This window comes from Populus nigra, chromosome 14 (genome assembly GCF_951802175.1).
Source record: "Populus nigra chromosome 14, ddPopNigr1.1, whole genome shotgun sequence".
NCBI classification, from domain to species: domain Eukaryota; kingdom Viridiplantae; phylum Streptophyta; class Magnoliopsida; order Malpighiales; family Salicaceae; genus Populus; species Populus nigra.
Window position 1 is genome coordinate 12,525,749 of NC_084865.1, and position 72,089 is coordinate 12,597,837.

Genomic DNA, 72,089 nt, shown 5'->3' on the forward strand with positions numbered 1-72,089 from the left:
TCTTCTATAATGATACGTGTATTGGTGTTTTGATCTCTTATTTTGTTTCTATGAATTTTATTTTTTTATATATTTTTTTAATCTCTCCAACTATAGCATTTTAAAATTTAAAATCAACTCTTTAATTTGTTTTTCATTCATATTTGATTTATGTTCTTTTGATTACTATTTTTTTATTTGAAATGGTTTATGAAAATGGATTTCTTTTTCAATTTTATCCTCATTTAAAATTTTTATCTATCAGATATGATTCATATTCTTTTGATTGTTATTTGTTTTGGTTTAGACAATTTTTAGAATTGAAGTTTTTTTATGATTTCATCTTCCTTCAATTTTTTTTTCTTATGTCACTATATTATCATTTGTTTGGCTTAGCAAGTTTTTTTAACTGAATTTTGTTTTACAATTTTATCTTTCAACATTAAATTGATTAGGAATCGAGCTTCTTGATTGAACTTGAATCTAAATTTTCACAAATTGTGAGTTTAGAGAATTAACTCAAGTTTAGAAGATTCACACTGGTTTGATTGGATTTTTTTTTAAGCTAATATTTTTTTAGTTTCATCTTTCAACATTTATTTATTTTTCAATTTCATCCTCCTTTAATTTTTTATCTGTCAAATTTAGTCCTTATTCTTTTATTTGCTATTTTTTTTTTGTTTTTGATGATTTTTAGAATTGAAGTTTTTTTACAATTTCATTATCTTTCAATGTTTTTTTTCCTATGTGATTATTTGATCCTCATTTTTTTTGCATTGAAATTTTTTTTAATTTAAATTTATATTACAACTTCATTCTCCAATATTAAATTGGTTAGAAACTGAACTACTTGAATAAATTTGGGTCTAAGATTTCATTGATTTTGAGGTTGAAAATTTAACCTCGATCTAGAAAATTTATTTGAGTTTGCTTCTTTCCCTACCTTTTTTTTTAAGTTAATATTTTTTTAATTTTATCTTTTAAAATTAATTTTTTTAAATCTTCTCTCCATTCTTTAATCGAATTTAAGACCAATTAAGATCCAATCACAGCACATTTGGGAGGAGAATAAAGAAAGAAAAAAGAATGTCCAACTAATTAAATTAACTCAAGTAATTTTAATGCAATCAATATAATCTTTCGTTATTTTTACATTTTGCTTCTTAGATTTTTTTTATAATTAATTTTATCTGATATACTAGTCATATTTTTAATTTTCATTTGAAATATTTTATCCATACCAAAAAAGAAAAATAATAACACTACTCGTATTTTTTTTTTTAAAAAAAAGCAGTCGCTAGATTGTGATCGATCAACAGCGAAGCGCGGCCTCGGGGCCCAGTTTTGTAGTAAGTATGTATGCTGTCTGGATGTTGAAGAGATAAAAGTCGCATCTGAGTTCAACAACCTGGTACACTAGTTTAGCTTATTCATTGTCTCTTAACTCAAGTACCCACCACCATTCAAGGGAAAAAAGCCAAATTTGCTCTCTTTTAAGCTTCTTTTTTTCTGGGTCCCCGTTCCTTCAGATAATCACACCAAATCTTGCGTTTTCATTTGGTATCAGGGGAGAACTGTTTATGTGGTTAAAACTACCCACCAAATCTTGCATCTGCCTCAACTATAAAGTATAAAGATAATGTTATCTTAACTAAACATTCTTCCCGAAATCACTCGTCGAAAACTTTGAAGCATTGAATTCTTGAGATCGGTTAAAGGGATATCATCTGTCCATTAAATGCACAAGATTCTTGAAAAAGCGACCCGAAAATGTTCGATAAAATCCCTGTTAACTCGGTTTAATGGTTGACTGTTAAAATTAAATGATTTCCGGTCGATGAGAATGGACCTGTGATTGTGTCCACATGCAAAACTCGAATGCGAGGGAGGGGGCCAAGAGGCATGCTAAGATGGCAATTAACGTGAGGCCTGCACAACAGTAGCAAGTAGCTTTCAGATTTTATGCTGCAAGAGCCAGTTAGATGATTGTTTTAGGCTATATATATGGGCAAAAGTTTGAATGTCCAGTTGCTGCAAACTACGATGGATGATTATGCTCTAAATAAACTCGAAAGAGAGTGATTAAAGCAAGAACTTGCCTTCACAATATTTAATAAAAACAAGCGGAATAAAATCTGATGCAACTTTCAACCCTTTTTAGGTAGATCATCTCTCTTCGAACTTCACTTCGTCGAAGAAAGTACATGGAATAAAGGGTCGTAAAAAAGGGCAAAAGCCCATTGCTGATATGGGGAAAAGTTGCGATAAAAACAAGGAGTGGAATTAGATGTGAAATAACATGGAAAGAAAACTCGAACCCACCATTGCAGATACCTCGTTTATGCCACTTAAGGAAGGGGAATTATTATTCAAGCAAGCATTAGCATTTAGAAGGCAGGATTGGGTTTAGCTCACGTTGCCCTAAGTGCATGTCCCTCGTGTAGGAATGGAGAGAAACTATGCCCAAGCCCATAAATCTTTAGGGCATGGAACAACCTTCAATGACTTTAGCATCATTCCAAAGAAGAATAGGTGGCAGCCCAAATCCCCCGATCGACACCCAATAAATCCAGCCATTTGAAATGGAGTTTAGAGAAACTAACACTCGAAGAAACATGGAAAGAGTGGATAATTTCATTTTTTAAAAGATAATATATTAGGCGAATATCTCTCAAATCAATCATGTTGGCTGAAATCATGTTGGCGAATATCTCTGAAATCATGTTGGCGAATATTCTGTTGCCTTATTCTGTCATATCTTCTAATATCATGCTTAGTTGTAAACATGTAATCTGTTATCAATTAAGGTATACATTTAGGTAGCTGTGTTTGGAAGTTGCACGGAAATAGTGCTTCTCCATGTATACATGTACTGGTTTTCTGAATCAATAGATGAGACCTTCAAATTCAAATCCTTTCTTCTCATGGTATCAAAGCTGTATCTAGTTTAATAAAATATCCTGGCCATTGCAGAGAAATGGCTACCTTGAGGAAAACTATCTCTCCTTATGACATAACCTCCAATGACAACCCTGGAAGTCTGTTGACACAAGTTCAACTGAAGGGAGAAAATTACGATGAATGGGCTCGTGCTCTCAAGATTGCATTGAGAGCAAGAAAATTTTTTGGCTTTGTGGACGGATCTATTGAGCGTCTAGATGAGGAATCGCCGGACCTTGAAGACTGGTGGACTAACAACTCTTTACTGGTGTCCTGGATAATGAACACTATTGAACCATCATTGAGATCAACTATGTCACATATGGAGGTGGCACAAGATCTTTGGGAAGACATAAAAGAACGATTTTCCATGGTGAATGGACCACGCATACAACAACTAAGGGTTGAGCTTGCTGAATGCAAACAGAGAGGATTGACAATTGTTGCCTACTTTGGAAAGCTTAAGAAATTATGGGAAGAATTGGCATACTTTAAACAAATATCGATGTGCAAGTGCGGCTTGTGTACCTGCAACCTTGGAGCGGCCTTAGAAAAGAAACGTGAGGAAGAGAAAGCTCATCAGTTCCTCATGGGAGTTGATGAAATAGTCTATGGAACTGTAAGATCAAATCTGTTGGCTCAGGACCCATTGCCAAATCTGAACAGACTCTACTCAACACTAGTTCAAGAAGAACATGTCAGAATCATATCTCGTGGAAAGGAAGAGCGCGGCAAGGTGATGAGCTTTGCAGTGCAAGCAGAGTTCAAATCACGCAAGAAAAATGAAGGAAAAGACAAAAATATGGTATGCAACCATTGTAATCGCACGGGACATGAATCTGATAGCTGTTTTCAGCTAATTAGATATCCGGATTGGTAGGGAGATCGTGCTCGTGGGACTGGAAGAGAAAAGGGAGGACAGTGAGGCATGACTCCTGTTGGCAGAGGACGTGGAGGATTGGTGACTCCTGTTAGTAGAGGACGTGGAGGATTGGTCAAAGCCAATGCAACTCAAGTCTCATATACTGATAGAAACGATACCAGTGGCCTTAGTGATGAACAATGGCAGACATTACTGAACATTCTAAACAATACCAAGACAGGGGCAACTGAGAAACTCACTGGTAAGTGTTCCTCCATGCAATGGATTATCGACACGGGTGCTTCTCATCATATGACAAGAAGGCTAGATTGTTTATCCCATGTCCGAGACATGGTAGAATGTCCTATTGGGCTTTCAAACGGGCAACAAACAGCTGCTACAAAAGAAGGAACAGTGGTGTTGAGTGACAAGTTGAAATTAGCAAATGTTTTATATGTGCCAAGTTTGCAATGCAATCTCATTTCGGTATCTCAGTTGATTGATGAATCTGATTGTGTTGCTCAGTTCACTAATAAAATTTGTACTATATAAGACTGCACTTCGAGGATGGTGATTGGTGCGGGTGAGATACGAGAGGGGCTTTACTACTTGCGAGGAAGGGCAACTATGGCAACAATACAAACTGGCAATGAGAAATCCTTCAATTTGTGGCACAAGCGGCTGGGACATCCATCATCTAAGGTTCTAGAGTTGGTTCCAAATGTTGGTACTGGTAAAATTAGTAGCTTACATAATCAAGTTTGCGATGTTTGTCTTAGAGCAAAACAAACAAGGGATAAATTTCATGCTAGTGATAATAAAACTTTGGAAAGTTTTCAGTTAATTCACTGTGACTTATGGGGACCCTATCGAACCACTGCACTTTGTGGTGCAATATATTTTTTAACCATTGTTGATGATTATTCGTGAGCAACGTGGATATACTTGTTGCTTGACAAGAAAGAAGTCTCAGTGAATTTGTGCAATTTTATCGCTTTGGTGGAACGTCAATTTAACAAACAAGTGAAAACGGTGCGAAGTGACAATGGTACTGAATTCATCTGTCTTGGCAATTATTTCCATAAGCATGGTATTTGCATGAAACTTCTTATGCAAGAACTCCACAACAAAATGGACGTGTGGAACGCAAGCATAGGCATACACTCAATGTGGCTCGTGCTCTGCGGTTCCAAGCAAATCTCCCTATCGAATTTTGAGGGGAATGCATTTTGACTGCTGGATATGTGATAAATCGGACTCCATCACTCATTCTGCATGGGAAAACACCATATGAAGTCTTATATGGTAAGACGCCTCAACTCGGACATATACGTGTGTTCGGATGTTTATGTTATGTTTATAACCAAGGACATAAAGGAGATAAATTTGCTAGCCGCAGCCGCAAATGTGTTTTCATGGGTTATCCTTATGGCAAGAAGGGGTGGTGAGTTTATGACCTTGAATTAGGAGTATTTTTAATTTCAAAAGATGTTGTGTTTTGTGAGGAAAAATTTCTTTATCTCACTGATGGCCAGCAAAGCCCATTTTCTGCGCATGTTGATTCTACCTCGGGTCCTATAATAGATTGGGTTAGTTTGGATGACAATGAGGGACCAAGCACTGCTCCGCATAGTCACATGCATGAAAATCTTGTTCCTCACATTGGGCAAGAGATTGGTAGGGAAACTGGGATAGACGATAATCTGGAAGGCAATGCATCAATACTTGAGTCCTCAACTGTCTTTCCTTCTGACACAACAGTAGTTCATGACAGCAGCCATGAGACTACACATGATAAGGGGGGTTCCAATGTTGTTGTAAATGAGGAATATTTGGGTCGAGGCCAACGCACCAAGATACCTTCCACTCGCCTGCAAGATTTTGTGACACACACCATATGTACGTTAAGCCCCTCGAAGAGTTTATCTTGCTCATCACAATCCTCAGGTACACCATACCCTATAGCTCATTATGTAAACTGTGATAACTTTTCTGCCCCATATAGACATTTCTTGGCAGCTATCACTGCAGGAACTGAACCTCAAACATTTGCTAAGGCCGTGAAAGATGAACGGTGGAGACAAGCCATGAAACATGAAATACATGCTTTAGAACATAATGGCACTTGGACTATGGAACCTCTTCCTCCTGGTAAGAAAGCTATCAGATGCAAATGGGTTTATCGAATTAAGTATGATTCTGATGGCTCCATTGAGAGATTCAAAGCAAGACTAGTGATCTTGGGCAATAATCAAGTTGAAGGGCTTGACTATAATGAAACGTTTGCTCCTGTCGCCAAAATGGTCATTGTCCGTACCTTTCTTGCTGTTGCTGCTGCCAAAAGCTAGGAACTTCACCAAATGGATGTTCACAATGCTTTCTTGCATGGTGATCTTGAAGAAGAGGTGTACATGAAGATGCCCTCCGGCTTCCGATCTCCTACTTTAAACCAAGTATGTCGTCTTTGAAAGTTTCTATATGGTTTGAGACAAGCTCCTAGATGTTAGTTTGCTAAATTGGCTGGTGCTTTGAAACAATATGGGTTCCAGCAATCTCATTCCTATTATTCTTTGTTTACTCTGCACAAAGGTACACTACAACTCCATGTATTGGTTTATGTTGATGATCTGATTATTTCAGGAAATAATAGTGCTGTCATTCACACCTTCAAACATTACTTAAGCACCTGCTTCCATATGAAGGATCTTGATTCTTTGAAATATTTTTTGGGCATTGAAGTTGCCCGCAACTCTACTGGTCTTTTCCTTTGTCAAAGAAAATATGCTCTTGACATCATTTCTGAAGTTGGCATGCTAGGCGTTAAACCTGTTGCTTTTCCTTTAGATCAAAATCATCATCTTCCATTGGCTGATGAACCACCTCTTTCAGACCCAGACCATTATCGTCGCTTAGTGGGACATTTAATTTATTTATCTGTTACAAGACCAGAGCTTTCCTATTGTGTGCATATATCTCTGAAATCATGTTGGCTGAAATCATGTTGGTAAATATCTATGAAATCATGTTGGCAAATATTATGTTGCTTTATTCTGTCATATCTCCTAATATCATGCTTAGCTGTAAACATATAATCAGTTGTCAATTAAGGCATACATTTAGGTAGTTGTGTTTGGAAGTTGCACGGAAATAATGTTTCTCCATGTATATATGTACTGGTTTTCTGAATCAATAGATGAGACCTTCAAATTCAAATCCTTTCTTCTCATAATAGATTTATAAGTTTTATGATATTTTGTTAGATTATTAAGTTTTTCTTCCAAATAACTTTGTCTTTTTATATTTTCTTACAAGATCTTTATAATGCATTTGAAGATTTATTATCATCTTTTTTTTCAAAAAAAAAAACTTTACAACAAGCTTGATTATGTAGCCTTTTCATTTAATTTATACTTTTTTCTTGGATTTTTCACCCAACACATTTTTTAGAGAATATTTAAAGAAATTAAAGATTTATTATCTTACAATTTTGTTCTTGTTAATTGCTAAAACTCTTAGAAAAGTTTCAAATCACCTCGTTGTGCTAATAATGATCATTAAGATTTTCATTTTAAGAAACTAGATTTACAAATACGAAGAATTATATTTTTCTACTTTGTCCATCGTAATTTGACTTGAATATAATTAAGATTTACAATAATAATAATATAAGAAAAAATTGATTATATTTATAAACTATTTTACAAGTGATATAAATCGGACATTCGAAAAATTATAATGGAAGATTTTTTAAGAGAAGTAAAAGAAAATAAAAAAATTAATTAATTGATAATTTTTTTAAACATGAAAAAGTAACATAGATTGCACAATTAAATATGAGCTTTTTTTAGGAGATGAGCTATAAAAGTGAACTTATTGATCTTTAACAAAATTAGCAAAGAACTTATTGATAATTGCCATCCAAAAATTAACTTATATGTACTTTTTCCAAGAGAGTTTACAATGTGAGAAAGTTTTGTGTACCAAAAAATAAGGTTGATTGTTTTTGGTTTAGTTTGGTTTTTATAAAAAAAATAAATAAACCAAAATTAAAAAAAAAATGAAACCAGTTTAAACTGATCGGTTTGGTTTGGTTTTTTAGGATAAAAACTTGTTCAAACTAGTTTGGCTTGGTTTTTTCATTTTGGCTCGGTTTAGTTTGGTTTTGGCTCAATTTTCTTGATTTTGGCTCGATTTTTTTCCAGTTTGGCTCGGGTTTTTTTAGGTTTGGGTTCGGTTTGATTTTTTTGATTTCAGGCTTATAAAACCGAACCGGTCTGTTTTTTAAAAAATTTTAATCAATTTAATCGGATTTTTTTCACGATTTGGTTTTTTCAGTTATTTTTTTTTTATTTTCTCGGTTTAATCAATTTTTCAGTTTTTTTGCTCACCCTACCAAAAAAAAATAATGAAAAGCCCTAAATATAGTATCCAAACTTTAATTAATTTTCTTATTTTAGAACATGACCTTCAAGTTACATATTTGTAAATTTGTTTTCCTAGATAGTCATATTGTTGATGCATTAATTTTCACTTTTGTTTCAATTTAGTACGTAGGATTTTAATTTTTTTTATTTGAATATATTAGTATTTTCAAAATGTTCAATCAAATACTTTAATCTATTTTTTATTAATTGCTATGTTTCCAAGTGATTGTCCTGTGAGTCTAACTAATATCGTTGGTACACAACTTCCATTCTCTCCATCGAATACATGAACTTTTTTATTTGTGTTAGTACATCGAACATTTTCAATTTTTCCAATCAAGTACCTTTTCAAAATTCATCAGTTTTTTACTCTTTTTTTTGACAAAAGGTTCTTATATTTTATAAATAAAAAAAATTAAAAAAAAAAGAATTGGAAAGATCATTTTCCTTTTATTTGATGATTCTTTGTTTATGATTGCATGATACTTTAGGGTTTAATGTTCAAGTGCTTAATTTAAATGCTTTTGGGCATGGATGGTATTGATGTGTTCAAGTATTATTGTGTTGTGCTTTAGAGCAAAAATAGTGTTTGATAATTAGTTATTTTATTGTGTTTAAATTTTTTATTATTAAATTATATTGTTGTGCTTTTGAGATACATATTCAATGGGCAATAAAAACTATAACATATTGAAAATATTTTAGCATTTATATTTCATTCATATCAGATTATATAAAACTTTTTAAAATGTTTATTATTTTGAGAAAAAAATGGATATCATGTGATTGCGCAAAATAAATAAAAAATATAACAGTTTTTTAATGAAATTAAGTACTTGTTTGGAACAATTGAGAAATAGTGTACCAAAAAGATAAGAAATTAAAACTCATTTTCTTAATTGAGAAAAAGTGAAAGTTGATGCACCAATAATGCAATTTTTCTTTCAAATGACATGTCATTAGTAAAAAACAAAGAAATCGACAAAAGTTGGAACAAAGGACTTGACTGGATTTTTTCATAAAGGCTGTGTACTTAAACAAAAATAATTCAATTCCATGTACTAAATTGAGAAAAGATGAAAAGTTGGTAGTAGTTTTTTCAATTTTAAATTGAGAAAAGATAAAGCATATATTTAATGTCTAATCTTTTATTATATTTTTTTTTTATTGAATACCTCAACTTCAATTCTACATCTTGTTTTTCAAATATGTTACTTTTCAGAACATATGTTAGAAAATTGATGACATGGTTATTATCATGTGCCACATGACCAAAAAAAATCTGGATTAAAAAAAATCAAATAAAAATAATTTAATTGTTAAAAGAAAATCAAATGCAATTGAAATATCATGTAAAATATAAATTTTTATTAGAGATAACAAACTATTTTAAAATAAAAATTGAATACATCCATAAATATTTAACTAGTAATTTTATTTTATTTTATTTTCAGTTTCATATGATTATATTTTTTATAATAGTAATTTATTTTTCTCAATCCATACTTTATCAGAAATTGTTATGAAATATACTATTGGTGACAGTGATAGTGTAATTTGAAGTATTCAAAACAAAAAAAATGATCATTAAAAGAATAAAGATTGAATTTGATTTAAAAAAATGACATGACACCTTTTAATTTAGATAGACCAACATGATTTGCAAGGAGATGAGAAAGGAAAAAAAAAAAAAAAGCTCATCAAATCTCAACCATTGTTCCCTCGACATGTGTTAGGCCACTAGCAAGAACGCGGTATGCACTTTCAACGTGGTCGTGAAAGCTGTTGTTTGACAACCTAGAGACTTCTTACACGTTCTTTAAAAACAACATACGTCTCCTACCTACTAGCATTTGCAACACAGACACCAACATATGTTAACTGCTCGTTTACCTCAATCCTTATATTTTGTTTAATTTCAATTTTGGTTCTTTAATACTTAATTATTTAAATTAGCTAAATTTTTTTTATATTACAAAATCAAGTTTTTATCTGATCACTAAAGATATATTTTTTTTAATATTGTAAGATCTCCTTATCAAGACAATCAAAACAAATTACCAAGTCAAATCAAATAAAGCTAACACAAAATGATCAATTTGAAAAGCAAAAGCTTGAGGAGCTGAAATTAAAAAAAAAAACATGAAATTCCCCTTTGACTGTGCAAATCACTCCTTGATGTTAGCAGGAAAAAAAAAAGAACTGAATATTTCTTTAACCTTTACACCTTATCTTAGAATCTCTAATTAATTATTTTAAATCAATTAAGTTGGATTTTGTTTCACAAAATCAAGAATTAATCTAGCAATGAAACATTTTCTAAATACTTCACACATAAAAAACAAATCATTAAGACCAATTGCAAATCACAGTAATGTCAACAAAAAACAAATTAAAAAACCAAAGTGTAAAAAATCTTAGAGACCAAAAAATAAAACAAGAAACCATTGTTTGAATGAACAGTAGATCTCCTCATAGGCTATAATGTTTCACTGATGCCTATAAGATTTTTTTTATATATAAAATATTTAAATGATTACACTATTTTTTCTGAATAAGATCTTGGAAAGTATTGAGTAGCAGTATATTATATTCAAAAAATTGAACACAATAACTGTTTAAATTAACAGTGGATATTCTCATATGTTATAGTGTTTTACTTATACTTTTCTTGATAATATTTAAATGGTTACAATGTCCTTTTTAAAAGAGATCTCAAAAAGTATTAAGTAGTAGTATATATATTATGTCTAAAAAATTGAACACAATACCATACATACATATATACATTACATACATACAAATATATATATATATATATATATATATATATATATATTGTTATTAATTTATTCTATCATTTAAAAAGTCCTAATTCGTCACTGAGAACATTAATAATGTAAAAATATATCATTTTATTGGTTACTTTGAAAATCAATGTTTTTAAAAGTAGGAAACATCCAATCATGTCTTTAGAACCTTTCAAAATTACAAAGCAAGAATATAAAATAATTCAAAGAAAAAAAAATCAGCGCCTCAACTTTTTAGTTCTATTTTTTTAATGATCAAGTATTTTAATTTTTTTAAATAGGTTGTCAAATTGTTAAAAACTCGACAATCAAGTGAATTTTGAAATTCTAAGAGAGAATGTCTTGTATCGCTGTTAAGTATTCATGGATCACTTACAATATGAATTATTTTAATTGTTATGTATAAGATGATGTGATAAATCAAAGGAAATTAATCCTTTAAAACAAAATAATAGATGAAAACAAGATTTAGAAGGAGTAAAAAAATTGTTAGAGAATAATATAAATCATATCTTGGGCTCTCATCTAACAGCTTAAACTATTGGGTTGAGATGGTTTTTTGATATGGTATCAGAACCTTGATGACCAAACGGTTACGGATTCGAATATCACTATCCCTATTTATTTGATAAAAATTAAGCATAAGATACTGTGGCTCTGTGCAAGTTTCAAGTCTAAAGGGTTTTCACTTGAGGGGATATGTTAGAGAATAATATAAATCATATCTTGGAGCCTCTTCTAACAGCTTAAGCTATTGGGTTGAAATGGTTCTTTAACAAAAATAAAAAAAACATAAGTGTTTTTTTTATTTACGTGGGTATCCTAGCCAGCTTGTGGGTGCCTCGACTAATCCCACGAGCCTTGAAATTAAAGACCATATAAGCTTTCAATGGCCCTGAGATTTGTAAGACTCAAACTGATAATCTTTAAAGAATAAACTTAGAACCTAATCAATTAAGTTATATCTCTCATGTTAAAAAAAATAAAAAACGTAAGCATTATTGTTCTTAAGAGAGATGGAAAAGACGGTGAGAAAAAGAAAAACAAAGAAAGAAAAGGAAGTCATCAAAAATGGATCTCATGCGATGAACCCGATGAAAGTAAAGGAGGAGCATGCAGCTATGATGATTACCTGTATAATTAAAATTTAATGAGTTCATTTCCATTGCCCCATTACCATTATTAATAACAACAACCACTAATATATCAAATGAAAAGATTAGAAAACGTTTTTTTATTTAAAAATATTTTTGTTTTTTATCTTCAATATCAACATATCAAAATTATAAAAATTATTAATTTTTTTTCTTTTCAAGATAAATATATATTTTTAAAAATTCTAATAAAAAAAGATATCGCAAGTGTGCATTAGTGCTCCTAAATGGATCATCTACAGCCTATCACTTAACACCAAAATGATAACATTCTAGCGGTGACGGTGAAAAGATGATGCGGTGGAGACCATAGTTTTCTCAGCCGTGGTGTGATGCTAGGTAATTGACATAGTCATAATGCTTACAAAAAAATCTTTGTAAATGTTGAAAAAACTCTTTTAAATAAATTAATTATCTCTTTGATGATTATATAATCAAATAATTTAACATAGTAATTCACTTCAAAACTTACATTATATTGTTGCCTTGATTAATTGAATATCTTAACAATTTTCATTAAACACACTATCCATTTATGAGGTAAATAGAAGAATAACAATTTTTAGAGCTTTATTTCTACAGAAATCAAATTTATTATTTTAAGAGTATGAGTAAGTTTTATTAATATGAATATTGTTTAATTTATTAGGAAGACAATAATTTATGCCATGATTTTAGGAAAAAAATCACATTATTAATAACTAATAACACAAGTTAAGAGAAAAAAAAGGCCTTATTATCATTATTGCGAGTTTATAATTAAAAAGCTTAAGATTTGTTAAAAAAAAAAACAAATGAATTATGGAGACCCAAATACTATATTGTAAAATATTATCTTACCCTCAGCATCAAGTTTATATAACCATATATAGAATCATTTAATATCCTCTAAAAAAAATAGCATTTAATATAGGTTCATTTCCATATCAATTAATAACGATCTTGAATTAAATATGACTAGTAATATTGTTTCATTTCTCTAAGTATAATGTAGTTTTGTTGGCCTTGTAATTTGTAGGATGATATATTTGTTTGCAATTCAGTCCTTTTATTAGTTTTTAATTAAAATTAATTATTTTTTCCCCTCAAAATGTCTTTTATCTCTAATAAAAAATTTTCAATTTCACCTGCTATAAACAAATTAAAAAATTGTATTTGAAGAGATCAAAATGAGAATTTAAAAAAGAATTAACAATTGACATTGGATAATGGTGATTTAAAAAAAAATTAACTTAAAAAATCATTATTAGGGACCAAACTATAATTTACTCAATCATATGGTGAAAGAAAAAAGAAAAAGAAAAAGAAAAAGAAAAAACCAAAGATATGCGAAGACGTCGTTGTTGATAATTCTATTATGGTCTCCAGCATAAAGCCCACGAATTTCTACCCCTTCACTCTCCCATGGACACCACAAACATAAGCCGAAATACCCCATAAAAAGCCCTAAAGAATAGCACTTTCCCTTGCCCAATCCATTTAAAACTCTTCGAAAACACATCCTCTTGTTGCTCTCTCTCTAGATATATACATATGTTTCTCCTTTCCTCCCTGTTTTTGTTTTTGGTCACGGGACCTGTAGCAGCCCAATTGCCCGCAGAAACACATCTCACCACCCTAGCCGAATTTGGTAGAGACATAGGAAATTGCAACCAAGAAATAATAAAAAAACACACACAAATCCCCGCTAACCTTGCTGCCCTTGATGCCATAGCCTATCAACGCAACAACACCACTCCTGGGAAAAAAAAAGGTCATCTCTCCTTGCAAACACACTCTCTTATTCTTTAAAGCTACATTACAGTGCCATACCCATCTCTTATTTATTTTGTCTTTTGACTTATTATTATTGTTGTTGTTATGTAGGTATGTGTGTCACATTTTATTTTCTTGCAAGCAATTGTAAGACCTAGCTATAGCTGTTGGTATGTATGCCTGGTATATAGCTGCTGGTGCTGGTCCTGGCAAAAAAGAAAGAAAAAACCCTCAGTACCCTCGAGAAAAATAATAGACATGCAATTAAAAACAAACCCTTTTTGATTTAAGGACTTTTGCTTATGGATTTTAGGTTTAATTAATTAAGGGGTTCTTATTTGATTTTGGATCAGATAGACCGCGCCTTCTAGGTCATGCATGTTTCACGTGATGTTGATCGTGTGCAAAATCTGGTTGTGGGTTTTGGATAGTGTGAATCCATTATGGGGTTCTTACAATTACCGTAACGATTAATGGTGAAATGATGTTAAGGCAGGGTTCAATGGCACATTTTGTATCTGGGTTTGGTGGGTTAGGGTTTTAGCTGATAATCTCTGCAAAAAGATCGAGTCTTTGAGGTGGGTTTTTGATTTCAAGGATCTGAGCCTTCTTTAATTTTTGTTATCAATTAATTTATAATGTTTGTTTTGATTAATGTGTTGTCTTGTTGCGCTGCATTGTCTTGGTACTGTAGCAGAAGCTATGTGTTACAGATTTATAATTGCAAACAGTGAAATAAAGTTCATTTTTTTTCTTTCATAGACCTCTGTAATGTACATGTTTCTGCGCGATTGCATGTTGATTTCAATTTTGCAGAAACCCCTAGATTTTGATGAATTCTGTATTTGTTATTTTCTGCATTTTATTAATTTGATAGATCCAATTCAATCATTTTTTTAAAAATAATTGACTTGATGGAATTTTTAATTGAATGTATTTGCAGACGATTTTCCTCTTCTTTTATATTAATATCAGCACCTGTGTTTTTTTTAAGTAATTGCACATGCATAGATTATGCTCATTTAATGAGGTTAGATTTAGGGAAAGAAATGATAACACTTGGCTAATTTATTACAAATAAGCAACCATGGTAAGTTATGCACATCAGGTGACCTGGATGAGATACAGAATGAAGTGACTTTATCCAGACTGGTTCTATTATTTTATGAAATGATAGAATTTTACTGGACTAATATCGAAAAAGATAAAGAAGTAGAAATTGCAAGTAACTAGGTCTGGGATTTGGAATCATTAGGCAAGTCAATGTCTTTGAGTTTTATTAACTCTAGAGAGAAATGATAACTACAGTTGTGATTTTTTAAAGGATGTTCACTTTTTATAAAGGGAATGAATAGCAACAGTGAAAAATAGGGAAACGAGTATGACTTTTTTTCTTTTCTAAACGTTCTTCTGACTGTTTGATGTGTTGACCTTCACTTGAACAGGGAAATGAGTTTGGAATGACCATTACATGCTATGTGTGGCTGCAGATTTCTAGTTTAAAATATGGATGTGATTCCTTGTAACGGTGTTCAGTATGTTGGAGAATCTGATTGTGCTCTACAGAGTTCAGGGACAGATTTTACTTATGATGGGGATTCTAGTAATTTTAAACGTGTAGAACAAGTTGAGATGAATGATGGTAGAGTAAATGACTTATTGCAACATGTAGAAGAGTCTCGTACAGAAAGACAAAGTGAGGGCCAATGGACGGTGGACAAATTATCCATCTCTAAAGGTGGAGCTTCGTATTCTGATTTTCAGGTGGAGAGCCAAAGGTTATCTTGTGATTCTCAGGATTTTGAAGAAGATGGCATAAATGTACAGGATTATTGCACAGAACCCTGTACAGCCTCTGAAAACTCTAATTTAATTATTGATACCATTGAAAGTGAACCAAACGACTGTAAATATGGAGAGCCATCTCTTTCAGAGCCTCAGTGGCTAGAACATGATGAATCTGTGGCACTATGGGTCAAGGTAACTTTTTTTTTTTAAATTTTTATTGTCTTAACTTAAATGAAATAAAAGACGCTCTTTAGCAAATGCTGCAGTTTCTTTATACATTGAAAGATGGAATTTGTTGATTTTAAGACATCACATGCCATGTGCTTGAAAATTTATCTTGAGGCTTGGATTGTGGAGCACAATCCTTTTTGGGGCTCTCCTAGTTTTGTCCTTCATTTGCTCGTTTTAAAAAGGAAGTGTTTTTTATCCGTTGTGCCGAGCTTGATTTTCATGCTGATACTTCTATGATTTTCCAAGTATAGTGGAGAGGGAAGTGGCAGGCAGGAATCAGATGTGCACGGGCAGATTGGCCATTATCAACTTTGAGAGCCAAACCAACTCATGATCGAAAGCAGTATTTTGTGATATTTTTTCCGCACACCAGGAATTATTCCTGGGCAGATATGATGCTCGTCCAACCGATCAATGAATTTCCAGAGCCTATTGCATATAGGACTCACAAAATTGGACTAAAATTGGTTAAAGATTTGAGTGTTGCACGACGGTTTATAATGAAAAAGTTGGCTGTTGCCATGCTCAATATTGTCGACCAGTTTCATTCCGAGGTATTTTTTTTACTGCTTTGCTGTTTTTTTTTTGAACTCTGATGGAAACTCATACCTTTGTTCCTGTTTCCTTGAAATTTCTTTGGTCCTTTCAAACTTGTCATAGGCTTTAATAGACACAGCTCATGATGTGATGGTCTGGAAGGAATTTGCCATGGAGGCTTCACGGTGTACTGGTTATTCTGATCTAGGAAGAATGCTTCTGAAACTTCAAAATGTAAACTCCTTTCCCCCTTGATAGTGTAGGTTCTAAGTCTTGAGATTTTTTCCTATTTCTTTCTCTAATACAACAATTAAAACTTGCAGTTTATAAAGCAAGCCTCTCCCCCACTAATTGATACAGCATTGCATTTGTTTCTTTGGTTTTTTATGCATTGAATGCATGTGTTCATATAGATGTGGGAGATAGGTAGTAGGTAGCAGTTATGAATACACTTTACTGCTTGGAAATTAAGTACTTTTAGTTGCATTTCTTTGTTTTTTTTGTTTATGAATTTAGTCTTATTTCATTATGTGCCAAGTTCCATGCTCAATGTGCTTTTCTTTGTAGATTGTAAAATTTAGGTGCATTTGGTCATTTCATGACATTTTTTCACCTGGCACATGTTAGAACCAGGATTTGTTTTTATTTTGCTTCCATTTACCAGTTTTTTTTCCTTTGGATTAATTTAAACACTGAACAACTCCCCCCCCCCCCCCTGTTAATGATGATGTAATGCCACTTCTCCTTCACTGCAGATGATATCGCAACGGTACATAAATTCTGATTGGCTGCAGGATTCTTTTCAATCTTGGGTACAGCAATGTCAGGTTGCATGTAGTGCTGAATCAGTTGAATTGCTAAGGGAGGTATGTGCTAACTTGGCTGTCTACACATGTTTATTTGACTACAGGTTGTGCTTTAGGTGTAATACGCATTTTGCCAAAGTTATAATAGAATAAATTTTGTTCCTTGATATGGTATGTGATATATCCATCTACGCGTTAGAATTTCTCAAAAATTGAAAAAAAATATGGCAGGTTAATGTCAACTTACCTAAATCAACTAAAATTAATTTATAATGCAGAAACATCCAATTCATGTTTTTGCTTCTCGTGATTAATTTTGGAATGTTTAACCAGTAACCAGTTGATGCATATTTAATGTATTTGTTATAGTAGCTGGGCTGCATGATTTGCACAACTGTATATGATTGAATTTCATAGAAAGTGAATGCCACTCAACCTGTGGGCAGATAAACTTTCAGTAAAGTAAGCCTGTCCCTATTTTAGGTTAACCCTGTCTCATAGGTTGCTTTTTTCATGCAAGGATACATGGTGGATTGCTGGGCCATTAGGCTTCAGCTTGCACCTGTGCTGCCCACCTTCCTTTTGGTGCTAAGTTGTATCATCTTATATTTTTGTCTCCAAACATTTGTTGATTCTGACTTTCTGTGATTCAAGGAATTGTCCAATTCTATCCTATGGAATGAAATTGACTCTCTCCGGGATGCATCAGTGCAATCGACTTTGGGATCTGAATGGAAAACCTGGAAGCATGAAGCTATGAAGTGGTTCTCAACCTCTCATCCCATAACAAGTGGCGGAGATATGGAGCAGCAGAACTATGATAGTCTCTCCCCAACCATTAGTCTTCAAGCTAGCAGGAAGAGGCCAAAGCTTGAAGTTCGTCGTGCAGAGACACATGCTTCCCAGATGGAGACAAGCAGTCCACTTCAAACTATGACTGTTGAAATTGACTCTGAGTTTTTCAGTAATCGAGACACAGTCAATACTCATACTTTAGAATTAGAGATTTCAAAAGAGGAGGATTCTAGGGAGGTAGCTGCACCTTTAGAATCACCTTGTAGCGTGGCTGATAGATGGGATGAAATTGTAATTGAAGCAGGAAATTCTGAGCTTGAACAGATCAAGGGTGTAGAAATGACTCCTGTTAATGAAGTTTTGGGTAAAAAAAGCATAGAACATGGGAGTAAGAATCGCCAGTGTACAGCTTTTATTGAATCTAAGGGAAGGCAGTGCGTGAGGTGGGCTAATGATGGTGATGTTTATTGCTGTGTGCATTTGGCCTCTCGTTTTGCCGGAAGCTCCACAAGAGGAGAGGTAAGTCCTCCGGTTCATGGTCCATTGTGTGAAGGTACCACTGTTCTTGGTACTCGATGCAAGCATCGGTCTCTACCAGGTTCTGCATTCTGTAAGAAACACAGACCCTGGCCGGACACAGAGAAGACCTCAACTTTGCCAGAGGATCCCCATAAGAGAAAACATGAAGAGATCTTTCCCAGTTCAGACATCACATATTGCAAAGAGATAAAATTGGCTGGACAAGTTGAAAATCCTCTTCGAATGGAACCTGTCTCAGTCATGGATGGAGATGCCTTTCATGGAAGGAACAGCTTGATCGAGAAGCTTGAGCACCCTGACCATGATTGCAATAACTCTGAGATGCTGCACTGCATTGGCTCAATCTCCCTTGATAGTAGCATCCCTTGTCCTGATAGTCCAAAGCGCTATTCGTTGTACTGTGATAAACACATTCCTAGTTGGCTCAAGCGTGCTAGAAATGGTAGAAGTAGGATAATATCAAAAGAAGTGTTTATAGATCTTTTGAAGGACTGTAGCTCATCACAACAGAAATTGCATTTACATCAAGCATGTGAGCTTTTCTACAAGATTTTCAAAAGTATTTTCTCTCTAAGAAACCCTGTTCCTATGGATGTTCAACTTCAGTGGGCCCTCTCTGAAGCTTCTAAAGATTTTAACGTTGGGGAACTCTTGTTGAAGTTGGTTTTAACTGAAAAGGAGAGACTCAGAAAGTTATGGGGCTTCGCCGTGGAGGAAGATATAAAAGTTTCCTCCTCTGTCATAGAAGAACCAGCAGTTTTGCCATTGGCTATTGATGGTAGCCAAGATGATGAAAAATCTATTAGGTGCAAAATTTGCTCGAAAGAGTTTCTCGATGATAAAGAGCTTGGCAACCATTGGATGGACAATCATAAAAAGGAAGCACAGTGGCATTTCAGAGGTCATGCTTGTGCCATCTGCCTGGATTCTTTTACTAACAGAAAAGGTTTGGAAACCCATGTGCAGGAGAGACACCATGTGGAATTTGTTGAACAATGCATGCTTCTACGGTGCATTCCTTGTGGCAGCCACTTTGGGAATACTGAGCAGTTGTGGTTGCATGTCCTCTCTGTGCACCCTGCTGATTTTAGGCTGTCAAAAGGTGATCAGCAGCTTCATCTGTCCATGGGTGAGGAGAAAGAGGAATCTCTGCAGAAACTCGAGCTACAAAATGCAGCACCAGTGGTAAATAACTCTGACAATTTAGGTGGTGTCAGAAAGTACATTTGCAAGTTCTGTGGCCTGAAGTTTGATTTGCTGCCTGATCTTGGCCGCCACCACCAGGCTGCTCATATGGGACCAAATCTATTCAGCTCTCGCCCCCCAAAGAGAGGTGTTCGGTATTATGCATATAGATTAAAATCTGGAAGACTTAGCCGCCCTAGATTTAAGAAAGGTCTGGGGGCACCATATAGCAGCATCAGGAACAGTGTGACTGCTGGTCTGAAGAAACGTATCCAGGCATCAAAGTCACTTAGCAGTGAGGGACTAAGCATACAGTCTAATTTAACTGAGGCAGGTACTCTTGGTAGACTAGCAGAATCTCAAAGCTCAGAGGTCGCAAAGATATTGTTTTCTGAGGTTCAGAAAACAAAACCTCGGCCTAATAACCTTGATATCTTAGCTATTGCACGCTCTGCTTGCTGCAAGGTGAGCCTAAAAGCATCACTGGAGGGGAAATATGGAGTGTTGCCAGAGCGTTTTTATTTGAAAGCAGCCAAGCTCTGCAGTGAGCATAACATTCAGGTACAGTGGCACCAAGAGGAGTTTATCTGTTCCAGAGGATGTAAGAGTTTCAAGGACCCAGGATTATTCTCTCCTTTGATGTTTCTTCCAAACGGTTTAATAAGTAAAGAAATTACACATTCATCTGATCATGTAAACAGTGAGTGGGAAGTGGACGAGTGCCACTATGTTATTGATGTGCATGATGTGAGAGAAGGGCCTAAGCAAAAGGCTACTGTCTTGTGTAATGACATAAGCTTTGGGAAGGAAACGATACCAGTGGCATGTGTTGTAGATGAAGATCCCCTGGATTCTCTCTATGTCTTGGCAGATGGTTCTGATGGTCAAATCAGTAATTTCCCCAGGCCCTGGGAAACTTTTACTTATGTAACAGGGCCATTGCTTGATCAATCTGATAGTCTGGACATTGAGGTATCTTTTGGTTGGTTATCTATTTTTTTAATTTTAAATTCAATTTGATTTTGATTATGGCCAAGTGTATGAATGTGGAATGCACTTGGTTGTTCTCCTACCTTGGAGATGATTGAACCCTAGTTGGCTACTGAGGACACTGCAATTCAAAATATAAAACACATACACTCAGACATGCATACACATAAAGATTGAGAGGAAAGGAAGAAAAACACTTTGCAAATATGCTCATGCATGTCATATAATATCCATATAATTTTGGAAATGGATTTATGTATTAAACGCACTGCCTTTTTTCTGTTCCCTCAACACCATCCTTTTTTATGTAGAGTTTGCAATTGGGGTGTTCTTGCCATTATCCAATGTGCTGTCCTGAAACTTGTGATCATGTTTATCTCTTTGACAATGACTATGAAGATGCGAGAGACATATATGGGAATTCCATGCTTGGCAGATTCCCATATGATGATAAAGGGCGGATTGTTTTGGAGGTAATTCTATTTTCTTTTTACTGTTGCAAATAGTTACTAACTACCACTCCAATGTTGATGCTCTTTTGATAGCTAAGAATGTATGATTGACTAGCTGCATATGGAATAGCTTCCTCATTCCTTGAACTTTCTATTTTCATGCAAGATTTTTTATTGGCCTGCTGCTTTCAAGAGTAGAGTATGGTGACTGATATATGCTATTGTTTCTCCCTTTTATATCACTTGCCAATTTGATTCTGTATTCTGCATGTTTAATTTCTGTGCACAAGCTCTATTTGACAAGCTGATATGGCCTTTTATTTTGGCTCTCTCTCTCTCTCTCTGCCTCTGTGTGTGAGGCATACATGTTTTACTGGTGAGACTTGCATTTTAAACATTTCTTGCAAAATCGTGCAGGAGGGTTACCTTGTTTATGAGTGTAATAGCATGTGCAGCTGCAATAAAACTTGCCCGAACAGAGTTTTGCAGAATGGAATACGAGTGAAATTGGAAGTCTTCAAAACAGATAATAAGGTAACAAACCTTCCCAATTAGAGTTTTGCTTTCAATTGTTCACTGTTTCTATAGTGCCATATTAACTTCTGTCTTTGCTGAAATACAGGGTTGGGCAGTCAGGGCAGGTGAACCAATCCTACGTGGTACATTTATATGTGAGTACATTGGGGAGGTTTTAGATGAACAGGAGGCAAACGATAGACGTGACAGGTTATCAACTTTGGAAGATGCAATTTTGGCTCTTTTTTTGTTTTCTTGTTATGTTTTGAATGTGCTTTGTTTGGCTTTTAGGTATGGTAAAGAAGGTTGCAGCTATATGTACAAAATTGATGCTCATACCAATGATATGAGCAGAATGGTTGAAGGACAGTCCCATTATTTTATTGATGCCACAAAGTATGGGAATGTTTCACGGTTCATCAACCACAGGTAGGGAAAGTTAGTTATATTCCTTGCAGTAGTCTTCTCTATGGTTCGAGAAATTTGCTTCTTGTATGCAAATGTATCAATTATCAATCTGAACCAATCAAAATCGCCCCATGCTTGATTTAACTACTTGATTTTCTGTAAGGTGAAGATGTTGGCTAGGTTTAATGCTGCCTTTCTTTAGATGTTTCAGGCGTTAGCTTGATGCCTTGATGTTATATGGATTTAGATTTGATGATTGCTGTATGTATGCACTTACATACATTTATAAGCTTGAGTTCTGTTCATATGAAAAAAGGCAATACCAAATTATCAATGCCTTCAAAAAATTTCATAATTCAAATGATGTCTCTGTGATATGATAATACGTAGGTTAATGTTATCTTTAACGGATGAAAATGTTAATAATTGATTGCTAAAGTAGATTGCTAGTTATATAGAAGAGAAGCAGAAGAACAGCTAAGATCTAACATATGAGAAACATCAAGCAACTCCAGAAGGTAGTTCTTAAAAGACCTGATTGACTTTGTCGAATCAGGGAACCAAGGGGGACCATTCATGGCCTTTATCTCATGCAGTAGCTAACTGTTTGGCCAGAACTGCAAACCAGTGAACCTGATACCTTGTTGATTTATACAACGAATTTTTTTATTGAACCAGTAAACAAAATATTAAAAAGAATTTTTATAGAGGGCGCCGCCTTTGAAGTATAGCTAGACATTTTGTTATATTTAAGTGACGGTTAGCAACATCCTAATGATTGCACAAGGACATCTCTATAGCCTCTTTTTTTCTAGTTTGATGGTGGGATGGTTTTAAGATTCTGCGAGAAGGGAAAAAAGGAGGTGATAATTTCATAATAGCCATAAAACACATTACCATTCACCTGCTTCTCCTTTTTAAGGAGTGGGGTCAATTCACAACATGCTCATCAAAGTTAGAAGCCTTAGCTATTGGCTTATATTTTAACGTATAAACTTTCAAATGCATCAAGATATGAAGAGAGTGTGTTATCCTATATTTTAAGGGAAGAAAAGCCTCGAGAGTGAGGTAGATGATGGAACAGGGTTTGGTAGTTGATTAGTTGTCTCCAGTCTTTTCTGGCCTTTTAATTTATCTGCATGAGGCTGTGCTTGTTGATTTACACTGGACATGTGTTTATGTTGGCAGCTGCATGCCAAATCTTGCAAACCACCAAGTTCTGGTCAACAGCATGGATTCTCAGCGTGCTCATATTGGTCTTTATGCAAGTCGGGATGTAAGTACTCTCCTTATTCCTTCTTGAATATCAATTATTGTACACGAGGAGGATCTATATGCGTTTTTCTAAAATTTTTATATGAAACTTTTAAGAACATTGACTTTCTTATTAGTTCAAGGGAAGGGTATTTTGTGGGATGCTTTCTGGGCTCTTTGCCCATTCATGGTGCCTGATGTAGTTGGTATTTATCTTTATGTCGATGTAGTTCAAGGCATACTGCATCTATTTTTTATTGAACTTATTGATCCGGTACTGTGTTCGGGTAGATTATTAGTACATTTCATTTTATTTGGTTAACCATATCATGTGCAGATATCTTTTGGTGAAGAGCTGACATACAACTATCGGTATGAGCTGCTGCCTGGAGAAGGCTATCCTTGCCATTGTGGAGCTTCCAAGTGCCGAGGCCGCCTCTATTAAATCCTAAATAATATCCTGCCCTACCCTGCTTGAAATAATGGGATGTGGAGATCCTGACATGAGAATCAGATTCGGATCTGTTCAAGGATATTATTCCTTGCTGGCATTTATTGGCTGATCAAATCATAAGCAGGTTGAGTGGATTTGGCGTCAAGCTGACAAGATATTGGCCAGTCCCGAGCAATGGAGGCAGAGGCCTACGGTCCTTGGAGCTACAATCATCTTCGTGATGAATTTTTTTTCCTAGTTGCCCCGGCAAGTAGCTAGTGTTTATTCTCATTTATTGATACACTTTCATCCATAAAAGAGGACGTCCGTAATTGTATCTTGGCTTGTTTGCTAGTAATGGAGTTTAGTGCATAGTGTAGAAGGTTTTAGCCCCCCCTCCCCCGTTTTAAGATTGTAGGTACATGTGCTCTCCTGTTGTAGCTATTTTTTCATGCTAATACATAAATTACTAGTTTTCAAATAATGCTCCATAACCATGCTTACCAAGTTTCCGCATAATCGAGGTGTAAGTGTTACTGGAGAAACTAAGCTTCTGGAAAACATGTAATGTAACCATCGAATGCTCCTGGTTTTCCCAGCACATTTTGGTTTGCATGCGCTGGGATGGCTTGCATTGAAAATGAATTAAAAGTCATTGCTACTCGTTGCAGGTGAAATCTGGGTTTCTCTGTTATCCGTATGAATCAACAGGGGCTCTAGCGAAGTCTTCCATGTGATGTCAAAGCTTTACAGGGATCAGTCCAGTACCAATTTTGAGAGATAAATTTGTAATTTGCAAGGTTTTTTTATTGGAAGGTTCAGTTTCATCTTTTCTTCCCTCTCCCATTTATTTCCCTAGCATCTATAATTATTCATGCGTAAGAGCATCTTCAATGTAAAATATTAAATTAAAAAGTTAAAATGATAAAATAGTTTTTTAAATAGTATAAATATGGTTTTTTTGATTATGTACATTTTAATGGTAAAAAGATATTTAAAAAAGCTAATTATATTTTAATATATTTCATATTAAATTAATTTTAATATAATTATATAACTAATTTAGATATTTTATATATAATATAATTATGATGTTATTGATTATATAATTAATATGAGTAATTTATAAAAGTAATATAAAATTAATGAAGTAATATGAAAGTTAAAAGATATAATTTAAAATTAAATTTAAAATTTATTTATATGAATATTTTTAATTTTCAGTTTTATATATTACTGTTAAAAATTTAATTTTTTAAAAGTAAATTCAAATTCAAACTTTGAAAAAAATCGCCAATATTTTAAATTTTGATTTTCAATTATTTTTATAAAAAATTCAAGTTTTGAAAAAATGACCGCCAACATTTTAAATTTTAAAATTTTAAATTTTTAAAAAATGACCGCCAACATTTTAAATTTTAAAATTTCAATTTTTGAAAAAATAACTGTCAACATTCTAAGATTTCAAAATTTAAAAAAATAATCAATTTATAAATATTCTCATATATCTTAACATTTTTTCTCATCATTTTTTCTCTCAAATCTTTATTATATTTCATTAAAATTCATCATGAATCATTCTAATTTTTATTTTTATGATGCTTTTGATTTTGATGATGACACTCCTGTGTTCGCTTTTCAAGTTGCTACCGCTATGGTTGCTGAAGAAGAATCGAATAATTAAGGGCGGAGAACAGGGTATCATGGCTCTATTTTTTGTCACAATATTGTCAATCGTAATATAAAGGAAGGTGAGTTAAGGTTATATAATGATTATTTTGCTGAAAATCCTAAATTCATTGAAAGTCAATTTCGAAGAAGATTTATGATGATTCATCGTCTTTTTCTACGGATCGCAAATGCAGTGGAAACTCATAATCCATATTTCAAACAAAGGACAAATGCTCTTGGTGTTCTTGGTTTATCTTGTCTTCAAAAGGTAACTGCAACTTACAGAATACTTGCATATGGTATTCCTACAGATCTTACTGATGAATATCTTCAAATTGAAGAAAACACTGCGATAGATAGTCTTAGAGCTTTCGTTAAAGCAATCGTAGAAGTTTTTGGTGATTGGTATCTAAGGGCATCAAACGAGGCCGAATTTGTCGATTATTATCAATTGGAGAGCAACGTGGATTTCCAGGGATGTTAGGGAGCATTGACTGAATGCATTGGAAATGAGAGAAATGCCCAATTGCATTACATGAGATGTATACTGGTCATTATCGTGAACTAACTATAATTCTAGAGGCAGTGGCTTCACAAGATCTTTGGATATGACATGCCTTTTTTGGAATGCCTGGATCATTAAATGATATTAATGTTCTTGATCAGTCACCTATCTTCGCTGCACTTGCTGAAGGTCGTACTGCTCCTATCAATTATACAATTAATGGACATGAATATACAATGGAATACTATTTAGCAGATGAGATTTATCCTAATTGTTAAGACAATCCCAAGGCCATTAGGAGCAAAGAGAAAATATTTTGCAAGTAAGCAAGAGTTTGCAAAAAAGAATGTGGAGCGGGCATTTGGGGTGCTCCAATCTTGTTTTACAATTATACATGGACCTGTTCGATACTGGGATGAAGAAACGGTTGCAAATATTATGAAAGCTTGAATAAAAATGCATAATATGATTATTGAGGATGAAAGAGCAATGAACCTTGGATTTGACCATGAACGTGAAGTCAATTCCTTTATATCAGTGTCACATGGTGAAATATCAGAATTACATGATTTTCTTCAAACTCATAATCGAATCAGGGATAGAGCAACTAGCTCTCAACTACAAAAAGATTTGGTTGAACATTTATGAGAATAATATGGTAACGAATAGAATCATTAGATTTGAACTTCTTATGTCATCATAAGTTTCAAGTTTTTTATGTTTTATTTATTTATTATGATTGTTATCTTTTAAGTTAATTAATCCTACTTATTGTTGTTAAGTGTTAGAAGAACTTCAAAAAAGTATTATGAATTGATACCACTTTTATAACAATATATTTAAAATAACCAAGAAATTTCTTCATATTTAATTAAAAATACATTAAACAATAAATAAATCTAGTTAATTAAAAATTAAAACCCCTCTTTTGCATAATTTCTAACTTTCTATTTTGAAAATACGCTGCAGAAATTGAATCCAAATTAGAAATATCCATTTTCATAATTTGTTCTTCTTTCTCAATTCTGTCCAATTCTTGTTTCTCTTGACTTTGTTGAATCATCATAGCTTGTTGCTCTAACATAATTTTTCTGTCTTGTTTCTTCTGATTCTCAATTTCAACTAGAGTATCCCTGAATTGTTGTAAGAGATTTGTTACAGTTGCCTCCCCAACTTTAGCTTTTCCTTGTTTACGTTTAAATTGTTCCTTTGCAGCCTTCTGACTAATTGGTCTATCTTGATAAATCAACGGTTTACTGTCTTCTCCTAAACTAACAGAATCAGGGATAGATGGAGCTGATGAAGCCGAACTTGCATTGACATGACTTTTTTGTTTCTTGTTTGGCCTTTGATGTTGACTTGCACGCTGAAATTGCCATTTGAGTTTTTTTTCTTAAGATAACCCAACAATGTTCTAGTTGAAATTGTTTGTCAACGCAAGAAGCATTCAGTTGTCGAGCATCATTAATCTGGTAAAAAATTAGAGAAATTAAATAATGTTAAAATATGTGCTTAACAATTTAACATGAAAATGAATATTAAAATTACCCTTAATTCTTCAGTCATTCCACTTTGCTGATAATTTTCAATTTGAGTAACAAATCCAACAAATTTACGGACTTCTCTATTTATTTCTTATCATCTATTTGAGATGCTTATTTGGGAACGATTATTCAAGTTTCCTCCATTCTCTACAAAGTAAGCATGTACTCAAACCCATAACTGTTTTATTTGTTGTTCAACTCCTGTAATGGGATCTTTGCTTGTATTTAACCATGTAGAGACAAGTAAACAATCTTCCTCTAGTGATAAGTTTTTACTTTTTTGTGATTTTTTATTGTATGAACATTTAAATTCGAGTATATTAAGTCATCAATTAATTGATTAGAATCACTTGGTTGAGAGAGAATATCTTCTAACTCACTCATAAGAAAGTTGGTAAAAGAGCTTTAAAAATTTGAATTCATCTACACTAAAAAAAAAAGTCAAGTTAAAATCTTATAAGAGTGTAAAAGAAGCGCATATTCAATGTCTAACAATTTTGTAGTTTCCATATATGTGAATTAATAATAAGCATTGCCTCCTACTTGTTTTAACATTACAATATGACCATTTTTTGGAACTAAAAAAGGATTAATATACTGATTTAATTATATTTTTAATAAGACAATATAATTAACCTCAAATTAAAATAGATAATAAAAAATAAATTTTAAATATGTTACTCTATATTTTTATCAATATCAGCTATCATTATTACTTCCTCTTAATTTTGTCAAAGATAACAACATAAATAAAAAATTATCTTCCTTAACCCATATCAAAAACATAAAATAAAAAAGAAATAAAAATCATCACAAATATCAAATTAACAACAAAATGTCTAAAAAATCAACAGATATGAAAGAGAAAATAGAAAAAACTTTTAAATAAACATACCTTTTAATTTTAGCTAATTAACACAACCGATGTTATTAATTAACCGGAGAATAATTGATTCTTGTTTTTCTAAATTTGAGAGAAGGGTGAGGCACAATACAAGATTTTAAAATTTACAAGTTTCTTTCTATTTGCTTTTAAAGGAAAAAAAATTATTGGCCAACGCCTATAAAATAGCCGTTGGCAATGGTAATTTTATTTGATCATTTCTACAGAAACATGTAGAAATGACTTTGCATAAGTTGAATAATTATTTTAGTTATTCATTTATCTGCTGCGTGAATTGTTAAAAAAAAAACAAAAGTTAAAAAAATATATTTTTGAATTTAAATCTTCATTTAGCTCTCTGGTTGGAGATGCTATAAGAGTATCAAACTTGCTAACTCTAATGGATGATGTAGAAGTTGTAAAACATTTACTTATTTGCACTTTTCTTGATGTGCTTGTCATATATTCTTTGTTTTTGTTCTTTTTGTCAGAGACGTGATCTAGTTTACTAGTTTAGACACTGAATTGATTTGGATAAAATTGTTTTTCTGTGCAAACTTTTAGATTACATTTCTCTGTCGCATAGGTTTTTTGAAGCAATGCAGGTGAAGTGATCGTTAGGTGTCTCATTTTAACAAATGTCACAAGTTTTTGAACATGGCTGAAATTAGACTAGGTAAAGGTAGGAGAGTTAAAAATGAACAAATTGCTGGGATCCCACCACTGCAGCCCTACAAATTGAAACCTTGCGAGGAGGAAGTTGGCAATTGAGTCTGGTGGAACAAATTAACAGTGTGCAAGCCAAATCAGAAATGTCCCATTTTAAAAGGATTTCACATTGTTTTGTTCCTTGATACGATCAAACTTCATTTCTCCATCATGAATCACAAAGAAAACAAAAGGAAGTCCTAAACTGAAGATCACCAAGCTTGCCATCCCTGCATTGACATTTCTTTAGTTTAGTGTCAAATAAAACCCAACAATCAATTTTGCAGGTCTAATGTCTTAACAAAAGAAGAAGAAAAAAGGAGGTCCAACGCGTTTACCATATTCAACAGATCTTGGGAACTCCCTTCTCTTTCTTGGCATCTTGGACTGTTTAGGTTCTGATGATGCTTCCAAATGCAAAATCATGGAAATTAGAACCAACCCACTTCCAGTTTTCTCCCTTACAACCCTCTCACTCAGATCTAATGACCAGAAGCCGGCTGTTCCATTAACATAATCTTCTATTACAACCTTTACAAACAAGAGTGCAGCAAACCATAATGTCACCTTGGCAATTTGCCTGATTGTTGTATTAGAGATTGCCCAGTTCACCAGATTAACAGCACAAGCACAAGCATAAAGAGGGAGCCAAAAGTACCAATCTTTTAAAAAATAAAATAAAAATCAGAAGCATGAACAAAAAATTGAAGAAAACTAGCTTTTGAAACGCATATAGCTGAAAAGATCATCAAAGTAAGCAAAGTACCAGGGTCATTTAGCTGGACTGATGCAGAGTAACCAAAGAGTGCAGCCATTAGTAGAGAACACAAGCTGAATGCTATGGTTGTTGCCATTTTGTTCTCTTTCAAAGCTAGGCATCGAAGTGATGGATCTAGGGAGGGGATTAATCCTTTATGGTCAACTTCTGATACATTTATTTAATTATATCTAGCTGACATTATTTATTCTTTTTATTTGGAGCAATTACCACAAGGTCCAATCAATTTAACCATTAATTTATTTTGTTGACCATCCTCTCTTTCACTGATGAATGCAAGATTGCTTTTACTGCCTTAAAATTTTCCAGGCTGAAAGCCTTGATCAAGTTGGTCTATTTAATGGTAGTGGCAATGTCAACAGGCATTTACCAGTTGAGCTTTCTACTTCAAAGCATGAAAGGATGCAACTTGCAACACTCAAATTCGAGCCCTACTGCCCCAATTACCTTACAAATAATTCTTGTAAAAGATAAGAGTAGATCTGAAAAATAAATAATTCAATCCATGATTATTCCAAAAGAAATTGAAAAACACAGAAAGGCACTGGCAGATTCAGCCTTGCGCAATTATTTTACTTTTGGCAGTTCTTGTATATGCTAAGAAGTTGACTGGAAGGATGATAGGAGCATGACCACATGGCTAACCTGATTTTGGGTAGCAAAAGAACAAATAAGACGCAGGCATTGCAAGAAATTTAGCTGCCTTGTCCAAGACATTGCATTGCATGCCTGCTGGACTTCGGTACATGGAGTTCTTGTGCTGCTTCTGTTGTTTTCATGGATAAGGTTGCTGTCTGTCTGTTAGCTCAACTGAGGCCAACACTTCCGACAAGGTATTTTTCAGAGGGAAAAAACACCAAAAAAAGAAGAAGAAAAAGATGGATTCCAAGCAAAACTTTATTTTCCCCTTTCCAAATTAATATCAATTGCAATAATAGTGTTTTTTTTTTGACAAATTGAATTTCTTTTGTGCTAGAGCCCCTCAATTCTACCCAAGTTTTGAAAAATTTCATGGAGTGTATACATAAACGAGTGATTAATCAGTAGAGATAAGAGAATATCCATAACCAGCCTATACCAAGTGCAATTAATGGTTTTATGATCCTTACAGCAGCCTACAACATGAAACTTGGAGGAGCTTTTATGCATCGTTAACTAATTTATTTGGATTTCTCATTTATTTTGTTAAGTGAGGAAGATGATGAGAGCCAAAGCTTATTGATTGAGAATAAGAAGCACATTTCGCTGCACAGCAGCGGGCAGCTGAAGGTCATTTTCTCCCTTGGAAGAGAACCGATAGTTGATCAAAATAATTGAACTGAATCAATGGTATAGTACAAAGCTACCCATGTTTACATGGTGTAAGATTGTAGGTAGTTGGACATAAAATTAACTGATGAAATTGGTCAAGGCTAAACACGTTCTTGGGGAGAAAAATTTACCCAGAAAAATGGAGGCACACTAATGAAAAGTTGACTACATATAAGCTATGCAGGGAAAAGAGAGAGGAAACTTTAGAGTTGTCTGTTGACTATAATTCCTCCACCATCACAATTGCTTGGCTTTTCATTGTGAGCTTGCTTCTTGTGCAAACAAGGCATGATTAATCTTGCCATGGATTTAAAGAGCTGTAGAATCACTTGAATATTGCAAAGTTAAACTGGCATGTGCCAGGGAGTCCATTTTTCATGTCAATGAACAGAACAGAAATCTGACACACAATTCTAAGACCGACACATGAAGAGTGATGATGGTGGGCCAAAATTCCAGCAAGATCCATCTTGCCATGGATTTCTTTTTGGTGCTATTGATGATGAAAACGTGCTCTCTTTTTCTCAACGCAGCATCATCATTTGTAATCTCTGTAATATCGCACAACAAGCCAGATGGCAAGATCTATTAGCTTTATAATCAATGCAAAAGACTCTAAAGAAAGAAAGAAAGAAAGAAAGAAAGAAAGAAAGGGCCACGTCAAAAGATTCAAAACTACCCTCGAATATTTTGTCTCCCTAGCAATTCCCCCCCTCCCTCTCTCTGTCTTAGATGCAATCTCGCCACTTGGAAATGATGTTTTCTTCTCCTTTTTATAAAGCACGATGGAAACTTAAGAAGGAACAGAGAGGATGCAACATGTCCTCCTTGCAGGATGAGCGATCCTCCTCTTGTTACATGAACTGGACCCATTCATACCATGATGGCGATTTGAATTAGATTTTGCTGTGGCATATTAATCATTGATGAAAGATGCTGTATATGGATTGGACATTTCTTCTTCTAGTAGCACTCTGCATTTTTTTCATCTGTAATAGGCTACTTCGCCAACAAATTATGATAATCTTTACTTATGACCTGTTTTCTCAAGTGAAAATTCTCCATCGGTATGATGAACAAGCCCATCATCTATTTTGGATTATGACATATTCTTTCCAACTAATTCACCAAACTAGATGTCCATGGAGCAAGGTTATTTATATGGTTAATGAGATATTGATTATCCATCAAGATCATGCCATAACCTAACACATGTCTGTATCCCTCTTGGATCAGTGGCCCTAAATTTTGTCAGCATCTCTTTGTTTCACTAGTCAAAGCTAATCATGAACCCACAAATTAAATTTCTTCCCTTTAAGTTCTGATTTGATCTTTACCACCAATTCGTCAATTACCTCTCTTGGAGTTGAGCAAAACTCATCTACCTTTGCTTCAATAAAATCTCTTCCATGAGGAGTCCACTGTTGTGGACTCTTTGTAATTGCGGTACGAGCATGTTTTTTAATTTTTTTCTAGTTTTAAATTATTAAATTTTATATTATTTTAATTGGATGTGCTATATAAAAATAAAATAAAATATCATATATTTTGAAATAAAAATATTTTTAAAAATAATTCTTACTATTTTTCTAAAAATATCTAGACACTCTAAAAATTTCAAATCAAAAGAAACAAATAAGAATATCAAAATTATGGCCTACCAAAACAGAAGAAAACACAAGTAGTTAGAGTTTGGACCATCCATCATTTTCACTTAGCCCTAACTTTATCCAAGACTGGTTATACTTCAACTGTTTGGAGTCATCAAGATTCCTCTAAATGCTCATCAAATCACCTTCGTTCATGAATCTTTACACCTCATCTGGTAGTCCCATGAGGATATTCATGTCATTTCATGAAGGCACAACCACACGAAGGATGAAACCTGTGGTCTCTTTCAGCTAATCCTCAACGGTCTACAAAAGCAACAAAACATAAAGAAACCAAAAATAAAAGTAATAAAAAACATCAAAAGAGAGAGGATGATGAGAGACAAGCATGTTCCGGTCACTGCGAAAGTGCTTTTTTTGAGAGAGAAAGAAAGAGAATATTTATGGAGAGAAAAAGGGGAAGACATGCACAGGCTGAGTGTCTGAGACCCACATTTCATACAATCATCAAAAGCATAAGATGGACACAAACCAATGAGCCCATAACTACTTTAGTTTTCTCTTTCTTCATTAGAGTGGGAGTGTGAGTGTGTTTTGTCACTTTTGTGGGGTGGTTTTTTTCATTTCCGTTTTTATTACACTTAAAAGAGACATTACACTCATTATTCCACCCTCTGTTCATGGTTTCCTTGATGCTTGACAGCAGAGCTATCTTTCAATCATTTTAGGCACTTGTGGCCTTCAAAAATAAGAGATAAGAGATGGGTTTTCTAGGAAGTCTCTAAATTTCCGAATTTTGGTGTGTTTCTAGTGTTTTGGGGTTCCAAAGCTACTAACTTTCAAGCTTGTTTATGGTTCCTTATTGTGTATTTGTTATGAATTTTTGTCCACTACCCGATCTAGTTTAGATTTTGAGTAGATAGGAGAACCTATAATTTTTTTTCTTTGGCTTTTTGTGCTTTTGTGTAGTACCGATTTCTGCATGCACAAGTTTTTTCACTGTATTCGAACTCTTTGGAACTGTGTTCTTATCTTTTTACTAGCTTTAGATTAAGATTTTTCTGTGTTTAGTTTTCTTGAAGTTGTAATTTGGAGTATATTGAATTTTAAGTGGTTCATTTTCCAAGAAAAACTTATCAGTTGCTTCTAACTTTTTGTTTTGTAGTGCTGTTTTGCTCTCTAGAAAATAAAATTTTGACCTGGGGATTCCCAGGATTGACTTGAATTACAGCTTTTCAGTTTCAATATTTTTTTTCCTGGAGTCCTTTTGAAGGAAAACCAGCTGGTTGCTGGAATCTTATTATCCTTGTAAAACTAATCATATATTGATTTGAGTAAATGCTGTAAGCTGTTCTGAGACATGGCTGAAATTAGACTTACAAAGGTAGAACAAGGCCAAACCAAGATTAGAAATGTCCCAATTGCCGTAACTCCAGAGGGTTTTTGGTGTTGTCCCTCTCCTGTTGTCTTTCAAAAGACCATTAAAGCTCAAAATCCTTTAAACAAAACCAAACCCTCTTCACCACCACCTAAGACCACCGTCCAAAAGAAACGAACCCCATTTAATGAGAGAAAGGCACCACCAACTCCATTAAGATCATCAGTTGTTTCTGATGATCAACGAAATTGTGGCTCTGATACACCTGGTGTTAGTGCTTCTATTGTTAACGAGAGAACTCCCAGGCCCAAGATAGAAAGCTTGCCAAGGAAGGTGGCAATTGAATTTGGGGAACCTGGAACCAGTGATATGAAGGTAGTTTTACTTGGAAAGCAGGGTTTTTGTGTGAAGTTGAGTGTCCACAAGAATGTTCTAGTGGAGAATAGCAGCTTTTTTGCTGATAAGCTTTCTGAAGAGGAGTCTAATCTGTCCTGTCTTGAGATCGATGATTGTGAGGATGTTGAGATATATGTTGAAACTGTGGGACTGATGTATTGCAAGGAGATGAAGCAGAGGTTGATCAAGCAAAGTGTCTCACGCGTGCTTCGAATTCTCAAGGTATTTTACTGGCAATAGATTCCTTCATTTCATTATGTTTATTGCAATTTTTCTGTATACGTCTTGTTTTCTTTTATGTAGCTAATGTCGAACTTGTAATGGTAATTGATTGTGCTTTTGTTGCTCTGAAGAGCCTATATTACATCATGGGTAGTTCAGGAGAGAGCTTTTTTGTGGGATTATAATTTAGCATGTAATGAAAAACATACCTGTTACCTTGGAAGATCTGGCTAGACCATGCACCCCCCCTCCTCCACAGCATCCATTATCCAGTGACCTTTGCTGAAGCTGTTAAAAGATGGGGTTAGTGAGGAAGGTTTAGGATAAGCTCCATGTCCCAATCTCTTTTTCTGTGCCTTAATGCGTGGTCATCTAGGCCGCACCAAGTGCAAGGTCACAACTCTTTGTCTCTCCAAGTGTTCAGCCTACTAGTTTGTCTTAAGAACCAGAATCAATTGGGTTATGATAACACTGTTAGTTTTGAGTTTAAGGAGATGTTGGTATTGTAATTGTTGATAAGTACTTGGTGTAGGTGGTTAATTAGTTGAAAAAGTTCTGTTGGATACTTTTAGCAACAAAATATTTGATGGTTAAAAAAAAAGATTGGGACTTGAGAACAGAGAAATAATGTTTACTTTCATTGTAATGGTATACAAGGCTTGGTGTCTAGTTTTTTCTTTTTCTTTCCATAATAGCACCTTTGCCTACCTGTAGCCGATTTTAACCACCATATACATTCTAATAGTTTCAAATTTACACTATTTTTCACATTATTCTAGAAGGCTTAATCCTTTCTAGACATCGCATTTCTCAGCTTCAAGTTTTTACTGTGTTTGTTCATCACTACATCATAGAAATGTTCACAGCCACCATTGGGTTTTTTAGATACGTCTAGAAAGAGAATCACTCTTTTGATTAACTGGATGGAGATGCAGGGTATGTAATTCTACAAAATAAGTTGCAGTTAAAGCCACTTCCAAGAAGTTGCAAAACAAGAATAGAATGTGGAAACCTAAGATTGTTGCTGCACCTATGTTAATATCAGATAAGTAAGTTTTGTACTTCAAAAATTGCAAGACGAGAAATCTCATAGAAATACAAGACAGTTAAAAATGTTATCGATGTGCCATTAAGTGCTGTTGTTAGTTTGCTTACAACCAGGCACCAAGTGTGATACTGGAAAAATTTCAGAGGCTGGTGCCAACGAAATTATGGTCAAGATGGATGATGGGAATGGAAGTTTGGAGGATGGGTAGATGTAGGATAGGTGATGTTCAACCCTATAGAGATACAGAAAATCACAACTATCACAACTCTAAGGAGAATGAACAATTATTAAAGTCACAAATCTCGTCACATGACAAGGAGATAAGAGTTTAGGATAGCTCATCACCACTCAGTGGAATCCACCAGAGATAAAGAACTAAAAACAAGCTAACTTTCCCTAGACATTAACGAAAGCTAACCTATTTATACTTGGAACAATCCCTCCAAGCTAGGAAAAAAACAAAACCTACACTTCTATATCTAAACACGAAATTCAAACTAGTAGCTTCAACTAGGTGATAAAATCTTCAAGGTGGCAGATTTTTCGGCATAAAATCTTCCACCATCTGCACCTATTTTTCGAGTCTAAGTTGTGGATATTGTAGCTGGCAAAATCTTGGCCATTTCATTGGCTGTGGAGGCCCTTTCCACATGTAAGTGACCTGCAAATAACAATTCCAAAAGCTTGATGTGATGCTGGAAAAGGAGGAAGAATCATGCAAGTTAAAATTAATGGTAGGGAGAGATTTCGGTTTCCCTGACAGCCTGCTCACTTGAGAGTAAAATTGCCACAGCTCTCTCTCTAGGAAGCTCCAATTCATGCACTGTTTGAAGCGGTAGAACCTAGACACATTTATCTTTCTGCTAGTATATGATTTGTTTGGAGGTTTTCCAAGAATCAATACAGTTTTTCTTTTGAGTTTGTCATTAGTTAGGATAATCGTCTGTTTTGGGACATGTTATTGTTGTTTAAGAACCCTTTGAGCCCTTAACCATCTTTAGCATTTTACCAACCAAATTGAATTTGGATCTTTGGGATTATTAGGACAGCCCCTTCATCAAAGTGCCGTTTCACTTGTTTCACTACAAATAAGAACTTTGCTTCTTTCTTCCACATTGCACCTCCTTTTTTGGTTGCTCCGACAAACTAATTTTTCCCACTAGACTATTCACTACTTTCAACTTTCCAATTATCTGTTCTTTGCCTTGAGCATGAAGTCCTGCTTCCCCAAACCAAAAATAACATGGACAAATGTATATGGTAGACAGGTAGGTGATGCATTCATTATTATTATATTTTCATATACTAGATACAAAAGGCTAACTTAATTACATTTGACATCAGAAACCTTTGCTGCTCTGAGCTAGCCATAATCCACATGTTCTTCTTTGTTCTGTTTTCAGTTTGACTAGAACACTACCATGATTGGGTCCGTATGCCTGTGTCTAGCTACCTAACTGCCTTCTTTTAGGTGTTAGAGCTTCATGTCATATGTCGAACATAAACACTTACCATTCCTGGACTTGACTTCTTGATGTGCATATCTTAACCTTGTGATTTGACATTCTCTAATCTTTTTACTGTCTTGATTTCTAACATATAACATGCTTAACAAAATGCTTCCTGTAGCACTATCATTGTATCATGTTCCTTACAACTTGGCATGTGTCAAGGAAACTAGAATGTTTAGGGGTAACTTGTAACTTGAGACATCAGTGTAAGCCCATTATTTAACTGAACTGAATTTTGGCTTATAATTTGTCATATATATGAATGATTCTCAAATGCCAACGATGGGACACTTGTGTTGCAAAATTGATTCGAGTTTGAAATTGAGAAAGATGAAAGCTCAAGGGGTTTTATTACAAAAAGGGGGTAAATATGTTGTTAATATTAACAAATACGCTATGCCTGGGCTGCCCTTTAATTTCTTTTCTAATGCTAGTTGAATAATACCATTCTTAACCATGGCCACAATGTTCCAGATCTTATAAATGGCTAGAGCTACGCTTTGAAGGTACAAAGTTGTGGTTTGGTAGTGGTTAAGTGATCTTCTCTTGCCTTTCCACGACAGACCACTTTAGTTCCTTCGCATGTTTCTTTTCTCTCATGTCTCGGTCACTGTATGCTTTCTCACCGTGCTTTATCACTATATCCAGGAACAGCATATTGTTGAGACTCTGATTTGATGTCCATGTGTTAGTTCCTTCCTTTCAAACATAGGGCTTCTACTGGACAATTGAGCCTAGATTTCATGTATTGATTCAACCTTTGTTGATACCCTCCCTTGCTCCCCTAAGCATTTAATACATTTCTGGGAGTTTGTGAAACTGTTTTACGCCCATTAAAGTCCATCATCAATGGAATTGTTTTGCAGGTTGCTGAACTTCTTATCTTCAACACATGCATCCAGTCATGCTTGGAATATTTGGAAGCAGTTCCATGGATTGGGGATGAAGAAGAAGAGAAAGTGGTCTCCTCGGTTATACGACTCCAGAATGAAGGTATTGGGGTCACACCAGTTTTGAAACGAGTCTCTTCTAATGTTGCTAACCCACCTAAAGATACAATTTCTCACATAATGGAGCTAGTTCTCAAAAGCAATGAGGAGAAAGGCCGACGTGAAATGAAATCCGTAGTCCTGAAGCTCCTTCGGGAGAATAACAGCCTTCCAAGTTACACAGATTCCTCTGACATCTGCAACGATGCTATTTATAGCTCCTGCAGAAGTTGCTTGAATTCACTTCTATCTTTGTTTAAGCAAGCTGCTGAACCTGAATTTTCTGATAAGCCTCTAGACAATAAGGAACCTGTGGTAAAGCAAATAGCTCTTGAAGCTGACAATCTCTCATGGTTGCTTGAGATTTTAGCTGACCGACAAGCAGCAGATGAGTTTGCTCTAATGTGGTCTAGCCAGCAAGAGTTGGCAGCCCTGCATTCAAAGCTACCTATAGTGTCTCGTTACCATGTTAGCTGCATCACATCCAGGTTATTTGTTGGAATTGGAAGAGGGGAGCTGCTACCTTCAAAAGACACTCGTCACTTGTTGTTACAAACCTGGTTGCAGCCATTAATCAATGACTACAGTTGGTTACAACATGGGTGCAGGTCATTTGATAGAAAGGTAGTGGAGGAAGGTATCGGGAGGACAATTCTCACACTACCCCTGGAGAACCAACGGAGCATTTTGCTTGCTTGGTTGGGCACTTTCTTAAAGGCTGGTGATAATTGCCCAAATCTTCAGAGAGCCTTTGAGGTCTGGTGGCGAAGGACTTTCATTAGACCATACACGGAAACACAAGGTAGTCCACAACAGCCAGATAGCTCAATGACATCAACGCAGGAGACTTAAAAGAGTGCAAATATGAGTGAGAGCAGCAACTTTAAATGATATGTTGTTATATAGAGTACTTTGTGTCAACTCAAAATATAAAAGAAAAGCTAACACCGAGAATCCTTCTGGGGAGGCAAACAATGGTGTGATATGTGTTGACTGCTACTAGTGTTTTTGATGAGAGTGCTATAGGTGTGTAAAACTCCATTTCAATTGATGAATGTAGATTGGCTTCTTGAGGTGAAAATCATTTTAAAAAATGAATTGGAAGTTTCCTTTACATATCTTTAGTTACACCTCCAAGTAATTGGCTGATGGTCATTGCTAGACTTTCTACGTTAAGGAACGCCATTCAACGGAATTGAATCTTATTGACGGGTTCTTTATGCTTGAAGTCAGTTTACAGGAGCTGGTCTTTGCTCATAGGTCACACTTGAGCTTGCTTATTTTTTTCCTGTTCTATTATCAGGCTGTGTGGTCAGGTCACGTAGAGTCTTTTCTATTCTGGCCATCTCAGGTTCTTAGTTATTTCCTGATGCATCTTTTGTTATGTTTGAGTGCTTGGTTTATGGCCTGGGAGCGCTTTCCCTCGGCATAACTATTATGTAGGTTCTGGTTCTCTTCTAATCAAGGTTGGAAACCCAGGATTTATCCTCCCCTGATATTCTATTTGGTATGAACTGCTGCTGCTGCTGCTGCTGCTATCAAAAGGGTTTACTTCTGTTATGTCTGTCTGCTTATGCTGTTATGAAGTAGGGTTTTGATTTTATTACCTTCGTTGCCTTCAAACCTATTGCCTAGATGACCTAGGTGACCTCCAGTTGTTCTACTGTGAGGTCATTGCTCTGATGGTTCGTGGATTCACCAGGACTTGGGCTTAAAATAGTTTCCTGAGTATTTTCTCCGAGTTTTAAAAAATACCAATAATAAAGTTTGGTTTCCAAAGTTCCATCCCTGTATTTGTAAAAAATAGAAAAAAGAAGATGGATGCCCTTATAATAGAATGCCTCGTAGCCCATTAACTGTTCTAAATGGGCCTCTCATCTTTCACCATTTTACCACTCTTAGCTCCACTGCTCAATTTAGCAAATGCTCTACGTAGATTCGGATGTTGCCATTTTCTTTTTATCAACTGACAAAACATAAGTCACTAACTACCTGAGTTGATTCCAATTTCTAAAGAGATCGAACTCAGAATGTTTTGTCAAAATAAGGTGCTTTATATCGTATATACTGTGGTAAATGAGGATACCCGGCTAGCAAGTTCCCTGGATTTATGATTCCTACATCATTCATCATGTGACTTTTACTGCCCACAGCACCTTGTGGTGCATTACCATATATTCATGTAGGTCACACCAGTCATGTTTAAAGAGAGGGTACTGCTATGATATTTGTCCTTCGTCTCCTCTCCTCCCGAGTCCTTTTCATCAATGCCCGACAGCAGAAATGTCAAATGCTAGTCCTTTAACAGGAGATGACAAGTCCATGAACTGTATAATGCTCATGCTACAGTAGCTTGATGGTAATGGGTGGTGGTGGTGATGATGACGACGCGATGGATAATCTAATAATACATGAAACTACTGGTACCTACTTCTTTAATGTGTCAGTTGGTTTTCATACACAAACAATTGACACCATCAAAAATTGCATGCAGTAGAAGTTTGAAAGCACCAGTCCTGCATATAATTAGGGCAATCTTTCATTCTGGGAAGTAAAAATTTAATGAAAACATGGATTAAAAGTAGAGAACCAAACCAAAATAGTAGCTTTATAATTTATTGTATGCTTCCGAGGACATCACCACTCAGAACTGAATACTGAGTCCCTCAACCCCACCTGCACGTGCACAAAAATGATGAGGCTGAGGAGAGCACGAATATGCTTTGCTTGCCATGTTTTCTTGTCGCAGAGGTAAAACTGACTTGCTACCTAGCTCTGTTATCTTGTCTTTTGCTGTGTTTTTTTGTTGATGTTACTGTTTCTGTTGGTTTCTTTTGTTCATTCGATAGCTACAAATTCAAGAACTCATCTTTTGACAATTACAGTCGGTTGCAGTAAAGTGTAGAAACAAGTACTCATTGTAAAATCAAGTAATAATAACACTACCACACCAACTGATACTTTTTTCCTCCTCTTTTCTTCTGGTATAACCCCTTGAACGTACACTGTTAAAGAAATGAGGTTTCAAGTTCAAATCCAGGGCTAAAAACTACCACTGTTCGTGTAAAGCATCTTCTTCCCATGACAAGGTTAGTTGAAAACCCAAATTTGAATCTCACCATTACCTTTTCTAGGACTTGTGGTCCTCCAATGTACTAAAAGCTGGTCAGAAATAAAAATACCTGCTAAATCTTGTTCATAACATTAAGGCAAATGAATAAGAAGGAACAATAACGGCAGTGGGGTTGGTAGTCTATGATGATTGAACAGCTTCATTGCACTATGTGAGATGTAGAACAGAAGAAGCTTTCAATTTTTCAGTGGTCCTCGTTAAATTTGTTTGCAGATGAAGGTGGTGAATGTGCTCTGAGTTAATCCACATATCTTGCTGCCAGCCCATGTCGGGGACGTGGGGCATATAAGCTTCCCTTGGCATTAAAATTAGATTGGTACTAACACCATGTTGGGCCTCATTGTATTAAATATCACTATCATGTGTCTTCCACTTGGCCCAAAAATTGGAGTAGCATTTCTCTCTTAATTAACTCTTGACTCGGTCTGTGTTTGTTTACGTGGTGATTAATTGTTTGTATTTTATTTTAATTTTAAATTTAAAAGTGTTAGTTAAACGATATAAATCACGGTTTTGTTTTAAATTTTCTAGAAAACAATTATAATTTATAATTTTTTAAATTTATTTTTTTAAAACTGTAAAAATTACAGCAATACCAAATATATAGTACAGAAGATGAGTGTCAAGTGCTAAAAAGTCATTAGCATACAATGAGGCTTCTTTTATGCAACAGACAAAGATGTACAAGATGCCCTTTCTTCTTCTTCTTTTAGAGTGTGATGTTTTTGAATAATTATATGGTAGTGCGTAACAGTAAGTTTGTAGCATTATTTTCGATGCCGAATTACTTTTTTTTAATTTTTTTTTATAAAATTGGCCATTGTAACTATAATTAAGATATTTATGAAATTTTTTTATCATGATGTTTCAAATCTTTGAAAATTTTTAAATTAGATTTGATGTATATAGTACCCTTTTCTTTTTATTATTAATTAAAGGATATGTTCTTCGTCAAAATTTTGATATAGGTACCTATTATTTGAGTATTATTTCAAGAAAATTTATATTTTTTTAATGCATTTCTTAATACTGATATAAGACACACTCCCGAGTCCCGTGTGTGTGTGTATATATTATTAAGAAATGCATTAAAAAAAATATAAATGTTCTTGATTTGAGTTGGATTTCCATCAATCAGTAAGGTGATTATCAAACAAAACTATATATTCAGGTTGTTATCCATAGTATTAATTAGGTTAAGTTGCCATCCCTGACCATCTCGTTAGAAATTCTTGCGGATGATTACTCCTCTTAAACAGAAAACTATTGTGAAGTAAGAGGATTGAAATCCCAAGTTTGATTTCTGACCTTCTTTCTTTCTTTATTTATTTTAATAGCAAGTGGTATGTTTTAAGTCAACGTTTGCATATTGATATTAAATTCATATTTTCGATTCAGTCAAAGATATATTGGTTAGAACAATAATTTTATGTTGTCCAAGGCTGTAGGAAATCCCTCAGCCTAACACATGTCAATCTCTTACACCATATTTACTATTTGGGAAATATGTTAGAAATCCAAATCAATCATCTATAATAAGAAATTAAATTTTATTATAAAGAATAAATCATGATAAAATAAAATATTTTCACTGATTAAGAAATTGAAAAAAAAAACAATTAATGACACCCACATGCACATGATAGCTTGAGAGTCTTCCTGTTATCCTGAGCAGTAAAAAATATTATCCTATCAATTATTCACTTAGAAATTAATTAACTAGAGGATGGATTCATGCATTTTTTTCAAAAGAAGAGTGTGGGACTGATTATAATGTTAGGAGACGCAATCATTTAATAGTTTAATTAGCTTAATTTCGAGTTGCATATGAGTATTCTAGCAAGCAACAAATTGTTATTTGTTTAGCTTAACTCATTTCTTAAGATTATGCATCGTAGTTAATTACTCATCAACACCATGGATGCCTAGAACATGGAAAATCATAGGAATATCATTTTTTATATAATAGTAGTTATGGATCATGGTGACTTTTTGAAGAGATGATGGTGGCAACAAATTGATATCATTCATAAAATATTTGTGAGCTTATGAACTTTTTTTAAACCTAACTAAAGATTTGATGGACTTTTCAGTGAAGAAATATAGAATGGAATGAGATAATCTTGAAACTCCCTCCATATATTTCGAAAAGAAAGGATTGGATGCTTGTTTTTTATAGAGATTCTAGTTCAATTATGAAAGTATCCATTATTGCTGTCTTCATCAGAATTTCCCATTACTTTACCAGAAATATTTAGTAATAATTAAGGTTTGTTTCGGCTTCCAAGGTCCATAACCTATCCAAGCCCTAGCAGCACCCCCACTTGGGCTGACTTAGAGGCTATCTACAGAAAACCCTACCCTCTTGCTGCATCCAAGCAGCTCACTTTATTTGTATGTAAGACTGTCATGAGCTAAGAAGAATGGGGCCAGGCCAGCCATGCCATGCCATGACCAAGAAGAAATTAAAAAAGAAAGAAAGAAAGAGAAATCATGAGTCCCATCTCCATTGTGGACCCAATGCTATGGGTATCTGGTTGGTAGACAGTCTCTTGGATTGGATCTGACGGGTAGCTTTCAATCTAGCAATTTTTTTTTAAAGCCAGGGGTCCCCTCCAAGTTGGTGTCCTTTATTGCACACATAATTTCACTCTCGGTTATGTTTTCGTGGGAGTGTGGTCCTTCTCTTTGCCTTGTTTTAATTAAAAAAAAAAACTTTAAAACTTTAAAACATATATATCATTTTGTTGTCAGTTTCTTGACATTGAATTTGTAAGTTATGTGTTCGAACAAGACAAAGAAACCATTCTGGGGTACTTATCGAAGCAGTCTTATAGTATATCGATGATGAGGAAGCAGTAGCAGAGCAAGGGTTTCGCGCCTACCCTATTCAAGCCCAGATGCTCAAGAACTCTGCTCAGACCCACCAGAAAGCAACATTTACAGGAAAGAAGAATCACCAAAAGAATAGCAAAACAAGTCCTCCATATATATATATATATATATATATATGCAGTTTGTTCAATGATCAGACCTTAATTAATCAAACCCTATTTCTTTCTTTCTTTCTTTCTTTTATCTTTGCAGTGAGTGAGAATGCTCTTACACCAAGGCATAGAGGAGTCAATGCTAGTCTAAAATGGGCGACGTAACTTTCAGCAACCAGGCAGTAGCTAGAGTCTAGAGAGAGAGAGGGGGGGGGGTATCTGGCTGGGTCTTTCAAAATTTATTGTACTATGATAACAAATTCATGGTCCTAGCTCCTTCATTTTTGTTTGCAACGCACTTGCTATATTTGGTTGCCGAGTGTATGACCAGGTAAGCCAATCTAATTAATTAAAGATTTTGAGAAAAATCACTTTCATGAATGCTAGCTTCTCTGATCACTTGTGGGTTTCAAAATACAATAATTGAGATTCCTAGGAAAATGACTCCCGAAAAATTCTCTATAAATTCAGATATTATTAATCCCTAAATGCTCACATCTCAAACTTAACTTTGAACGTTTAGATAAGAAATCTAAAACTTAATCACTGTCTATTAGGCTTGGCTCAACAGGTTGATAGAGTCCTTTATGTGGACCTAGTTCTAAAAAATATTAATGGGAATTGATCTGATCAATTAGAAAAATTAACTTATGATTTGATCAAAATCTAGTTTTATTTTTAATTTTTTCCTTTAAACAATGTAATTTTCATTAACTCGGGTTAAATCTATCAAAATCTGTGACTGATACAGCGTAGTGTGATTATTTGACTACCAATATAGTAGAAAAGATTGAAACCAGATGGTCCCATATCCTGACATTTTAAATAATCTTGATCCTTATAGGGTCTAGTTATTTTCTCTTTTCTTTTCTTTTTTCTTTTAACCCTTTTCTACTTTTCAAGCAACTCTCACAATCAAAGAATGTTACATAGAAGAAAATGGCATTGCTGCTTTGATATATACATCCATGAAAGTGAAACATTGAGCTCCACTCGGGTTGTTTGTATTTTTCCTATCAAGATAACGATTTAACAGCTGCTGCATCATATCGTACACGAACCAAAATAGTTCTTTATTTTTCTTGTAGAATTTTCTTCCTTGAAGTTAGATACCATATATTCAAATGCAATATGATGGTTGCAGCAGAACACCTTCGCAAATACACGTTGTTTTAGGTTAGTTATGGTGTTCCCAAAAAGTAAAGCAACATATTAGGTCAAGAGTTCTTGTTGCTTTACATATTATTGTTGTGCGTTTTAAGGAACCTTTGTTTCTAATCGGTGTTGGTTACCAGGTAACATAACTAAACCTACCAGTCTGTAGCTAGCTAATTAATTGAAATGATATGGTATATTTCATTGCCTATTACGATATACTAGTGTTTTGATTAAAAAAAATACAAGAACAATTAGTACACTACATTGAAATATACCACCCGTGATACACTGTAGGTAAAAAAAAAATTAAACATAAAAAAATTTTAAATAACAAAGAACTATTTGATATTATTATTAATCTTGGACCAACAAGTCATAGCTAGGGAACATAAAGCACTTATTCCTTTATTTACATAAAAAGTAAGAAAGTAGATCTTTTTTCTAGTATAAGGAAAGTAATTTTTTAAAAAATTAATTTAATAATAAAAAAAGGGGCAAGTTCATTTTCTTAGCTTGGATGCCAATTTTACACTGCAGTGAAACCAAAATTTTTATGAAAGTAAAGAAAAATTATTAAGGTCTCGATGAAGTTTATGGCATTGTTTTTAAAGCCATAAATACAATAGTTTGGAAATTGTTTTTCATCAAGATAAATTATTTTATTAATGTGTATTTTGTCTATCTTATACAAGGTTTTTAACTAGAATCATTGTTTCTATAAGGAAAAAAAGCATTTTATGATTGTTAAAGAAAGTTAAAAATATATTCAAAATAATATGTTTATATTTTATGTAATTAAAAACTAAAACAATCATATAATTAAAAATTTATAATATTATTTAATAACCATGTTAAAATTGAAGAGTAAATGAATCAACAAGGTAATTTTATTTTTCTATTGCTAAAGAAAAAAAAAAGAAAAAGATAGAAAATGGTTAGACCTATCACCTAGTCCCCAAGTTTTGGACCAACATGTAGAACTATTTTGTTTAGTCCGTTCTCATATGTTTTGCTTTATTTGTTTTAATTTCCATATAACTAAGACAATTTTTCTTTTATTCTCTAGTTTGCTATCTCTTTAATGGCCCTGGAATCTTAATAAAATTTCTTCAATTACAATAAGGAAAAAGATAGAAAAGGGTTAGGCTTGATGCTTGCCCCCAAATATTATACTAGAAAGGTATAGGCCTGGAGGTCAGGTCTATATATATGGTTTTTATTTTTATTTTTATTGAGGGGGTGGATAACATAATCTTTTTGAAAAAAAAAATTAAAGGGCATGATGTGTTGTCTATTGTGGTAGACAATGTATTGTCCACATGTCTAGATTTCGACAATCAAAATGGTTTGAAATTGAATAAAAAATTAATTTTAATTTTTTTAACCAATCAACCCATTTTAAACCAATGTTTCACATGAAAATACCTTAAAAACACCCAAAAAACCTCTACAAACTCATTTGTGCCCTTAAAGTGGCAAAAATTAGGTTAAAAACCAAAAACTTAAATTGAGATCACATATCTTTCTAAGTCTCAATCTACTTTCTCTGGCAAGATATGGACAAAAAACCACCACTATCAAATACTTCTTGTAGAATGGAATATTTTGATACATTGTGCTTTTTCTCTCTCTAGTGTCATTTTTTAGCATCTCTCTCTCTCTCTCTCTCTCTCTCATTTAGAGACTGAAAATAACAAAAATGAAGTTTAGGAACAAAGTGAAAATTACAAGAATTTTGGATTAGACATGTTTTATCTTTATATCTTACATTTCATACCTTTTTCCTTTTCTTTTACAAGTCTATCAGAATTACAAGGCTAATTTCATCTAATTAGGTAAGAAAGAGAGACTAAATTGAACAAAAAAAGTTCGTAAACTAAAAACAAATTAGGAGCTTCACTGTTCATATGAACAATGATTAACAACGAATCTCTATATCAAACCTTGTATTCTTTAGTTTTTATTTATTTATTTATAAAAGACAAGAACTTTATTAAGCAATTGATTTAGTCATTAAAATCATGGCTAAACAGGGGAAGAAAAGAAACAAAGATAACATCAGATAACTTACAATGTAAACATGAACCAAGTAAACTTAACTAAGTTTTTTTATTAACTTGTTAAAGTAGACAACTTAAGCAAAATATAAATTTATGATAGATGACTATAATTATGCAACTAAATTAGCTTCTGTATAAACTTCATGCTTGGCCAAATGATCTGTTGTATAATTTATTTTTCTATAAATATATGTAAAACTCATAAGAGAAAGTATAAGACTAACATTGGATATGCCATTGAAATCACCTTGTAATTGTCACAGCCTCATAACATTACTTCATTTTATTCAAGTAATTAAATTGTAAGAACTAGACTCCCTGATCTAGTCCTTATAAAAAGTATAACAATAATCAGTAGTCAAAAGAAGAGCCTTTTGAATTGCTAAAACCTCAACTTTATTAGGTTACTTAATGCATACAAAACAAGAAAAGACATAGAATGATTTTTTCATAATAATCTTCTAATACATCTTCGATTCTTAAAGATACAGGTTTTTTATTTGCAAATGCATCTACATTCCACCAAAGGGAGAAGTAATCTACAATGATTCAATATGCACTCTAGCCTTATTGTTACATATAAGAATATCATCTAGTAATCTTAGTAAATTTATCCTAGTATACCGAAAATTCCCATCACAACATTTCACCTAGGTTACAACTCTATGGAAAAGTAAGTGTGGGTGTGTATATATCATCCTAGCTTGTTTTGCTAGATGTTTTAGTTATTTAGGTAATCAACAAGTGTAATTAAGCAAAATTCCATCCAAGACGAATCTTAATAAAATAATATAGAGAGAAAGAGAGCCTAGCTACACATATCTTAAAAGTATTTAATATCTAAATATTCTTACTTTTCTAGATAAGGTTATCGAATCTATCGAACATCTTATCTCCCAACAATACGCTAAAATTGAAAACCATATTTATGTGTGAAAAATTCTAGTTGGGAGGTAAGCGAAAGGAAAGAGACACCAACTCCATAACTATATATAATGGTGACACATCAATGTGCTTTAAATTCAAGCTTACCATCGATCCGTCTCTATAGCTTCAACCACATGATCTTATATGAAATCTCTTTTTTTATTTTTTTAATATTATAATATCTAATACCAGACAAGCAGCTTTCACTACTCAATCATAGTACTCATCACAAAGGTATATCCTAAATTTATAGCCCATCTCTACGTATTGTCATTTTTAAATGTGTGTGTGTGTATGTGTGTATGTGTTAAGGTAATTGACAATAATATATATTTCGATGGCAAAAAAGGGTTTGGAGGCATCGATGTTTTTCGAGGGAAAAAACGTTTATGCCCACATTTGGCAATAGTTTCCTCCATATATATATATATGACTTGATTATCAGCAAGTTATTCGAGTAAAGCATAAGGGGGCAAAATCTTAAATTAAATACGTACATAATTAGAAAAATTGAAAAATGCAAAACAATCTACTATACAATTGCAATAGAATCCGTACAGCTAGCTAGCTTTAATATGCTACGTTTTGATCTCATTATGTATTTCTTTCTTCATAGAATGGAAATAAAAAATATATATATAATAAAGAAAAAAAGACAGAAAATAGGATTAAATCCCCCCCCCCCCCCCTGAAAGGTACTATATAAAAGTTTATGATTATGTAATTAATCAACAGCCCCCAAAATCTCTCATGGAGAAAGTAGGACTCTTCTCAGGCATGTTCCCAGCATGGCGTAACCCTAGAGTGAGAGACACATCGCCAGCAGTAGTGGTCCCAAACCTTATAAGCGTAGACCCACCAGCGTTGGCATTGCTGGATGTGGTCCCATAATCAGCTGTAACAATGCTGCCGTGTCGACATGTGTCGTCGGCGAAGTCATGGAAAGGCTGTCCAGCATGAGGTGGTGGTGCAGCCTCGGTGGCGGAGGTGATATTGATGGGTGTAATAATGGTGGTGGTGGTAGTAGAGGAGGAGGTGGAGAGTTTTGTTTGGTTTTCCGAGAAACATTGTCTATTGATTGCAAGGAGTGAAGGGTCGTTTTCATTGGCATTGATTTCGGATCTTTTGCCTGATGGGATGGTTGTTGCTGTGGCAGCTGGTGCTGATGATCCTGTCGTTGTTGTAGTAGGCGTTGGTGTTTGTGCAAGCCCACTATTGTTGCTGCTGTTGTTGGCTTGCTTCCTTTCTCTATCTTCTGCTCCTGGTTCGTCTTCTTTGGATTCTTGCTGGTACATATCTTCAACCATGGGTTTCCACAACCGAACCCTGGCATTAATGAACCAGTTTGAAACCTAAACACATGGAATGGGATTATTAGCAACCTTCAATATTTAATTAAACTGGTAACAAATATTGTAAGCGCATGATTAATGAATGATAGCTAGGGCACATCTATTTTATGCAACACACTATTCATTGGAATGCCATACTAACTCGTGCTTAAAGTATAAATCTATGCATGATGTCTCAGATAATTTTGCTTAAAAATTAAGTTTATTAAACTTTGTACTCCACACAATAATAGGAAGTAACAATCTTTTCATTTCATCAATGAATTTGTAACTCCATTGGCACACTACTGTATTCACACTGGTATCGAATTTAAGCTTCTCTTATATATATATATATATATATATATATATATATATATATATAAACTCCATTTAAAAACTTCTAGCTATATATTCTATAATTTTTCTCTTTAACCAAAAGCATAATTCAAATTTGAAATCTTTAAATTGAAAATCTCATTTAGTTACTAAATCATAAAACTTTTCGAAACAAATATAGGAATAATTACATCACATAAATAATGATGATGATGATGCAATAATATTCATAAAAAAAAGAGGATCGAATTTGATGTAGTCTGTGAATCACTTGACAGTGTCCTATATCTCCATGAACAGTTTAAGAATGGTAATAATAAAAGCACTCCATTTATGATCAGCCTATATAACCCACTCTGAGTTATTTATTGTATATACAAGATAAAGACATAGACATATATAGATGTTTGTTTCTTTCTATTCCCTCTCCAAAGAGCAAAGCAGCTTTGGGTTCTTGCTTTTCATGCAAATAATATAACACATAGTTAATGACAACAAAAAAATATAAGAAATTAAAGTACACTTGATGAATTATTAGATACTGTTTGGTAATACAATAGTTATGTATTAAAGTATAAAAAGAAAAAGGGAAATAAAGCTTTAGGGTTTAATGACACGAGAAAGGAGGAGATGCAGGTGCAAGAATACAAGATGGAAATAAAAACAGTAACAAAGGTAAAAAAAAAACCCACTAGCAGTGGGTAAAGGAGAAAATGCAAGTAAGAATACCGACAAGTTTATAAAACATGATCCTAAGTACAAAATTTTTGTTCACTTTCTTTAATGTTTCATCTTTGTGTGTGGTTGGATAATACGATATGTTGTGTGGTGTGTCGTTTGTTGGGGGGGAGAGAGAGAGAGAGAGAGAGAGAGACATAGAAAGAGAATCAATCAAAGCTGCAAACTCTCATGTCTCATCTCTTCTGTACTTTTTTCTGCTCTTAAATAATACTATCTCCCTCCCTTGATGTCTGTATCTGGTCGAGTGTATCTATGTCCCTTAACTTATAAAAGAATGCAAAGAAATAAATAAATAAAATAAAAGGAAACATAAATCGTATAAAAAGATGCTAAACCCTTATGGCATAATATCGTTCTATAACAGAAAGACATGAGAAATAAACCGGAGAAAGTAAAGCCCAGAACCATGCAAATCTACTGAACTTACTCATGTCCCTTCTTGTTTTTTTTCTCTCTAGAAGAGTACCATCTCCATTTTCATGTTAAATGAATAGTACTCTAATATTTACTGTTTTGTTTAAGAAGATATCAAAAGAGGGGCGTGTGTGTGTATGTAGAGAGAGAGAGAGAGAGAGAGAGAGAGAGAAACCTGATTCCTCGATAAACCAGTCTGTCTAGCTAACAGATGCTTATCAGCATCGCTTGGATACCTGAGAAAGGGTTCAGAAAATGACATCAGAGTCAATACCTAAACCGAATAAAGAGAAACCAATATTGCTAGCTTTTATTTGTGTACCATATTTACATGAGGCGCGAGAATCTAAGAGAAGAGAAGAGAAGATGAGCAGTGTTTTGTAGCAGGCAGTAGTAGGGGCATCAGAGAAGTTTAAAGGGGTACAACTGCATGCACTCACCGATCGCTCTTATTATTTTGTGTGCGTTACTTATCATAAAAATCATGATTTCACAGAGAAAGATAGAGAGAGGTGATGAGAAAGAAAAAGGTGGTCAGTTGAATTATGCTTTAGTAAAGTTTTATTTTATTTTTGACACAATTAACTAATTTCTGAGGTCTGCAAAGGGAGGAGGGGACTTATGTATAAGAGGGAAAAGCAGTCGGCAAATGGAAACCCTTTGACAGCTTTTTCTGACGAGACAACATCCAAGGACACTGCATTACTGTTCCTTTAAGCACATTTTGGACAAAAAGCTAGAGAAAAAAACAAGGGAACTTGGATCTCGTGTTAGTATCTATCTTGTTAACAAATTAGAAAGTATCATTATGCTGTAAAAACTTTTACGACTACTACTATAATGTCTACTACTAATAATAAGTGCCTATACTTTGATTTTTCAACTCTCTTAGGTTTCCATTTTCTAGATTGTTGTGAATATGATACGAGTAGCTAGCTAGTATAGTGAAATTTAGGTAAAAGTAACGTACGGGTGGAGAAAATGCTCAAAAAGCCAGGCTCTTAAGATGTTGACAGATCGTTCAGGCAAGCCTCTTTGGGGTCTCCAAGCTTCTTGTTCCATCATACCCATTTGGTGAAAGGCTCTTTGTTGCCTTAGACTTTGCTCTAATAACTTAAGCCTTGGTGTCTCACCTTTTGTTATGCCTGAGGTCCCAGCACCATCTTTCTCTCCAAGTAGCTCACAGCTAAGCTTCAATTGTGCTGCTATTGCATCTTTTAGACACCTAAAATGTCTTGACATTGCCTTCTGGGCAAGGGCAGTGTAAGGGACCGCCGCCCCGAAACCCATTACTAGATCAAATGAGTTCACTACCATTTGCATTTGCTCACAATAATGGTTGTACCTTCGATCCACCTGCAATTTTGTAGAACAAATTGACCCACATATTAAATATATAAACAATGATTAAATTTCACAAATCGCAATGTTCCTTCTGTAAAAATATCGTTCATGAGGATCTATTGATACTACCGTAATAAAATTAAAAAAACACAATTTAAGGCATGCATTAAATAAGAAAAATTGCCACATCAAGTCCCATGAAGTAAACAAAACTCAAAGGTTGTTTTCACTACTTCCTCATATTGCAGATACATAACAGTTGTGTAAGAAAAGAGGAAAATAAATCATGATAGGACTAAGTCATGCGACATGATTTGATGTTCATGACACAGAAAGAGAAGGGTAAGAATAGACAAAGAAAGACAATCAAGAATTGTTATGACACCCAATATATATATATATATATATTTGATAAGACTTTTCATGGTTCTTAAAGAAAACACAAATAGCAGAGAGAAGGAGGAGAATAAATGCGTTAACCAAAGGGTGGTACAGTACTGAAATGATTGCTAATAGGAGCATGGAATATCCTTGGTGTTTCTTTCGTTACTGCCTTTCCCCAATACAGCCAATTTGACAGGCTTGCTTGTGTAATGCATAAACAAAACAAAAACAAAAGGAGAAAAGAAAAGGAACTACTACCCTCGCTGCGCCTAGGTCAACTAATTAATATATAATATCAATGGCTTTCTTTCTTTCTCTGCAATATTACTATGATCGATGGGTACCAATCTTTTTAGCAGCAGTAGCTTCATAATAACTTCCCTTACGTAATATGGTGGCTTAACAGTCATCTTCAAAGTCAGGAGGAACGTCGTTTCTTGCTGGACGCCTAGATAGATAGGTACTTCTAATAATAGTAGACTTTTTATTATTTTCTTACCGAACCAAAAACCTTAACACATCGCCTACCTTTACAATCAATGTGGAAAAAAACTAAATATTGAAAATAAAATAAAATAAAATAATATGATGACTAATCTAGCTAGCTCTACCAACTAGATCTTATGTAACCTTATTGCACCAGCCGGCTTTTTTCTACTTGGGATCTTTAAATCTTTTATAATATTGTTGAGAAACTTGCCGGAATTTTCTGTTTGTCCGTGTGATTTGGAAAATCATTGATGTACGTACTCAAATAAACAAACCCAGAAAAAAAAAAAGTCTTTACTCTTGAGGGGGAGAGAGAGAGAGAGGGAGAGAGAGAGATTACATGCCTCATCAAGCATCGACAGGAGTTTGACCTTCCTTCTTTGATGCTCAATTCTATCAGCAGCTGACAAGGGAGGGAGATCTTTTGTTGAAGAAGAAGAGCCGCCGCCGCCCCCTGGATTGTTATTGGAACTAGGGTTTGTGTTTTGTCTACCAAATTTGCTTTTCTTGAACTGACCTCTTCCAACACTACAAAACTCTTCTAACAACTCTTGTGCTGCTTTCACATACTTTGAATTCCTCAAAACATTCACCACTCCTAATGATGACCCAAAACCAACATGAACTTGGTGGTGGTTTTGTCCCACTCCACCTTGTAAATGTAATGCTTGATGGTGTTGGTGACCTCCCAGATTCTTGTAATATTGACTAGAAGATGATCCACCAGCTCCTTGATTATAATACAATAACCCACCATCTCCCATCCTCAATTCTTCTGCTTTGGCTGCCTCTAAATGTTGCAAAGATGATGATAATGATAAAGAAAGTCCTTGTCCTTCAACAACACCGCTAATCTCAGTCGGATTACTGAGTGGAGCACCAGTATTGCCTCCTACATGAGAACTATCAGGAACCCATGTGAATTGTGGTGGAGATATAACACTAGTAGCACCAAATCCCCCTCCTGATACAGTACTAAACCCTTGAAGAGAACTTGAAGGATTTGGTAGCAACATGTGAAGTGTAGAAGAAGTTGAAGGAGGGGGTTGATGATGAGAAAGAGAAGGAGATTGTGGTGATCTTGGTTGTGATGGGTTCATTAAAAAAAGCTGCATGGCTGTAGCTGAATCTGCGTTAATGCCTGAAATTTGATGCTGATGTTGAGCCAAACTTTCACGGCTATCATTATTACTATGATTTTTTGAATTGCCTATCCCCAAACCTCCTACTGCCATACCTTGCGTGTTGTTGCTGTTATACCAATCGTTGGTTGTCACCGGTTGTTGTTGTTGTCGTGGCTGAGTCCGGTAATTAGACCGCAAGGGCTGATCTAACAAATCAACAGCCGCGGCTGGTCCGCCAGCAGGAGGGAAATTGAACATTTCTGATAACATACCGGCTGTTTCGTAGACCGGAAGGCCACTTGATTCTTCTTCTTCAATACCTAATAATGCCGGTGGAGGTTGTTCATAGCCTGATTGAACTTTAAGCTTATCCCTGCGGATCTGTTGGGCTATATGATGCTGCTGCTGCTGATGTTGTTGCTGCTGATTATGTTCTTGGTGAGATACTGAGGATCTCTCGAAACCGCCATTCGAGAAGGAAAAGATACCTTGATGGTAATCTTGGGACATAGAATTATGATTTGAAGGGTTGGACTTAGTGTTTTGTAGTATCGGAGAGCTTAACTGGTGAGTCTTTGAGTGCGGAAGTATTGGAGGGAATGGAGGTGTTGTAGCTATTCCCATATCAATATCTTGAAGATGATCATCATCATCATCTCTTTCAATTATCTTCTTTGTAGCACCCTCACAAGTCACAACCTTATAATTTCCTTTCTTCTGTCAATCAAATCTGCTACATATGGATCAGTTTAGAGACGGCCAAAAAACACAAGAAATAAACACTATCTTAGATTTAACATATCAAGAAACATACCAAAACCAAGAAAGAGTAAGAGAGAGGGAAAGATCGAGCAACAAGTATCAAATGAGTCTCTGTTCGTTCCTTAAATTTGGTTAATTCTTTTTTATATATGTTTCACTTTTATCATACTCATATATATATACACACACATTCACAAAAGCAAGTACCTCTTGGAGTTTCAGAGTATGTAAGGAGAGAAAGCTCTCAGACATCGTTTTCTCTTCTGTGGTATTGAAAGCTTGGTGAATTCCTTAGTTTCTCTCTCTCTCTCTATTTATCTATCTCTGTATGTGTTGTCCTCTGTCTCTCGTCTCTTTCTTTCTCTTTCTCTCCTTTTCTTTCTCTTTGAAGCACTCAGAGCTAGTGAGTGTAGAGAGAGAGAGATGAACCTTAACAATAAAATAAAGGAAAAGAATGGAGGATTAAAGAGACTGGTATCTCTCTCAAAACGCGAAAAAAAAAAGAAGAAAAACACCAAGCCCCAAAGAGAGAGGAAAGAAAGAGATCAAGAGGTCGCTATTCTTTCTTGCTTTTCTTTTTTCTTCTTCTTCACCTCCTCTTTTTACTCACCATTATTTTATTTTATTTTTCGATTTATTTTAATTTACTTTTTTGTAACAACATTTATTTGTTTTATTTGCTATACATTTTCACACCAACAAATTAAAATTAAAAATATAAATATTCATTTCATACATTTTTCTAATATAATTAAGAAAAAATAACAATTAGAAATAAATTAGAGAGCAAAATTTATTAAATAAACTTAAAAATGAAACATATAAAAACAAGACTTGAGGTATAATTTATTAGGTTTATTACAACTTGGCTAATATGACCTTTTGTAAACCTCAAGAGTTTAGGGTATTTGAGTCTTTTTAGGTTTTATAAGTAAAGAGTATCATATTTTCGAGTAAAAATAATTATTAGAATCAAACGGGTCAATTCTTTACTTTATATATGATTTATATTTTTTTGTGAATTTAATTATATTTATTTCATATAAAATGACCAAAATGTTAAAGCTATTAACATCATTTTGTACATAGTCCTTAGGAAACCAACGCAAACTACGGAATAAAATAAAGATAAGGTCGGTACAAAGTCATCTCAATGATCCGAACTACCACCATCCTTTGATTTGATTTCCTTGACCACAATGCCCTAGCTATATGATTATTTGGAACCCACGACAATACAAGTTACTAAGGTCATATTGGTCTTTTTAAGATGCAATTTTTGTTCATTAATAACACAGCCAAATCTAGCCATATAGATGGATAGGCAATCATAAGAGGTAGAGAAAACATTATCAATACAAAGATATGAGTTTTGTTATGGTGCTTCAATTTTGATAAAGCTATTCTTCTTCTTTTTTATAAAAAAATATTTTCATTATTTTTTTTTATTATTATATCTTTAAATATTTTTATTTTTAATTTAATCTTTTTATGACATAATTTCATGAGATGGAGTTTTAAATTGTAGTAGAAATATAAAATTAAAGGATAGAAGACCACAAAGTAGATTACGGAGAAAATATATAATCAATCAAAAAGTTTTTGTAATTTTTATTTTGATTTAAAAGCTTATTTTGTTTGTTATTTAGTCTCTCAATGCAAGAAAAAAAATAAAGTATGTCATTAAAAAATAACAAAAAGAAGAGAAATTTGTTGTTGGACACTTTTAAAAAAGAAGGATTTTTGTGTCAATGAACTCATCTTTTTGAAAGGAGTTCGATGATGATGGTGGTTTTCCCCCTATAAACATGACAGAAAAGGTAGATCAGTGTTCATTTGATTTATTTTAATCAAGTTGATTTTTTATTTTTGAAGTGATTTTAGAATGTTTTGGGGTTACTAAGTGGTTTATGAAGTTTTTTATGATGTTTCTTAAGTGAAAATAAAAGAAAAAATAGATTTTTAGGCCAAAACCCTTTTTGATTTTTTAGCCTTCATTGTGGTTGCCAGATTTTAAAAAAGTAGCCCAATAAACACATGTTACCTGTCATTATTGCTCATTTTTTTTTAATTTTTTAGTTTTTTTTATTTTCTTAAATTTAAATTTATTTTTTTAAAAAATAATTAGTTTAAAATAATATAAATATATAAATATATTAAATTCTTAAATTAATTAAGAATATATTTTAGATATTATTTTATTAAATATCATTTAATTTTACTTTGTTTTTGAATGAGAGTATACTAGCTTTTTTATAATATTAGAAAGTTTTTTTTATTATATTATTTAAAAAATTTGCTATGTTAATGGTGTATATTTTTATTATTATAAAATTAAATAAAATTTATTTAAAAAATTAATATTATTAAGTCCAATCAAATACATGATCCGAGTTGTGTGTATAGTAGCTCATTGACCCGTATCGATTGAAGATGTTATATATCATTTTAATTTTTAAAAAGCTTTACTTTATATATATTAAATCTTAAATATTTGATAATCAAAATTTTATTCACAAATAGAAAAATACATTAACAATGCTATGTTTTACATTTAAAATCTTTATTAGTTCAAATCCGCAGATAAATACGGGCTAATTACCTAGTATATGCTTATTAATACACATGAGGAAATTAAAGGGAGATTTTTATTTAATTTTGTTAGTAATAAGGAAAGTCTACACGCAAGAGAGAAGGTTGGCACGTGCTATTAGTTGGGCTCAGGGAAAGTTAGGTTTATGTGCGGGGGGGTATATGAAAAGCACATATAACCGCTTTATGGTTTAGCAATGCCAAGATTGGCATGTTTGATTGCCTTTTTCATTTGGCCTTTGATTTCCTTTAACATATAGGATTTTGCGTGTTTATTATTTTTAGTTTTATTTTTTTTTATGCTTCTTTTTTTTTTATGTTTAATTGTTTCTAAATTTACATTTTCATTATCATAAAAGTGATCGGATATATATAACATTTAATTTCTCTTATGATGAACATAAAAATTTCCAAATTCAAAATCTTCAATTGTATGATAGAATTAATTTTGGTAACCTTTGGACCTATTAATTGCTTGAGTTTGTAAACCATTTTCCATGTGTTAATTAATTTATAGTGATACATATTTTTATTATATATATTATATTAAGGAGAAGATAAACTTGAGAAAAATAAAACAAAAAATATGAGATTTTTGAAACTCCCTTTATGTTTTCAATGACAATTCTAGATCATATTTTAGGTACTGAGATGAGATTCTTTTAACAAGTTTTAATTAAATCATGTACATTTAAATTGATATTTTCAAAAAAAAAAAAATTTGTTTGCGATCCATCCTAGCTTTTTGATTAACCCAAATTTAATGAGCTAAAAACCTCCAATGACCATGGTCCCGACATGCTTGAGCCTATTTTCCAACCCTAACGGGCTTAGAAATCTCGCTTGAGCTCAATACTTCTTTGATATTTTTTCAGAACCTCAACACAGATCCTTTAATATTTTTATACTAATCCAATATGTGTTATAAATACCACATGAATCTTCAAACTTCAAGTTCATAATCTTTTTATTTTTAATATTTTTAGCATAGATATTTTTAAAATTTATCTTTCTAAAATATCATCATACTTTATTCTTTCTAAAAAAATACTACTTAAACATTGAAGAATCCTTAAATCTACCAAATAGGATTTTTTAAGGTATCAACCACCAGCACTACATCATTAAACAGTTTTACTGACAGATTAATTCCGTCGGTGTAAGGCATGAAATCCGTCGGTAACATTTTTCCCGACGACCTCACCGACAAAATCTGTCTGCCCAAATAATGATCGTCGATAATTCTCCATTCCATCGTTGATTCTGTCGCAAATAAAAAAACTCAACCACTGACGGTCTTACAGACGCCGAAGCGCGGAAAATTTTTTTTTCCGAGAGAAAAGTACTGATGTAATCATTCTATTTGTATTTTCAATGGTAATCACCAACGAAATATCCATCGATGATTGTGGCATAGCGGTAAATATTTCAGAACTCTGTCAAATACCGACAGATAGAGAAAATGAATTAAATTGTTAGAATTAAAAGATTAACCTATTATTCAATATATAAATCTTGCTTTTAAACTACTTGAATTTTTTTAGAATCTCCACTTTTATTACTAGGTTGTGTAAGAGATAACGGATGTAGTAATAAGAAAGAAGTTCCAATTGATAAATTCTAAATGCATGTGATGTATTGAAAAGGGAGAGAGATATGGATTTTCAAAACTCTAGCTATATATTCACAGCATTAATAGATATAAGGAAAGTAGTAATCAGAAAGAAACTAACCTATTGGTAGAAAACGAGATAAGGGATATATATACTATTTTTATTTTTATTTTTCTTCTTTTTTTTTCCTAACTATACATTTGATTTTCTTAAAATAGCACATTATTCATTTCAAACTTAGAGCTAAATTATCGATAAGAACCATGAGCTTTAGGTCAAACTGAAATAGACTTTTAATCTTTAGAAATTTTAATTTGATTATAATATACATTTTTTTAATAAATGATAGTTTCTCTGAATAATTTTGATCATGTGTAGTAGTTAAAAAACTTGACACGTGTTGAACTTGTTATTTCAAACAAATACAAAACAGAATAAAAAGAATCTAAAAATTAAATTACAAAAAATAAAGAAAACATAAATCATCATTAAATTTCAAGCATTGTCCAGAAAAAAAGTTTTTTTAAAAAATCCTCTTAACTTTGATCTCCAAAATCAAAACAAAACTCTTCACAATAATTTTTCTTTTGTAATTTATTTTGATATCTTTTTTTTTTCCAAATCCTGTATTTAATTTTAAAGACACCTGTCATATTCTGAGATGATCAAAATGAACAGAGAAATGGAAATCTGGAAGAAAAGACCTATTATTTACCAAAAAAAAGAAGAAGTTAGTGATAGTCAAATTATTTAACCTAAACTTATATTTTAGCCAATTTCGTCTACTATTTCCCTGTTATCTAATTAATAAAAACAGATTTTAATACAGTGTCATAAATCAAATATTGATTACGTCAACATTTGCCTAGAATATCTCGACTAGCAAAGTGGATTATCATTTTAATCATGACAAGCTAGTGACTAATTTTTGGAGAAAGACATTTGTTTCCATCAACTCGAATCTATTTTGGTTAGTTCATTATAAATCACTGAGAAATGAGAAAGACATACTGCTAACTTGGAGACTTAATTAGACAATCCATAGCTAGAGACTGACTAGCTAGTTTTCATAGCTCAAATAGTTTTCAAGACGCTATTCCAAATTATGTATACAAACCGATCTCCAATCCTTAATTGGGATAGTGGGGCATTGTCATTTCAGATTTAGAACTTGTGGGTGAAAGGTGGTGAATCTTTTTCAATTTTGTTTATGTATACATCTTTACTAGATGCATGTAGTTATCTGCAAGGAGGGAGGGGGGGAAAGGAAGAAGTTGGCTAGCATGCCGCTTTGCCATGTGAGATTGCTTTTGATTGATGTGTTGCCATATCCAAGACTTTTTGTTAGGATTTGTGTTCATACATAAATTTTCTTTGGTTTTCTCCCGAGCCATAAAGCACAGCACGATGAATTTTGGAGATGGAAAATACCTCAAGGCGCAGTAAAGAGGTGAGAGGTACATGACGATTGTTTAGGAAGATTGTTTACTGTCTTTTCAAACATGTAACCTATGCATATCGACATATATTTAAAGATTTAACTGTGTTGTCACCGAAAACCGTACACCCAACAACATAAAATAAATTCATAGAAGCCAACATGGGCGAGACAAATAAGTACCGATCGAACAAAGAAATGTTTTTCCCCCATGGTGCTTTCTAGATCCCATTGGCCCTTTTGCTCTGTGTTCTTGAAGATTTTAGTGGTGTTGGTGACCTGCTAGACAATGTTAGATACCATGAATTCGTTCAGATTATTAAAGTATATATATTCACGATTCATGCCTGTATTAGCTTTGATACGTGGATAGGCCCGCAAACCGGAAAAAGCCATTGCAACTGAAATAATTAAATGCAAAGGACGAAGACATGAATGTACAAAAACATTTATGTTACTTTTTTGTGTCTGGTATTATTCCACAACTGAAATCACATCCCACACATTTCGATTCGCATAATTAATTTTCGGATTTAATAAAAGATGATTGTATATTAAATTTGATTGTTAAATTTGGATTTTATCTAGCTTTATATATTATTTTTCTTTTATTTATTTATTTGACGAGGATTTTTTCTTCGAGTAATGATAGGGGGTACTAAGGCTTCTTATAATTTTTTATTGTTAAATAATATGATATTTGTGATAGGAAAAGTTTTCTAAATTATGAAATGCAAATCTTGTCACATTCATTGATATAATCACAATTAATTATAAGATAAGAGATTAATAAAAAAAATCAAACAAAAGCTGCCACATCATTTACTAATTTTTTTTTTCTCTAGCATTAGTACTCTTCTTCTTTAATAGAGTATGATCAACTAGTTGCAACCTAGTTAATTACATAATCATGTGAAACTTAAGTGATTTATTTATTCTCATAAAAACTACCAAATTTTCTAAGATCCATCCTTTTGCATAAGTCGAACTCATTTTATAAAAATATTATAATTCAATTCTAGGTTATTCTTCAAAATAAATAAAAAATTGACAATGGAAAGAAAGCAAGCTGGAGAGAATTAAAAAAAACATAAAAAATAAGCTGTAATTTTAAAGGAAATTTGAAGTCTAATTGTACCCTATTATGCCCAAAAATGATGAAAATAAATGCAAATTTAAGGTCAAATTAAATGATTATGGGACGAATTTGCATAAAAATTAAGTCCAAGAACATAATTAAATTTTTAATGGGCCAATTTGATTTAATCATGGGTCAAATTAAAGTTTAATTATGTTTAAGAGTTAATTTGGGTCCAACTGAAGGATTTAATTAAGTGCAAAGACTTAATTATACTTTAAAAGGGTCAAATTAATTTTATTAGGGGCTTAATTGGTGAAACATTAAGTTTGGGGGCCTAATTTGAGCTTAATTGAGAAGATTAGAATTTTAGAAGACCAAATTTAATTTTTACCAAGTCAATTGATTGAAATCAAGGGCAACATCGCAAGAAAAACAAAGTTTTGGGGTCAATTAGGGGTCAAATTAAAACATTTTACAGCCAAGGATCATTTTGCAAAAGGCGCTGAACTATAAGGTCTTAGTTGATTGAAACTAGGGATGAAATTGAAAGTTTGATGGTCCATCAAAGGTAAAATTGCATAAATCCAAGACCGATGACCAAATTGAAAAAGGCGTGCAAATACGGGGCTAATGTTGAAGTTGTTTGGGGACAAAATTGCACAGAATTAAAAGTTTGAAGCCAATTAGGGGTATAGATGAGATAAAATAGAAATCAAAGGATGAAATTGAAAAGGTTATAACGACATTGTTTTAATGTTATTGTTCATCTTCTTCAAGTTTTTCCACAGAAAAGCTGCTCAGGTTACCTCATTTGCAGGTGCATTTAATGCCTCTAACCCTCACCTATTTGACAAAACTCGCACGTAAATGATTACCTGACATCCCCCTACACCCGGGTATGGTCTTTTCAGCCTGATGGGTATCACAACAGACGTGTTGTTGGTTCAAAGAGGCCAACACAAGCAGTCTTGAACTGTCAGATTTGACAATTCATGGTGCCTACTTTGAACCAACAGTTGGGATCAAGGTTGTTAAAGTCACGAGTTAACTCTTAAAATCTTATGATTTTACGAGTCAACATTATATGATTTTGATAACCTTGGTTTTGATAGTTATAAGCATGCTAAAGTTGTGATTTTGTTTACCCACCATGCAAAATGCCTAGTAAGAGTTTATTGTGATACATTTTACTCTTTTTATTGAAGTTTTAATTACGTGTTTATTAGTGACACTTTTAATAAACTATTTAATTTGTAGGAAAAGAAGTCTTATCAAAGACTAACTCCTATAATGATATATGAAAAAACTCGTATCAAGAAAGGGGATATAGGAAAAAGGAGAAAAGTATGTCGCTAAAAGAGTAGACACGTTTGTTGGAAGTATTTTGATAGTTATCATTGAGTTTGAATTATTTATTTACATTAATAATATGAAATGTAATTGAAATTTGATACTTGATTTTTCTTTTTTCTTTTTTTTTATAAGAGAAAAATAATGCTAATATAGCTGAGAAAATTGTCGAAGACATTTCCATCCATTCTCCTCACGATCATCAAGTGTGGTTGGAAGCTGATGAAAATGATGCAATTGATAATAATCAAGTTTATAGTTTGCCTATGGCATTAGCATGAGAACTAAAGAAAGGCCACACCGTTTCAACTTTAGACACACCACATGGTGGCCTAAGCTATTCATCACAAGAATTTAATGAGATTGTGTAAAAATAAAAATAAAAAAACTCAGAAAAAATGACTATTGAGTTGGAAAAGATGAATATAAAACTCATATAACAAAATAAAATTTATTAAGTTCAATTAAGTACAACTATGAATGTACCTTTTCCTCCATCTCCTGAACCTTCCACTTCATTATCTTTTCTTCCTCCTCCACCTTTAATATATTTGATGTGATGCACTGGCTTAAGATATTATATATGCATGGAGGATAGTAATTGTAATTTAATTATGTTGTAACTATCAAATTAGGATTTCTCATAGTTGGATAAATTAATTTATACTAATTATATTTGGAGTTAAGTATACATTATATGATTTGTTGGAATTTTCCTTTAGTACGATTTGATGTTTAAATTAATAGGTTTTACAAATTTGGGATGAATATAGTCAATGCTTTTATTGAATCATAAAATCACAAACCAAACATAACAAAAAAAAATCTCCAATGAAATTTCTGACGAAAAGAATATTTCGTCCGCATTTCTATAAAACACTTTACCTTGAACTTTTGGTAAAACTTATAGAATATATACAAACTTTATGTCTAAATTGCCAATGGAATATCATGTCTGAAAAATAAATGATGATGGAATCGATAATGGTTTTTTATTTTTTAAATTTTTTTATTTCTTCAGATATTCTAATAGCATTTTAAACATCAATGGGTTTCTTGATGGAAAATGAGATGTTAATAGTTGATTTTAGACACGCATATTCCATAAAAAAAATATGTAGTGTTTAAAAATTTGGCAAAATATATGATAAAAAAAACCCAATGAGTTATTTTTTTATGGTAGCATTCTTCCGCTGTGTAAAAAATTAATGAATCATTAGGATATTTTGTTTGTTTTTTTTATTTTTGTAGTGAACATGGTTGAAATATTTTGTCAATATTTCTTAATTTTTTTTTATAGTGAACATTGTTGAGTAAGTATAATATCTTTCATAATAAGAAAAAAATGTCTGCCTTCAATATTTTTTGAATGACAAAATATTCTATTATGGTCTCTTAACTCGATTGGATGTCATTAAATTTTTATTATACGCATTAAGTGATGACTCAATATATTGGCCCAAGCTCGTCATGATTCAATAAGCGTTGATTAAAGGCATATAATACCAGAAAGGCTATTAATACGAGTAAAAAAATATCTATAAAAGAATTTTGTATAAATAAAATATTTCCAAAAAACTTCAGATAAAGTAACCTAAAATCTAACTCTGACTTACAAACATTATTGTGTATATTATATAATTATAAATATAATAAAATTTTCTTGCCATAAACATTGGATGCGTTTTTTAAAATTATTTGATTTTCATGGTAGTAATATTTTGTTTTTAAGTTTCACATATTCAAACTTTTTTTTAATAGTTTCAATAATAATTTTTTAAATCATTTATATTTATTATTTTGTAAAATATATGTACAATTATATTATATTATATTATATAATAAACAATAATTCAATGATGAACTTTTTTGTGTATTACATCCAACTTTGTAATTCTCACTTTATTAAAGTTGATGTAGATTAATGAACTTTCTGCTAAAATGTTTGAAATCAATTGGGCAAGATACATACAATCACAAATGCAGCTTCCCATCTGCATGTTTCTCCTTCAATAGCACGAGCAAAATGTTCCAACATCACTAATAAGATCACAACTCAGGACTCTTACTATATATAAAAAAAACTCATGATTCTGATGAACTTTTTTATTTTCAAGCAATGTTTAGAAACGTAATTGAAACCATGTTTTTTTTAAATTTAAATTTTTTTTATATATTTTCAGATTATTTTGATATGATAATATTAAAAATAATTTTTAAAAAATAATAATAAAATAATATTTTAATTCATTTCTTAAAAAAATAAATTAAAACCATCACTGTTACCACAAACACCTTCTCGATGTGCATGCAACAAGTGATATGTGTCTTAAAGAGGCACGTCATCATGTTTTAAGTGCTTAAGAAAAACTGTATTCACTCGATCATTCAAACACTCTGGTAATGTACATGAATCATGGATAAAAACTATTAATCATGAATCAAGCTACTACTCTCTCACAGCTCTTGGCGAACAGCATCCAAAATCTAAATTGTTTTAAGAATTTTTTTATTTTATTTTTCATGCTGTAAAAAAAAAGAACTTAATTATTGATCATATGAGATTCTGAATTACAGATGGGACAAAATTAAGTCCTAACTCTTTTTTCTTGGGTTCAAATTCTACAACTTTAAATATGTATGCTAGCATGATAATGTAAACTACAAATCATGATGGGAAATAATTATTTTAGGGAATGAAATTATATGATGAACATCAATTTTTTGTATTTCTAAACCTAAAAAAAATCTTAATGTCACTGTTATGGTGGTGCGAAGGTGGTGTCAGTGTGCACAAAGATATTGTTGGTGTGGAAGGTTGTGGTAGTGATGTTGATGGCAACAAAGAGTATACTGAAAACACAAATTATATATGTCATATGCTTTCACACTTCAAGGTCCTTTTTTCTTGTTCCTTTCGCTTCCTCTCAGGGCACATTAGTAGGTACGCCTATTAATATTTTTTTTTCTTATTTTATTGTACCATTTGGCTGTTAATATACACTACTTAATTTTTGTTTAAGGGACGTGATACCTACAAGAACAAGCTCTTTTTTTCTTATGATCGAACACACACATCCATCATCTTCCTACATCTTAAATCCATGGCTCAATTCCAATCGAAGACATCATATCATATTTTTTTTTTGCAATAGTTGAAAGTGTAATTAAGAAAAAGGCTACAAAGATAATAGCCTAACTTATGTTAGATGAACAGAAGAGGAGAGGAAAGCACAAAAGATGTTGCATGAAACAGGGAAGCGCAACAATTAGAGGGAACAAAAAAAACATAAGAAACCAACTCCTCCCTAATGAACATTCTCTATATTAAGCTCCAAAGAGCTTGAATCAACCCTTAGTCATAAAGCAATACTTTGGCGCACCATGGAGAAACACATTTGGAGGTTAGGGGCAGCGTCATTAAAAATGATGTCATTCCGATGGAGCCAAAGATTCCAAACAACGCATGAGAAAAGAAGCTGTCATGAGAGATTTTGCTGCTTGCCTTTAACCATGGAAGACCATTGGTAGCACATATCATCAATAGATTTTGGAAAAACACTGTAAAAGCCCCGATTAGAAAGCAGTTTCATCCATATATTCCAAGTGAAGTGGCAGTGAATGAAGAGGTGACTTGAAGATTCCAAGCTTTTATTATAGAAAGTGCATCTTGATTTTTGAAAGGTGAGGTAGTCATGCTAAAATAGAAAATCTCTTGTGGTTGCTTTGTCTTGGACAAGGAGCCAGAGAAAAAGTTGCACTTTTGGTGGGGCTAGTTTTATCCAAACAGAAGATTGGAATGGTTGACATCATATCAATTAATTCTTGAAGAAGTGATCTTCTCCTTGCTCCTTTAATTAAAATGACTTAAAAAAGGCACCTTGAGTTCATTTGGAGTAAGATATTATTATTATTATTATTATTATTATTATTATTATTATTATTATTATTATTATTATTATTATTATATGTTACTTTGGAATCAAAATCAATATTACTCTACCCTTACGCAAATTGCTTATGTACATAGACGCTGACATTTAAATCCACTCTAGATATGGGTATATTAGTTAATTTTCATCACTCATTAAAAAAAAAATATATAAGTAGTAGTAGAAGTAGAGGTGGTGGTTATTTTTTCTAGTGGAAAATATTACCTTGTTATGAAACCTAGGTGTTAATTTGTTGCTATTGCTAAGTTATTTTCTCATGCCAAAACATATCTTTTAAACTCACAATTAAAACCCTATGAACCACAAAAGAAAAATTATCTTGCTTGTTCGTGGATGTTTTTCCAATATGATATGCAATTTTCCAACTGTTATTACACAATCTCAGGTCTGGCTTTCAAGAACTAAAAATGTAGTATTTGATAACATCAAGAAACAAACTGATCTTACATATGTATTTAAATGTTCAATGTCATGTATTAACTTATTGAATGTCCTCTTTGATCATTTCATATGCAACCACAATTTAAATAACAATTTTAACCAAACACTAATGACATGCTTTTGTTATGACCATAATTTTAATAATAGTTTTTATCAAACATGTATTTTATCTATAATAACCACGACAAAAAGTGATTTTTTCAAAATTAATTTTCTCAAACCACAACCACATAAGCAACCACGATACCAAATACATTCTAATTGAATGAAATTACATATCATACTCAATTAATTGTAATTGAAAAAATATTAAGTATATGATTCAATTGATCAAATTGAGGTAAATTAACTCTTAGTGAGGATAACATAAGGACATAAATACAAGTTCAAAAAAAAAAATAGTTCAATATATTTAAGTCACTCTCATAAATCACAATATAGAGTAGGAAAAACCAAAGCTATTTACTTTGTTATATTAATATGAAAAGTCCATCCAAAAATAATGTTTGTAAACAAAGGTTGTTCGAGAAGGAATGAGGTCAATGAAGAGGCTGAAACACGAGGACGATGAGAACAATCATTTCATCTGGGTTCTCAGGAGAGTAGGGAGGAGAAGAGAGGACATAGGGATATTTTGGTCAAGAAAAAAATTAAATAGTCTTCTGGGTTCAATTACTTTTTGCAAAGGAATCTTAAAAGCAGGTCAAACATGCTTTTGATTAACCTGTGATTGGACCACAGTTTTGACATGGATCCCATTTTCTTAAACCTACATTTTAATGTTTTCCAAACACTCATTTATTATGGTCACATCACACCACACTTTCTATCACAAAAACATTAAAATGTAAGTTTAAAATGATGACTCAAATTATACATTAAATTTAAACTCATTTTAGATGTTTCACAATGTTGTACAATTAAGATATTTATTGTCGTTCAATACTACATTGTGTTTTGTACATTTATCAAGTGTTGTTGAATGAGTTGTTATTTTTTAAGTTATGAACGCAGGTGTTGCTATTTAATTAAGTTGGATAGGGAACAAATAAAATGAATTTTTTTTATACTTCTCAAGCGGAATTACCAATGAAACTAATAAATTATAATTTATTACATATATTTGTCAGTGATTCTGTTGGTGAGTGTATAACACCAATGAACATACTGATAGACTTTACTCTATTAGAGAGTTCCAGAGAGTTTGGAATTTTTTTTATGTAGGATAACAACACCGATGAACTCATCAATGAACTTAATTCTGTCGTAGAGTTCTATAGAGTTTGGGAAATTTTTGATGGAGAGTAACAACATCAATAAACTCACCAATAGACTTAATTTCGTCAAAGAGTTTTAGAATGTTTGGGAAAATTTTGGTCGAGGGTAACAACATTGATGAACTCACTGACAAATTAACTCTGTCAGAGAGTTCTAGAGAGTTTAAGAAAATTTTGATGGAGGGTGTCACACCTTCACGGCGGAGCGGCGACCCTCGATTGATTTCGGGTTATTTGTTTTTGTGTAAAGGAGTCGCCACCTAGTATTTTGGTCACTAGAAACCCTAAATGGTCTTTCAGAGATTCTAAGGCAAGGGACTAGTTGCGTAAAGAAAAGGTATTAGCACCCCTAGTACGCCCTACATAAGGTAAGCTGCTTGGTGTTTGGTTTGCTTTATAATTGCTATGATGTTAGTGTTTTCTAATTCCATCAGTTTTCCTAGGTTTGATTCAAACTAAATTTATTAAAATAGAAATCCAAGGAGATTCCATATGCTTTGAAAGCTCATTTTTCCCTTAGTATTTCAAGAGTTTGCGACTCGTAAATCACAAGGAGGAGGGATAAAAATTTAGAAATCTAGGGTTTTAAAAAAAACATATTTTTTGCCTTAGTGTTTTATACTCTCACGACTCGTAAACCGTGGAGTAAAAAATAAAATTGAAATGTCCTCGATTATAATCAAGACTTCTTTCAAGGATGTGTGCAGATTTATTATTCCTAGAAAATTATTTTGGATATTTACCACTCATGATTTCTTTATCCAAATATTAACAGTGAACAATAACAAATTATTCCCAATAATATTTTGAATATTCATCCTTTAAGGATTTCTTTATCCAAACATTAGCGGTGAATAGTAGATGAATTCCCCCCAAAATGAGATTTTTATATTTTTTGGAATATTAGCCAATACCCTTTGGAGTTTTACAAACATGTTGTAAAATCCAGAAATGCAAGAAAATATAAAAAAAAATTGTGTTTAAGAAATCCATGCGAAAACACATTTTCAAAACTTCCAATATTTTTTGTATAAAAAAAGTGTTCAAAACATGTTAGGGTATTGGCCGTATGCAGCACACAAGAAAACATTTTTTATATATTTTTTGTCGAAACGCAAACATCACGAAAAATATTCACCTTTTCCGAAATTCGCAAGAAGCTTAAAACAATTAATCTCAAATAAACAAGGTTCGGCACACCAATTTAAAACAAAAGTCAGTGTGCACAAAACATAAAAAAACAAAGTCCTGAAGCTTACAAAAAAATTACAACATGAACCGTGATCCCCCCTGCAAACTAAAAAAAAACAAAGAAGAACGTGTGAACCCAGAATCTGCAAAAAGAAAGAATCCTTAACTGAAGAAAAGGGACCCTCCCTCACGTTTTTTTTTTTCAAACTCTCTCTTTTGCACCTAAACACTTGTTTCTATATAGCATTCCATTGCAAGAGAACGTTTGAGCGACGGGAGAAAAGGATGGTGAAGACTTTAAAAGCTCATAATTTCTTATCACCAGGGAGTAAAACACCTATTTTCTTTTACCAATCCAGGAGAAACTGCCATGCTAGTTTCATACAAAGAGGAAGAGCTTAGGACGACATGCTTTTATAACACATATATATCACAGACTAAAACCAAAGCAAACCTGACCAGCTATTTCAATCAAAGAGCATGGAGGAACACGAACAGAAAAGGGAGATGATGATGAAGAAACAACAACCCCCTCCCACGGTTCCTTAATTATGAACTAGCGAAAGAAGGAAAAAAAAACCCGTCAACTCTTAACATAATCACCCATCTAAAACTCAAAGCCACGTCAGGAACAACAAAAGGCAAGTGTTCATTGTATAGTCTAAAATTGAAAATGAATGTGCAAAGCAAAGACAAAACAGGTTTTTAAAACATCAACACAAAAGATTTAAAGGCAGCAAGGGAGGAGAAAGTTAAGACTTACTTGCAGGTCTCACTGTTTTTTATTTTTTGCAGAAGATGAAATAAAACCAAGTGAACGTTGCTGTCAAGGTTTAGCAGCAAAGCTCCCTCTCCATCTTGTCTTTTTTTCTCTCCTCTTTCCTCACAATAACACCAGAATGCAAAAATGAAACTCCCTCTATTTATTGCGTTTTTTTACCCCTGCCTCTCTTGTGTTTTTCTTATCTTTGTTTTGTTGTCCCTCTGTTCTCTTTTTCTTTTTTTTCTCCTTGTTTCCTAGGTCATTAGAGGGGCTTATATATAGTCTAACATATCTCTATTTAGGAAAGATTCAATGCATTAATTTTAGGATGCAAATCCCTACTGATTTGTAGTAAAAAAAACACAAAAAGGAAACTTAAATATTATGATTCTGATGTCTGATTTCTTTCCAGTTTTTTAAAGGATGGTGTGGCTTCTTTCTTTCCTTCCATAGGGCCAGTTGCTCCCTTTGAAATGAGGCAATAAAAATGTGGTTGCGTCTCCAAAAATCAGGGTTGATGATAAAGGAAAACAGCAGGAATTTGCAAAGAAAAAAGGAAAGAACTCAGCCGGGAAGGTTCGTGTAGGAAAGAAATCAGACGGGGGAGGGGTTGTTCTCAAAATGACAATCGTAAAAATGAGAGCAAAATGTGATCAGCTCTCTTATTTTCCTTTTCTGATCGAATCTCTGTTCTTCAATTTCTTCATCCGGTAAAATTTCTTTTTAATTTTATCTTCAATCAACTTCCTTATTTTAGCACCCTTTTCATTTGGTCCTTGGTCTA

General features: G+C 33.2%; 4 protein-coding genes across 7 annotated transcripts; 2 read left to right on the plus strand and 2 right to left on the minus strand.

Moving 5' to 3' along the window:
• The first annotated feature begins 13,634 nt into the window (after positions 1 to 13,634).
• On the plus strand, positions 13,635 to 24,343 carry LOC133672705 (histone-lysine N-methyltransferase SUVR5-like). Of its 3 annotated transcripts, none has more exons than XM_062093197.1 (12): positions 13,635 to 13,922; positions 15,370 to 15,904; positions 16,195 to 16,497; positions 16,604 to 16,714; positions 17,236 to 17,346; positions 17,941 to 20,778; positions 21,108 to 21,269; positions 21,666 to 21,782; positions 21,871 to 21,974; positions 22,056 to 22,193; positions 23,361 to 23,448; positions 23,764 to 24,343. In XM_062093197.1, the coding sequence occupies exons 2-12, from the start codon at positions 15,431 to 15,433 to the stop codon at positions 23,869 to 23,871; spliced, it is 4,554 nt and encodes a 1,517-aa protein (XP_061949181.1). In that variant the 5' UTR covers positions 13,635 to 13,922; positions 15,370 to 15,430; the 3' UTR covers positions 23,872 to 24,343. The 3 variants fall into 3 exon arrangements, with proteins under 3 accessions (XP_061949181.1, XP_061949182.1, XP_061949183.1); XM_062093198.1 differs by lacking the exon at positions 13,635 to 13,922 and adding an exon at positions 14,278 to 14,502; XM_062093199.1 differs by lacking the exon at positions 13,635 to 13,922 and having other exon boundaries at positions 15,762 to 15,904; positions 16,190 to 16,497.
• A 4,725-nt stretch (positions 24,344 to 29,068) lies between these two features.
• LOC133673000 (uncharacterized) lies at positions 29,069 to 31,009 on the minus strand. Its single transcript, XM_062093583.1, has 3 exons — positions 29,937 to 31,009; positions 29,509 to 29,832; positions 29,069 to 29,400 (listed from the first exon to the last, which is right to left on the minus strand). The coding sequence occupies exons 1-3, from the start codon at positions 30,022 to 30,024 to the stop codon at positions 29,285 to 29,287; spliced, it is 528 nt and encodes a 175-aa protein (XP_061949567.1). The 5' UTR covers positions 30,025 to 31,009; the 3' UTR covers positions 29,069 to 29,284.
• A 2,220-nt stretch (positions 31,010 to 33,229) lies between these two features.
• LOC133672729 (BTB/POZ domain-containing protein At3g50780-like) lies at positions 33,230 to 39,494 on the plus strand. The gene is made up of 2 exons (XM_062093238.1): positions 33,230 to 34,865; positions 38,291 to 39,494. Exons 1-2 carry the CDS (start codon positions 34,230 to 34,232, stop codon positions 39,263 to 39,265), a joined length of 1,611 nt encoding a protein of 536 aa, XP_061949222.1. The 5' UTR covers positions 33,230 to 34,229; the 3' UTR covers positions 39,266 to 39,494.
• A 9,694-nt stretch (positions 39,495 to 49,188) lies between these two features.
• LOC133673148 (BEL1-like homeodomain protein 2) lies at positions 49,189 to 56,179 on the minus strand. 2 transcript variants are annotated; one of them, XM_062093816.1, is made up of 5 exons: positions 55,814 to 56,179; positions 54,065 to 55,574; positions 52,474 to 52,859; positions 51,679 to 51,739; positions 49,189 to 50,030 (listed from the first exon to the last, which is right to left on the minus strand). In XM_062093816.1, the coding sequence occupies exons 2-5, from the start codon at positions 55,466 to 55,468 to the stop codon at positions 49,407 to 49,409; spliced, it is 2,475 nt and encodes an 824-aa protein (XP_061949800.1). In that variant the 5' UTR covers positions 55,469 to 55,574; positions 55,814 to 56,179; the 3' UTR covers positions 49,189 to 49,406. The 2 variants fall into 2 exon arrangements, with proteins under 2 accessions (XP_061949800.1, XP_061949801.1); XM_062093817.1 differs by lacking the exon at positions 55,814 to 56,179 and adding an exon at positions 55,659 to 55,794.
• Positions 56,180 to 72,089: the final 15,910 nt, after the last annotated feature.

What these genes read in the sequence shown, in the direction of transcription:
- LOC133672705 (XM_062093197.1), top strand. Translation starts at nt 15,431, where the DNA reads ATGGATGTGATTCCTTGTAACGGTGTTCAGTATGTTGGAGAATCTGAT. An exon ending in CTGTGGCACTATGGGTCAAG is followed by an intron (nt 15,905 to 16,194) that starts GTAACTTTTTTT and finishes TTCCAAGTATAG; the next exon opens with TGGAGAGGGAAGTGGCAGGC. An exon ending in TCACGGTTCATCAACCACAG is followed by an intron (nt 22,194 to 23,360) that starts GTAGGGAAAGTT and finishes TTATGTTGGCAG; the next exon opens with CTGCATGCCAAATCTTGCAA.
- LOC133672729 (XM_062093238.1), top strand. Translation starts at nt 34,230, where the DNA reads ATGGCTGAAATTAGACTTACAAAGGTAGAACAAGGCCAAACCAAGATT. An exon ending in GCGTGCTTCGAATTCTCAAG is followed by an intron (nt 34,866 to 38,290) that starts GTATTTTACTGG and finishes ATTGTTTTGCAG; the next exon opens with GTTGCTGAACTTCTTATCTT.
- LOC133673148 (XM_062093816.1), bottom strand. Translation starts at nt 55,468, where the DNA reads ATGGGAATAGCTACAACACCTCCATTCCCTCCAATACTTCCGCACTCA. An exon ending in TTTGAGCATTTTCTCCACCC is followed by an intron (nt 51,740 to 52,473) that starts GTACGTTACTTT and finishes ACCCTTTCTCAG; the next exon opens with GTATCCAAGCGATGCTGATA. An exon ending in CTGGTTTATCGAGGAATCAG is followed by an intron (nt 50,031 to 51,678) that starts GTTTCTCTCTCT and finishes CCATGTGTTTAG; the next exon opens with GTTTCAAACTGGTTCATTAA.
- LOC133673000 (XM_062093583.1), bottom strand. Translation starts at nt 30,024, where the DNA reads ATGGCAACAACCATAGCATTCAGCTTGTGTTCTCTACTAATGGCTGCA. An exon ending in AGTCCAGCTAAATGACCCTG is followed by an intron (nt 29,833 to 29,936) that starts GTACTTTGCTTA and finishes ATTTTTTAAAAG; the next exon opens with ATTGGTACTTTTGGCTCCCT. An exon ending in CCCAAGATCTGTTGAATATG is followed by an intron (nt 29,401 to 29,508) that starts GTAAACGCGTTG and finishes ATGTCAATGCAG; the next exon opens with GGATGGCAAGCTTGGTGATC.